The 57,365-nt window shown below is 40.4% G+C and overlaps 3 protein-coding genes and 1 pseudogene across 4 annotated transcripts; 3 read left to right on the forward strand and 1 right to left on the reverse strand.

Moving 5' to 3' along the window:
• The first annotated feature begins 8,985 nt into the window (after positions 1 to 8,985).
• LOC110901160 lies at positions 8,986 to 9,633 on the forward strand. Its single transcript, XM_022148006.1, has one exon. The coding sequence runs from the start codon at positions 8,986 to 8,988 to the stop codon at positions 9,631 to 9,633; it is 648 nt and encodes a 215-aa protein (XP_022003698.1).
• Positions 9,634 to 12,795: 3,162 nt separating this feature from the next.
• LOC110927290 (probable inactive receptor kinase At5g67200) lies at positions 12,796 to 15,739 on the forward strand. Its single transcript, XM_022170958.2, has 2 exons — positions 12,796 to 14,379; positions 14,913 to 15,739. The coding sequence occupies exons 1-2, from the start codon at positions 12,846 to 12,848 to the stop codon at positions 15,479 to 15,481; spliced, it is 2,103 nt and encodes a 700-aa protein (XP_022026650.1). The 5' UTR covers positions 12,796 to 12,845; the 3' UTR covers positions 15,482 to 15,739.
• A 69-nt stretch (positions 15,740 to 15,808) lies between these two features.
• LOC110927289 (kinesin-like protein KIN-4A) lies at positions 15,809 to 22,407 on the reverse strand. 2 transcript variants are annotated; one of them, XM_022170955.2, is made up of 22 exons: positions 22,179 to 22,407; positions 21,461 to 21,607; positions 21,214 to 21,363; positions 20,819 to 21,066; positions 20,554 to 20,729; positions 20,282 to 20,443; positions 20,075 to 20,166; positions 19,877 to 19,984; positions 19,550 to 19,789; positions 18,929 to 18,989; positions 18,475 to 18,800; positions 18,266 to 18,388; positions 18,102 to 18,182; positions 17,905 to 17,976; positions 17,736 to 17,832; positions 17,620 to 17,651; positions 17,447 to 17,538; positions 17,277 to 17,351; positions 16,978 to 17,193; positions 16,675 to 16,882; positions 16,442 to 16,582; positions 15,809 to 16,354 (listed from the first exon to the last, which is right to left on the reverse strand). In XM_022170955.2, exons 1-22 carry the CDS (start codon positions 22,302 to 22,304, stop codon positions 16,157 to 16,159), a joined length of 3,171 nt encoding a protein of 1,056 aa, XP_022026647.1. In that variant the 5' UTR covers positions 22,305 to 22,407; the 3' UTR covers positions 15,809 to 16,156. The 2 variants fall into 2 exon arrangements, with proteins under 2 accessions (XP_022026647.1, XP_022026646.1); XM_022170954.2 differs by having other exon boundaries at positions 16,442 to 16,585.
• A 21,995-nt stretch (positions 22,408 to 44,402) lies between these two features.
• Positions 44,403 to 53,221, forward strand: LOC118481800 (annotated as a pseudogene).
• Positions 53,222 to 57,365: the final 4,144 nt, after the last annotated feature.

Here is a 57,365-nt window from a genome sequence, read left to right on the forward strand (position 1 = left end):
AAATGAAGTATTAATAAAACTTTGGTTGGCACCAGAGTCAAATAATACTTTAGCAAAAATATCATTAACTAAAAACGTACCAGCAATGACGTCTGGAATCATACTGGCTTCATCCGCAGTTAAAACAAATGCTCTAGCATTTTTAGTATTCTTGTTGTTTGCAGCTGGAGTCAATTTCGGACAGTTGGTCTTGATGTGACCTTGTTCCCCACAGTTGAAGCACACCCTGCTATTAGCTTTCTTCCTGCAGTCTTCTTCTTTGTGACCTGATATTTTGCAAAAATCCATTTACTGATATGGATTCATCCAAAAATCCATATTACGCTCATCGTATTTCCATACGAGGCGTTCTCCCACCTGTCGCATTCTATCACTGCTTTCTAAAATTTCCTCCCCAAAAGTCCTAAGTTCTTGGACATTTTCTGCACTCATTGGGGGTGCAGGTTCCAGGACTGGGTTTGGAAACTGAGGTACGGGTTCCTGATATGGAGGCATAGGGGCCTGGTACGGGTATGGATTCTCTAAAATTTCCCTAACATATGCATCACTAATGTTGTAGGGATCTTGAGGATCTAACCCTGGGTAAGCTCCTAAGTTAGGCATTGGCACATTTTCCTGTATTGGGTTTTGTTGCACGTAGTCCCTAACATCGTCCCACTAGGGGTCGTAGTTGTTTGGGTCTAGAGGATCTGGTGCAGGTACCCTAGGTATTTCCTCCGGGTTGTAATCAGGCATTTCTATCTGGTTTTCTACTTCCATGGGTTGGTCAGGATTTTGTGGTTGGGGTGCTAGCATTTGTTCCAGGTTTGGGTCAGCAGCAGTGGTTGCTAAAATATGGATATTAGCGATACCCTTATTGAGCATATCCTGATTATAAGCATCAGTTTCTCTTTTTGCTGCGGCTAACACTCGCTGTTCCTGCAACTTTTTCATTCTTTTCCTACGCTCGTGCGCTCCCCTATTGAACCATCCCCTCTTTTTCTGAGGAAATGGCTCTTCAGACTGAGCCTTAAACACAAAGATTCCTTCTTCTGTGTCAGCAGAATACCCTGAGAGGGCAGGCTGAGAAGAGGAGGTGCCTTCGCTCCTAGGCGAACCAGACAGTTGACGATAGGCGTCAGAAGGTCCTTGGTCACTCATACTGTAAACTAACAAATAGTCAGATAACACAGAGCAAGAAATACAATTATACACGTATTTCCATAATTTATTTCCTAACACTTTGAATTTTGATGTCAGCAGAACACTTCTGTGGCTGAATCAGTGGCATAGCTCTGATACCACCTTCTGTCACAGCCCCCGATCCCTATCTCCCGGGAACGGGCGGCCGTGAGCCAGTTTCGGTGGTATCACGTTAATTACTTATTTGGCAGCGGAAATTTTCATCAGGACCGTAGTTAGGAAATATTAAATCAGAGTAAACCACCATATTTTATAATCTTAAACAAATGGGTAAAACCCAAGTTTTTATTACAAACTGATTTACAGGGATAAATCCCACTTTATTGAAATAAACGCTTTCTTTTATTTAGGTAACTTTTATAGCCACTTTTCCAAGCCTTCAGTGCTGTCCAGCTGGCTTCTATTTGGCTTTCACATTTTGTTACCTAAAACGCGTTTTAAAAAGGTTTTGTCAGTGGGAAATACTGGTGAGTGAATCCCAGTTTAATCAAGAAATATTAATTTACTTTAAACAGTATTGAGGGCGATTACAATGTTTATATCTACCCAATTACTCATTCAGTAGTGTCAAGTCTGACTGAGGGTCATATTACACATTGGCTAACTCTTCGTCCAATGGTAACGTTACTCACATTTTGTATACAAAACCCCAACATACCGGCAGTAATTGTAGAATTACAAAGACTCAATCACTGCTAAATTGCATTGTAAAAAGGTTAAGGTTTTGTAAAAACTGTTAACAAAAAGGAGATTACTCACAAAAAGGTTTACATAAAAAGAGGATTACTCACATTGCTGTCTTAGGTTATTCTTTAGGGTTTCCTGGTGAATATCTATAATTTACACAAATGCACGTGTGTTAGTATAATAACCCATTTTAACATTAGTAATACCCTCCCCGAGACGGCATTCCAACGACTACGTCGGGCAGAACCACGACAGCCGTTACGGAACCCTAGATCAATCGGGCAGCGTATCTAATACGTCTCCAGGGGTTATAATACTTACATCGTAGCAGAACCTCGCTATTTTAGGGGGTATAATGCCCGCGTATAATTACTTCCTACAGAAATTGTGATTTGAGATTGAGAATGTGAGCGACGAAAAACGTAGACTGATGGCTTTCTTATATAGTTGCTGATATTGACTCTTAGGCGGCCCGCGTAAGGTAAGGCTAAGCCTTACGCGGCCCGCGTCAACACACGGTCAACCTATAGCTTGGCTGATTCGATACGTAGGTCCGCCACGATGATGACACGTGTCAGCTCAGGGTCGCGCCACAATTTAGGTCTCTCGCGGCCCGCGTTAACTTAGACTATCTTATACGCGACCCGCATGAACTTAAGGTTTAAGCGAAATCAGGTTATACCCTCGCGCGGCCCGCGTTATGTTGAGGTGAGGTCCCATGCGGCCCGCCTCAACTTAATTTTTATTGTTTTTAATTTATTTTATATATTATATTCTAATTTGGGCTCGGTTTTCACATACGGGGTGCATATAAAGACATATTGATATATTTAAAGATATATTAGGGTGTCAGAAATATTATGAGGGTGTCGGTTTTACCGAGGGTTGTTATATGTCGGGATGTTTCAGCAAATGCAATCAAGGGTTGGATTGCGGTTGAGCAGCTGCCAAGAAGTGCCGCTAAGATCTTTGGTCTTGTCGATACCAAGTGGAGAAATCTGGGTTTGATTTGGTTCGGTCTGCATCGAGAAATTCTGCCGGTGATTGAACATATTTAAGCCAACTAGAGAAGTTGTCGGTGGTGAGGGTAATGTTGAAATGGGTGGAGGCGGTGATCTGAATGACAGTTTGTGGTGCCATGGTGGTAACCGGAGTTCTGATCGGAAAAAAAAACAAAGAGGATCAAGACTCGTTTGAGTGTTAAGCTCTTGATACCATATAAACACAGATTTGTATGAATGAAAAAGCTTGATTTACACTAAAATTACAAAGGCTTAAATAGCCAGAATTACAACAACTCATTCAATGGGAATGAGGACCTTTAGGCAAAGAATAAGCTAATCAAATACACCATTAATCCCATCTAAAAATATACGAAGGTAATAAGGAATAGTGCTGCAAATCTGGAAATTATTTTGCAATGTTATTCTCATTAATAATAATTACCCAATAGATACCCGATGGGTTTTAGGCTTGATATGAAACAAACTTTTACAATCGACTATGGGGTAGAGATTACCTAAAGCTGACCTATTGTCGTCATCCATACAACTCAACATAAAAAGTAAGTACATTGTTTCTAAACTTGATGGCGTGATAGTTATGGTAAGCGTTTGAGTCACTAAGGTCTTGGGATATACGTTAACCTTCATCAACTCCATCTAAGTGTCGCATCATCCATTTTTCCTCGTATCACTTGACCTCACCCTAAGAAAATGGTTTAATCTCGTTAACTCCACCTAACCTTATTTTTTAGAGGTTTTTGGTTCAAAAAAGGAAAGAAATTAATTCATTCTCTTAACATCTCGTTAACATGTTAATATGTAAACCCTTTAACCCCTTAACACAAAAAGGAGTGGTGTGCGATGCCGGTTAATATGCCATGTCCCCTTTAACGCCTCAGGTGTTAGTGTACACCGCAAGGCCTAAGGCCATGGGGTATACTCTAACATTTGGGGTGTTAACTCACATTGCACTCCATTCCCTCATTGTGTTAAGGGGCATTAAAGGGGTTATAGTTTAACATTTTAACTGGATGTTAAAACCTTGAATTAATTATTCTTTTCTTTTTAAACCACTAAAAAAATAGGGTTAGATGAAGTTAACAAGATTAAATCATTCCTTGGAGTGAGACAAAGTAAAATGGGGAAGAAAGGTTGATGTGGTATTTAGGTGGAGTTAAGATGGGTTAAACAGGGGTGTGAATTTCTGACACGACCAAAAACCCGACACGAATCTAACACGAAATTCGCGGGTTTAGGTTTAGCCTAAACGGGTTCGGGTCAGTTTCAGGTTGAACCCGCGAACCCGTTTAACACATTTATACTATATTATATTTTTTACAATATATTTTATGTCATAAATTAAATGGGATGTGTATTTTATGCCATGATTATAACTTAAAAAGAGAAATTAACAAAGATTTTATAATTTAAATATGATATTATTATATACTTTTGTGTTTTTTAAGTAAATTTTAATATATTAATTTCAAAAAAAAAAATAAAAAAAAATTGGGTTGAACGGGTCGTGTTCGGGTCAACCCACGAAACTTCGGGTCGTGCGCGGGTTCATATGTATGGTACGATTTTCGGGTTCGGGTCGGGATCGGGTTTGTATACAATTTTCGGGTTCGGGTCGGGTTGAACTCGTCAACCCGCGAACACGACCCGTTTAGCATTCCGAGGTTAAAGTATACCCAAAAACGTAGCATTCCGAGGTTAAAGTATACCCAAAGACGTAATTGGTAATAGGTTAGGTTGTATTAAATCCCAGTAAATGTTAGCTTGCGTTTTATCTAGGATTCTGATCTCACTTGCTTCTGGTGTATTGGTGGAGCCTCCTTAGACCGAAGGGTATGGGGTGCGTCCTCCCCCCGTCGCCTCCGTCCCGGACCGTCCCACACCGCCCCCTCCGGCCCCGTCGCGTCGGTGGCGTCCTCTCCCGGACGCTGGAGACGAGCCAAAGTGGTGGGCCCCCTCTTCCTTGTTCTCTCTCTCCTTGCATGCTTTAATTTGATTGGTTGTTTTAATTTTGGTGGGCCCCTCTTGGGTAGTCATGGCTTCCCCTCCACACCCTTGGGTAGTCCCTAAAGGGATGGTCCTCCACCTTCGCTTAATTGGCGCCTACGTGACGGATGGTCCCTTTGGGGACTATCCTCACCATACCTCATGGTCTTAGTATTTCGATACCAGGTTTTCACCATTGAAAATAAATAGTACACTGTGTCTAAAGTAAAAATCACCCTTTTTAAGTGCAACACTTTTTTTTTGAACGGCACTAGATGCATACTTTGTGGGCCTTTTGCTGTGTAAAGTCATAGGGCTGTTAACGAATCGAACAAACACGAACAAGGCCATGTTCGTGTTCGTTCGTTAAGGAAATTAACATGTTCACGAACGCATACCGAACATAAGTTTATGTTTGTGTTCGTTCGTTAAGGAAATTCAATTGTTCACGAATAGTTCGTGAATACCGGTCTCGAACACAAACGAACGCAAGCAAACAAAAACGAACGCAAATGAACATTTAACTTGAAAATAAAAAAAATGAAAACATTGTTATCCTTAAACATTGGATATAAGTAGTTAAATACAACTATCAAATGATAAATCAAAACACAAGAAGTCTACCACACCACCAAACGATGAATAAAGTTTAACTAACTTAGACATAATTATCCCAAAAAATGTCTTAGAATGTCCAAATTTTAGCTAACTTAGAAAAAAATAGGGTTTCAAGTTTTCAATATCTTTAGATAAAATGTTTATTATTTATTATTTTTAACATAATCAAACGAACATATTACCGAACGTTCACGAACGCAGTCGAACGAACGAGACATGTGTTCGTGTTCGTTCGCTAAGCTAAACGAGCGAAATATTTTGTCCGTGTTCGTTCGTTAAGCTAATCGAACGAACATAAACGAACTTCCCGCTGAATGGTTCACGAACTGTTCGCTGAACATTCAGTTTGTTTACAGCCCTATAAAGTCAAAAGCTCTTCGTTCACAACTCACAATACTATCCTTTCAAAGCACAAAAAAGTAGGAAGGTCTACAGAATGTTACAATCGTGTAAACGGTAACGTAAACAGTCCGAGCCTTAAGAAAGTGGCTAGATGGCTAGGCTTTCAATCAACGTCTAAAGGACGTGACTAAGATTAGGGATACAGAAACGAAGCAGTTTGTGAACCATAACAGATATAGGAACCAAACCAAAACCGTTGGTTTGGAATCGGTTTTGAATCCAGTTACAATGTTAAAACCATTAGATAACGTTGTATAGCTGTTTTGACCATTTTTTACTATTTTGCCCACATTTGTTAGAATATAAATGTATCATTTAATCACACCACTCATAAAACGCTCTCTAATCCCTGAGATCTCACGAGGAAGAGGTAGCATGAGGAGTAAACACCAAACAATGACAACTAAGGACAATATCGGTATCGTACTGATGCCAGTACCAAAACTATGTCTGCAAAAGTTGGTACTGAATACTATACCGAATCTATCAGTATGACATCGGTACTCGTTACAAAATGCTTATCTCTATATGATATTGGTACCGTACTGATACAAAAAAAATATAGATGGTGCTTATCTCCACATGATATCGGTACCATACTGATACAAAAATTATAGATGGCGAATTACCATAAAAATAGGTACCGAATATCGTACGAAATATATCGGTACAGTAATGGTTCGGTACTAGTAGTCTATACCAAATGCTCAACTCTAACAACAACGAAAATAACAAATAAATAACTCAATCAAGCTTAAGATATTTACCAATTTTTTAATTTCCATATTAATTAATATCTATTAATAGGCCAATGGAAATGAACAGTGTTTTCTGTTCGTCGTTTTATCCAATTGGCCTATTTGGGCGGCCAACCCCCCATTAGACGTGTGTCTTCCAGGTTAACACCTACCCCTCTTTCCGGTTTGCTTCAGATGAGAGAGGATGGGAAGAGGGAAAAGGGAGAGAGAAGAGAAAGGCAGTGACCGGAGGGTCATCACCGTCACACCACCATTGCAGTCACCATCTGTTGTCTCTCTGTTTTGTGGGGTTTTTAACCTTTATACGAATGATCGCTGGACTCTTTCCAGTTTTCTTGAGATAAGAGAGGACGGGAAGAGGGAAAATGGAGAGAGAAGAGAGAGGCGGTGACCGGAGGGTCACCACCTTCACACCACCACAACGATCACCATCTGGTGTCTCTGTTTTGTGGGGTTTTTGATCTCTGTATGAAAGATCACTAGGCTCTCTCTATTTACCACCGCCCCTGTTATTCTCTCTACAAATTTCTCTTTTTCTCTCCCAAAGGCTAGGAAATTAACGGTGTTTGTGTTCGTGGTTTGTCAGGGTTTTTCTTTGATATTGTTTTTGTCTGTTGTTGGTTCTTATGCCTTCGTTGGTTAGGTTTTCTGTCGTGGCTATGATGAGTTCAAGGATTTGACTAAAAAAATTGATGAACAAGTAGCCTTGGCTTGGCAAGGATGATGGATGGTAAGTTTTCATTTGCAACCCCCTTGCAGCCATAGATTTCTATTTTAGGCTTTAAAACTCTGAGCCTGTTTAGCCGACTGTATCCTTGATTTCTTTTGTTGATTATGATTTGTCAAGTTTTAGGAACTTCTTAAGAATGAAGATAATACATGTTGCCATCTTTTGAAAAAAAGACAAATTAAGACTAGAGTGGCTCTATTCTGTTGTTTTTATTATACTATTGTTGAAGTAGTTGTAATATCTTATTTGTTTATTATACTTGCGAGTTTCTAGGGACCTAATCGTTATGTGATTGCTTGCTTGCTGATGAACTAATGTTCTCACATCTCTAAAATTAACCCATATCGAGGTATCACTACACATATGCAAAGGTAAAGCACTCTGATCTTTGATGATTTTGCAAAATAGCTGGCGTATGATGTATTACTTTATGCTTATAGTTGTTCACCAGATTTTTTTTTGTGTGTTTTCACTGTTTGTACCTTGCAATGTTGAAATTGTTTTTTTATTGACAAGGATAATCTATATAGACAATAGTCTTATACCGCTTTATTGAAACGAAGAGATTTGGTGCTGCTCTTGATGAATATGATGCAATCTCTAGGTATATATTATGCATTTATTCCTAAACTTATAAGTTAAATTACTTCTTTGATTTCATTCGGTTCCTAAGAGAAGCGATTTTTGAGAGAAACGGATGCGTGACACCTTTGTTGATCTCTGCCTCTGGCCTTGATTTTTTTCGTTTGTGTCGATGTTGTTAACAATCTGACTATGATGATGTCGTTATGAGTTTGGATTTGTTCTGAATAAGGCTATGATGATTCCGAGCCTTGTGAGTTTTAAAGATTAAAGCATGTTCTAGGTCTGAATTTGGTTATTGCTTCATTCGTTTTTTTTTTTCAGGAACGAAGAATGGATGTTGTTCAGGTCCAAATACGGAACAACCAGGCAAGTTTCATAGTCTGTTTCGATTAATATTGAAACATGCATGTGTTTGCGGCTGTTTAAAAGACCGATTGGATTGGACTGATCCAAGCGCTATATCCGAGTCTGACTAAGAACAGTGTCTAACATGTCGGATGGTGTTTTTATCTTTAGTGATTTCAAGAACTATATTGTTTCGATTGATTTAATTTAGTAAGACTCTGTTTTGTAGGTATATTTGATTAGGTGTTGAAGGATGGTTAAAACCCTGTTTGAAGACATATTTAGGGTTGAGCAGATTGATCCAGATGGCAAGAAATTTCACTAAGGTTATAAGATTTTGCATTTATCATGTTTACTTTATATTTCAAAATAATAAAATAATATAATATTTTTATATTGTAAAAATTTTAAAATATGAATTATTAAATAAAGTATAATTTTTTTTATTCAAAAATATTATACTTAAAGCCGGTTCCAAATGACCCTAATTGATTTGTATAGGGTAGGGTTTTCCACTTCACTAACCATTTCCAAAGCGAACTAGTTTTACTAACAACCGATTTTGACTATAGCTGACTCAAACCGAACCGGTTTTGTAAAAAACAAAAAAACCCCAAAAACAAGCACCTCTCCTCTTAAAGATAAATCCCCTGCCCTTTTTCATCTTGAGATGGTGAAGAATTGCAGTGTTAGTGACAGAATAAGCGGGGACGGTTTATGGCTTTCGAAGCATAATCCGGACGCGGATTCGGAGAGGAGGGAATGGAATGATTTATCCACAGCATTGGGCTCGGTTTCTTGTTCTTCTCGGGCCGATAAATGGGTCTGGCTAGGGGTTGGCTCGGACTCCTTCTCTGTGGCGGCGGTCAAGAAGCTCATTGACGGGACGAAGGATTTTAGTAGCCGCTATGTGCTGGATTGGTGTTCTTGGGTCCCGATAAAATGCAATGTCTTTATGTGGCGGGCGGAGTTAGGTCGGATCCCCACTGTGGGGGCTCTTTCTAGAAGAGGGGTTATGGTGGAGAATTCCGAGTGCTGTTTTTGTAGCGCTGGATCGGACTCGGTCTCTCATTTATTCACTTCGTGTCCGTTTGCGTTAAACCTTTGGGAGAAGATCAGTCTGTGGTGTCGGGTGCATAGATTTTTTGTTTTTTCCTTTAGAGATTTGGTCGAAGTTCACAACTCCGGTCCTAGATTGGAGTCGGAGAAAAAGGCGATTCAAGGGGTTATCTACACAGCTTGTTGGTTGTTGTGGAAGGCGAAGAACGACTTTCGGTTCAATAACAAGAGGTGTAGTGTGGAAGAGATTTTTTGCTAAGTCGGTCGGTTAGTTTTGTTTGGTTTAAACATAGATGTAAGAAAGGGTTGTTAGCTTGGGCTGATTGGTGTAAATTTGTGAATATGTAAGTTTCTTGTTTTTGTTGGCCGGCCCGGTTTTCGAGTTGATGTGTTTCTAATGAAGTTCTCTTTTAAAAAAAAATAGAAAAGACTGGTGGGGTTTGTAAGTATTGAATGGGTCACCAATTTACAAGATTTTACCATTATTTATCCAACTAAAGATTGGGTTTGGGTTGTACCTTAAATTTTTTTCACAAATTTATTAAATTTATAAGACTGAAAATAGGGGGGATATTCCACGGTCCTCCCAACCGCCGAGGTGATCCCACCTCGCAGACCGCCACCCAGCAAGCCTGAGTCTGGGGTAAATCCGCTACCGTAGGGGCATTGGGAACGAGCAAGACTCGAACCCGCCACCTCCGGGTTATAAGACTGAAAATAAGAAAAAGTTAAGTTGTCACTTTGATTTGAAGAGTAAGACTCGAAATTAAGAAAAAGTTAAGTTGTCACTTTGATTTTAAGAGTAAGATTCAAAATTTAAAATTGATTATTTCTAGGTCTTGAAATACTTTAACTTAATTTTTACAACTTATTATTATCATCATCATCAAATCCTACAAATAGCAAAACTAATATAGAGTCTAAAAAGGGTAAAATATAAACTTTATATCTATTCTTTAGGAATACAGAGACTGCTTCTAGTGAGACCCCCAGCTCCATAGTAGTTTTGCATTAAGCATTGGACATAAGACACAAAACTCTCGGCAGAAGGCCGATTAGTGCATGCACCCTCTCGCCTTTCGGTTACCAACGCCACTACATGATGCATGAGACTAAAATCATTTTGTCTATTTGGCCTTTTCTACAATTTAATATAATTATTATTTAGCGTAAATTACGCTTTTCGTCCTTTATGTTTGTATCATATTGCAGTGGATAATCTTTAACTTCAATAATTACAGTCACAATCCTTTATTTGTAAAACTCATTACACTGTACGTCATTTAGCACCAACCCAGTTAAAATCTCAAGTTAAGTCTGGTCATATGCACCTCATGTGAGGGCATCTCTGTCTTTTTGCACCTTTCTTCTTCTCTCTTATAAACCCTTCACCCTCTGTAACAAAAAAAAAAAAAACAAACCACAACAGCCTTGGCCGCCACCACCACCGGCGTCTGCAACCACTACCGGCATTTGCAACCACCACCGCAACCTGTAAAAACCATTCTGGGCTGCCACAGTTTGTCTGAAACACCACCCCAACTGTCCCCCCTGTCTAGATCTAAAAACCACAACATCCACCATTACCGCCACTGCCACCACCATTAACGCCACCAATGCACATCACCACCACCACCACCACCCTTCCATTAACCCTGCACCACGACGAAGAGGGGAAGCAGGTACCTGTGAAAAATTGAAGTGCTTGTTATCAATTTCTGAACTTGCACCTCGGGTCCCACAACCTACTTCTACACCGAAACCGTCGTTTGGTGGGAGAAATACATTTACAGATTGGACCCAACCACAGACATTTGTGTTATTAGAAGTTTGGAGAGATCGGTTTATAAAACGTGGAAAAAAAACTCTCAGAAGAATGACAAGAAGTTTGATGCACCCACTCTTAAACCCTTCAATGTTGGGTGCTTGGTTTCTAAATGGGTGCAAAGTGATTGACCAGGAAGTTCAAATGCATAAGGGTTTTCTTCAGTTCTACCCCTTGGCATTCTTTAGATCTGAATTTTGATTTGTGGGTGTTTAAGATTGGGGAAAACCCATATGTTTATTGTGTTTAGAGAGAGGGAGGTGTGAATTTGATGTTTACGGGTCAACCATTTGGGTTTGATGATAGGTTAGCAAAAATTGAAGAAAGATTGAATCCACATAAATCATAAGGGTTCAGTGAGAGGAGGTGTTTATGGTATTTTTATATCTTTTGACATAAATGCCCTTACATGAGGTGCACGTTACCAAAATCAGTGTTGTAAAAGTCGAATTACTCGGCCGAGTACTCGGCGAGTACTCGGTCCTCGGACCCCCTCCGAGGCGACTTCCTCCTAGGCGGTCTCAATTAGTCGGCCTCGGGATTACTCGGGAGTACTCGGTGCCTAGTCGGCCTAGTCGGCTCCTAGTCAGACGTAGTCGGCCTAGTCGGTCAACGTGGTTTCTGGTTTGTTGACTTTTAATCGGTCAAACTCGGTCAAAATCGGCCTACTCGGCCTTGTACTCGGACTACTCGGCCTTGTACTCAAACTAGTCGGACTTGTATTCAGAATATTTGAACTTTAAACATGTTTCATTTTAAATTATACTCAGTTGACATGAATTATGCTTATTTTAACACATAAATAATATATAACAATTAATTTTCTTTATATTTACCATGTTCGCGTACTCCTCGAGTACTCTTCGAGTACTCCGATTACTCCCAACTCCCCAGTCGGCCGATTAGGGACCGCCTAGTGACTTTTACAACACTGACCAAAATTAACTTGAAATTTTAACTGAGTTAGTGCTAAAGGACGTACAGTGTAATGAGTTTTACAAATAAAGGATTGTGACTGTAATTATTGAAGTTAAAAGCTATCCACTGCAATCCGATTCAAACAGACGAAAAGTGTATTTACCCTATTATTTAATCAAACCAATTCATCTACACCAAAGAAATTTCTAGATGCTATTATTTAATCAAACCAATTCATCTACACTAACGAAATTTCTAAATGCGTTGTCAGTTCACTCAGTTGGATAAGAAATCTGGTATTAGTTAATCTTAATCTTACCTTAACAAAGACAATGTGAATGAGGAAGTGGAAATTTGAAGTTGGCTGGGAATCTATTCAGGAGCTTTATTTCTATTTGCATATTCCATATCATTTTTCTATCTGCTTTTAAATAGTTTTTTTCGCAAATTCTCTCTTTTTATGACCAAGTACCCACCAAGTCCAAAAAAAAAAACATTCTTAATATAAAAAGATGGAATTAAAAGTCATGATGACTTGATGGATCCTGAAGAATAAACTGTGAGTACTTGGTCTTAACCTCAAGTTTACCAAATTAGAGGTGAGATTTATTTGTATACAATCAATATATACAAGTTTTATTTAAGATAAAAAGTGTAAAAGTAAAATACCCTGAATTATTATTATATTCATGTAGCAAATAGTTTTGTCATTTTGTTGACCTTCATTTATGTTCTGCATTCCCCTGTATTATGAAAAAAATTCAATCAACAGAAAGAAAAAAGAAGCAAACAAAAAGAGACAACTCACTTACTCCACTCCTCAAACAATGTGCGCCCTACCTAAACCCTTCCTCCGCCACCACCGCCACCGCTTCTTCACTCTCTTCCTCCTCCTCACCGTCTCCACCGCCGTCCCAAACCCAGTGGAATCAGAAACACAACTCCCCTCCGACGCCGTTTCACTCCTCAAATTCAAACTCAAAGCTGATACTAACAACAAGCTACTCTACAACCTCAACGAGCGGTTCGACTACTGTCAATGGCAAGGTGTCAAGTGTGTCCAAGGTCGAGTGGTTCGGTTCGTCCTCCAGAGCTGCGGCTTGAGCGGCACCTTTGCTGATAACACATTGGCTCGTCTGGACCAGCTACGTGTCCTCAGCCTCCGCAACAACTCACTCACTGGTCCCATACCTGACCTCTCTACTCTCACCAACCTCAAAGCACTCTTCCTTGACCACAACACTTTTTCTGGAACCTTCCCGGTGTCACTGGTTTCGCTTCACCGGCTCCAGTCGCTCGATCTCGCTCGCAATAACCTCTCCGGTCCACTCCCGGTTCAGCTCAGTAACCTAGACCGGCTCAGCAACCTCCACTTGGAATGGAACCGGTTCACCGGCTCGCTTCCGCCTCTCAACCAAACAACTCTCCAAGTGTTAAATGTCTCCGGCAACAACCTCACCGGACCGATACCGGCGGTTCTCTCGAGGTTCGATGCTTCAGCCTTCTTGTTAAACCCTAACCTCTGCGGTAAGGTTGTTAACAGAATATGCGACTCGAAGTCTCCGTTCTTTGACGCTCCGTCCGGCGTAACTGCTCCGGCGCCGGAGCTTCAAAACGCAGGGTCGCAAGGTTTAACTGTATCTCCGCCGTCCACACGGCGGCACAAGAGGCTAGGTGTAATCCTAGGGTTTGTTATTGGACTCCTAATCGTTATAGCGTTTGTTATATCGATTTTTGCTGTTTTGAATAAGCGAAGGTATCGACATCGAACGAAATCAGTGGCGTTCAGTTCCGATGAAGAAATTGAAAACGATAACGGAAACGGAATAGCCGTTGCTGCGATTTCTACAACGGCAACCGCAGTTCCGATTGTTAACAAGGAGGTTAAAGTTAAAGATCAGAAACTGCAGTTACCTCAACAGCACAGAGAGAAAACCGGAAATCTGATATTCTGTGAAGGAGAGACGGCAATGTACGGTCTGGAACATCTGATGTCAGCATCGGCGGAGTTGTTAGGGAGAGGAACGATCGGAACGACGTACAAAGCAGTTATGGATAACCAGCTGATTGTGACGGTGAAGAGGCTTGACGCCGGGAAGACCGCCATAACTTCCGGTGAAGCTTTTGAGAAGCATCTGGAGGCGGTTGGAGGTCTCAGGCATCCGAATTTGGTTCCGGTTAGGGCTTATTTTCAAGCGAAGCAAGAGAGGCTTGTTATTTATGATTATCAAGCAAATGGCAGTTTGTTCAACCTCATTCATGGTGAGTTTGTTAGTTAGTTAGTTCCTTGTTCTAAACTCGGTGTGTGTTATGCAAAAACTGCTTGTGTGAGTGAACTCACTGGGTTGGCTCGGGTGAATCGGAGCGTGTGTACTTTATTGGGAAAGTAGAGACGCACGGGCATGGGGACCGTGTTTCCCTACTGTTTGACTAATCACTGTAACAAACTAACAAATGTGTTGACTGTTGACTAGTAAGCATGAAGTCATCATGATGATGCCAGACATCTCTCTTGGGTTTCATCAAGTTGGTTTATTTGGTCCGGTTATCCGAATCACCAAGATTTGTGAAACCGAATAAGCAATTTGGATACGGTTATGAACCAAACTGAATAACCAAAAAAGATTTTTGTTCGTTTTTTTTTTTTTCGGTTATGGATACAGTTCGGTTTCCTTTTATACAGTTTGGACTTTCTGCTTTTCTTAACCTGCCATAGAATCTTTTGTTCTGGTTGTCCAAAAAGACATAACTTACGTATAAAAAGTTGATTCAAATTTGTTAATTTACATGAACAGGATCAAGATCAACAAGGGCAAAACCACTGCACTGGACATCCTGTTTGAAAATTGCTGAAGATATAGCACTAGGCCTTGCTTACATCCACCAAGCTTCAAGACTCATTCACAACAATCTAAAAGCCACCAACGTCCTACTTGGTTCCGATTTCGAGGCCTGTCTCACGGACTACTGCCTTCTGTCCCTTGCGGACCCCACTGCTATTGACGAATCCATATCCACAGGTTACAAAGCCCCGGAACTAAGAAAATCGTTCCACCGAGCCACAACAAAATCAGATGTATATGCCTTTGGAGTCCTGTTGTTGGAACTTCTATCCGGTAGGCCTCCTTCCCAGCATCCACACCTAGCCCCTGAGGATATGGCTGAATGGGTGCGAGCAATGAGGGAGAACGACGACATGCCAAATGATAACAGGCTTGGAATGCTTGTTGAAGTAGCGGCTGTTTGTAGCATGACGTCACCCGAACAAAGGCCCATAATGAGACAAGTGTTAAAGATGTTACAGGAGATTAAGGAGACTGCCGGTAACGATGATGATGATAACACATATAAGGGATATTCATGACCAAGTACTACGCACGAAATGGTTACACTATTGTCAACGGCGGTTAGCGTTTCGTACACGCAACCACGGAACCATAGCGAGAGAAATCAGAAGGCACAAGGTTGACGTTTTTGTACAATCTGGTGTTGGTTCGCAGGAGGATGTGTGTAAAGATTTAAGTACTGTAAGATCCTACAATTTTAATTATATACAGATGGATAGCTATTGTTATGGACATATATAACTGTTTTTATCTTTTAATCTTTGGATTTTATGAGACTTGTGGTTGTTGACTTCCCATTTCTTGGGGATTGAGCTAAACAATACAAAACTTTGCTAAGTTTAACCTGATGAGAAAGAGCATTTACTGATTACAGAGAATGTTGTACAAAAAAAAAACTTTTACAAAACAGTTAGCAGCTAATCCTTTTGGTTCTTTTGTCATCCTAATTTGCTGCACCGCCTCGCTCTTTTAGTTCTATAATATGTATGCTTAATTGTATGTAATTAGCTCTCCACCTCTTAGTAAACAAGACTGAATGTCCCAACCATCATTTCTTGTTTTTAAGGATAGTGGCCTGATGGAAATCATAATAACCGAGGATAAAGAATGTACAATTAGTCGATACGTTCATTTTTATACCCAGATAGATGTTGTGAAATGATCATGTGGTTGGACCAAGCCGGAGAGACAAATCATGACCCTTTTAAAGTCACATCACTGTTCCTAATCTGGTCACTGGCTCTGATCAGGCTTGACAGCTTCCATGGTTTCTGCCACTTCCATTTGAACTGTATCAGCCATTCGTCATGACTTCGCTTCCACCGGGAGATCTTTCCCATATGTTCACCAAGTGGTGACTTTTTCATGGACACATGCGCCATTGGTATCATCTGAACCATCCAATCCAACCAACAATCAGCAAAACAAGATTAACGGCTTTAAAATCCGTTCTCGTGTTTTGAGGAAAAAAGGCTCACCTTTTGTGTTTGTTTAAAAACTACTGGCAGTGGCCTATTGCAGATTCCAGCTTCAGAGTCAAGTTGCCTTGATTCTGGGAATGGCAAAGGATATTCAATACCCATATCTGCGAAAATATCTAACGGAGTTGGAGCCTTTCCCTGCTATCACAATCCAATAATTAAAAAAAATGAGGAATTCAAATTGTTTAGCCCTAAATTTAACACAATTAAAAAAAAAAAAACAATCTTACCTTGGTGGTTGTTTCTTTTAATTTCTTTGAAGGAGTTTTATCCCTTGCATTTTGTTCGATTTCTTTCATTTTCTTTGTTAGCGAACTTACTTTTGCGCTTTGGATAGATGGTGTTTGTGTTGAGCCACCATCTCTGTCATCATTTTGTTGCAAGTTAAATTCACTAAACTGTGATTTGGTTTCATATCCCTTTTCCAACAACCGGCGTCTGCTGACCCAAAAGTACCAAAAAAGTATCTGAGTTTTGTAGGACAATGAACGCTAGAATTCGAGAAATTATGAAAAGTTGAAAACCTATTTTACCTTGCTTCAATAGCAATACCAAATAGGTGTTGAAGCAAATCCTTTGCATCTCCGAGTGCGTGTAACATCTTCCATCGTGCAGCAGAGGCGTTATCTCCTTTCCCAGCCTCTGAAATCTGTGAAGACAACACAGCAAGGGCAGCGGAAGACGATTTTACCCTGCTTTCAAGTGAAACAATCCTAACTGCTCTTGTATTTGGTGATAATGAAGCCTCTCTTTCAACACCGAAAACCATATTGAACACCGTTATTCAGTGCATAATATCTCAAATAAAAAGCTAAATAGAAACGTAAAATACCTCGGAGCCTTGCCTTGAGAAGAAAGCTTTTCCTGTTGTTTCAGGCAGCTTAATTCCTCTTTAAGTTTTGCATGACTGGATATATATGAGAGAAAACGTTACGTGAGATTTAAGAGGGTATGAAACTATGAAAAAACCGAACAAAACTGCAGGGTACCTTACATGCATACCTCTGAGTTTGTTTTTCATGGTTCATACGAAGTTTATGCATTTGCATCACTTTGTCTAGTTCATTATTAACCCATCTCTTCAAAGTTTTGATCTATAAATGGAATTCAATTAACATCCCTCTTAAATGAGACTATATATTAGCGGGAAAAGAAGGTTTACAAATTACAGCTACCTGTCCGGATCGAGGTTGTCCCCGGGGTTGAGCTGGAATACAAAAAAGAGAAATACGAAGTTAACTACAAGTAAGAAAAGGCTGTGGACAAAAGTTTTATCGAGATAATTATTTACCAACAGTTTCACGTCGTGCGGCAACCTTGCGTGATTCCATCAACTCTTTTAGCTTTTTGGTAGCTCTTGCAGCTTCTTCTGCTTTCCTTTGACAAACCTACAGTTGATCCGAATTAACCATCATTTACAACTTCATTTGTGAAAGTACATTTAAAAGTAAAATCCTTACCTGTGTTTGGCGTTGATACAAAGCATTCAATTTCTGCAATTCAATTTCACTCTTCCTGCTCTCTTTCTTTACCTGCTTAAAAATATATAAAAAAAGAATTAGTTTGAAACTTTTAATAAGTCCCGATGCCAGCGATACATATTGCATACATATAATCTTAAATTACTAACACTGTTAAACGGTGTTAGTGATATTACCTGCATCATTTGTTTCTCATGATTGGTCTTCCATTGCCGAAATTGCTCCTCCTCCTGTTTCACCTTTTGTTGTAGCTGTACCTGCAAGTAAAAAAAAAAAGAAAGAAAGCTTCTATAAACATTCTGTATTCTTCATGAAAATGTGAGATCTGTTCGGGAATTACCTTTTGGGACTTGATACTACGTACTTCAACTTGTAGTCGATTTATTGCATCCTGGCTTTTCTGCTTTAGAAGTTCAATCTCGTGCTCGTGTTTTCTCTCCAAATCTGAAATCTGTTCTGAAATCTGTGTATAAGTTTAATTTAAACAGTTTAGCAGTTGGTTATAAAGAGCTCCAGGAAAGCATGACACTGTGGATCACAATCACCTGCCTCAATTGCTTCAGGATTCTCTGCATTCATGGCTTTCTCCTTTGTTATTGGCTCACCGAGAGACTCAAGACGTGCAATTTCATCTCGTAAGCCGTCTCTTTCTAGTTGCAATCCATCTTTTTCTAGCTGCAGTAATCTTTTGTCTTGCTCAAGTGATTTGATTATTTCCCCATATCTTCGCTCGAGTGCTTCCACATCAATTGTATTCTGCTCCAAATGTCTGAAATCATTCAACTCTTTGGGCAAAGTATTCTGTTGAATTCCTTGCTCCTTTTTGATCATCGTATTATCAGGTTCTCTCAAAATGTTGCCGGCAACATCGCCGCCTTAATTCCCAAGAAGAAAAGGTAGGATTAGTACAGCGAATATACTCTATATGTTATTGCTAGAGCAAGAAAAGGAGCATTTACTGTGAAAATATTCATGTTTGTGTAGACTGTCAGTGGAAACTTACTTGCAACAGATTCAGTGATCGCCTCAGGAGAGGTTGTGCACTGTGAGCCTCTTGTATCTTCCTGAGACCGAAGCAAACAGTGGTCTATTAATTCTGTGAGTCAAATGACATGAATCTTATGTATATGAAATAAAAATCAACCCGTTAATCAACCGGCGTGAAGCGAATTTAAAACTTATGTCTTTTAAAGTATAACACTAAGAAAATGTGTTATTTATGTACTTTCTTTCATTAACAACGATGTAGTTAATTTCATTATTTGGACTTAAATATAGCAAATAATTTATGGTTTCTTTTAAAATGCTTAATTTTTAATAATCTAAGCATCTATATACAAACTACTAAGTGTTTCAAAAAAAAAAAAAAAACTCTAGACTATAATAGTCTTCTTTACATTTTTTTGATTTATATTGAACAGAAAATCAAAAATAACTTTTGCATTTATTATTGATCAAATCATTGTTGTCTGATTTACTATGTAAACAAACAAACGTATGAGTAAAATCTCACTCATAGCAAAAGCTACTAGTGAAGTATGAGGTGGGTGGGATGATTGCGTAGTCACTCATGCTGTCAAGAGGTCATAAGTTGATTGTCAAAGAAAAGTATAACTGAACGTACGTGAGAATCTGTGTCACGAGGATCTACAACAACAGATTTGCTGCGATATTCATGAATCTTTTGAAGAAGTTCTGAGTTGGCAGCCTCCACAACGGCACATTTTCTCTGATATCCATTAATCTTTTCAAGAAGTTCTGAGTTGGCAGCCTCCACAACAGCACATTTTCTGTGATATCCATTAATCTTTTCAAGAAGTTCTGAGTTGGTATCTTCTAGAGAGTCAACTTTTCTTTTAAGATCCTACAAGATAGTAGCACAAACCATAAGGTACTTATTTTTATGACAAGTGGTAACCACAAAATATGTTAAAAAATCGTTACAGAATACCTGCAATTCAACAAGTTCAGCTTCCTTTCTGTGAGCAAGTTCTGCCTGCAACAATCTTAATTGCTGCCTCAATTTGTGCGTGTCAGCAGGAAATACTTCTTTTTGAACCTGCCAAATATGGAAATTATATTCCATCAAGCACGTGAACAACAAAATTTTGCATGCCTAACCCAAAAAAAGACACTAAAACAAACTTACAGAAGCTTTATTTTGAATGTTGCGAGCGCGATTAGCATACTTGAGAGTATTAAGAGTTTCCTCAGCGTTATAATCAGCAGGGCTGACACAAGCTAAAAAGTAAATGCCACTCAGTAATATAAAAAGCACAAGCCAACAGATCCATAAGCAGAGTCATTATACTTAACAGTTTTCTGATAACTATTTATGCTACAGTTAGAAAGATACCTATCATAACGGTTTTGCAATTCCCACCGAGTGAAGCCTGCAATAGGCGAGTAAGTTTACTGTCCCGATAAGGGATATGCACTCCATCTTTCCGTTTCTTGTCATCTCCGAGTGCACTTATGACATTACCAAGTGCAAGAAGCCCCTTATTGATTTGAATACCTGTCCATAAGAAGTAAAACCAAACGAGAGAACTGCTATAGTCATTAATGAGAGGCCCAATGTGATTAGCTGAAACTTGATGGTACATTATTAATAACACGTGCACTAACCTTCTTTCAAACGAACCCCTTCTGAACCTGCTCGCTTAGCTCTCTCAGATCCAGCAAGGTCTACCAAATGTAACTTTGCACAGCGGTATTCCTCGCCCATAAGTTCGCGTGAATCGGTTCCGCCTGTGTTTTTATCCTTCTGCTCTAAATGTATGGTGAAGATTGCGTGAGAACGGCTGTTACAAACATGTCAAACATGAAATTTAATCCATTGCTATTTTAGAGATCATATGAATGTCTACTATTTTGTTAAGATAATGGTCACCTTGATTGATTGTTCATATCTGTTGATGCTACGGAGCGATTCGAACATCCTTGTTCAAGGCAAGCTGCCATATCTTTCTGTGTGCTAACACTAACTTCATTTGATCCTAAGTTTACAGCTCCGTCTGGTGCTTTGCGAATTTGTAACGGATGCTTTCCGGGAATTGCATTCTCGGGATTTCCGTCACTGGTTTCTAGTCTTTCGATAATGACTGAATCCAGCAAGTCCCTCACTTCTTCTTTTAGAATCTTAAAATTCAAACCCTCTAATTAAAACCAATTGTAAAGATAAAACCCCAACAACAACTTCGGTCGTAAGAACATAACACCACTTAGATATATAAAAATGTCTAGGTATTTATTGGTCATTATAAGAAAAGAAATTAAGAAAGTAACCTCAATGAAGGAAACGTGCAATTGGAATTCAAACTGATGTTTCAATGCCTCGATCTTGCTAAATATTGTGTCCATAATTTGAAAAATAAGTCCTCTGTGGGAAGTTTCTTTTGGGTTAGTGCCCATGGTGTAGGTCTTGCCTGAACCTGTCTGCATACAATCGTTAAGTCAACTTATAACACAATATCACAAAAATAAAAAATAAAAAACAGGTGTCTTGCTAGAGAGTTTATCCGAATAAAATTACCTGACCATACGCGATAATTGTACCATTGTATCCTTGAAACAACGCATCTAAGAGAGGAACAGCGCACTCTTCAAACATATTGTTTGATGGAGACCCTCCTCCTCCATATACATGGTCAAATATAAAAGAATGTGAGCCCATTAGCACCTGCACTTAGCAAAACAGGCAAGAAGTAACACTTAAGAAGCCTAAAACACGTCTAAAACCCCTAAAATGATATTTTATACTATGTGCCTAGCTTAAAAAAGCCCTGGCTTCTTAAGCGCCTGTCGCCTAGGCTCTGACCAAGCCTATACGCCTTCAGGCACCTAGGATGCTTGACAGCATAGGGTCAAAATAATCCCGTATAAAACACACCACAAAGAATCTAACACAGCTAAATAACTAATTTTCATGGAATGCTAAACAAGTCTAGGCAACGCAATCGTCTAAAGAATTCAATATTTTTGGTTTACAACTATGTGTTTTATGTATCCAATGAAATTATTTACTTCCAGCCAAACACAATGCACCTCCTCATAAATCGTGTACAATTGGATGATATTATCCTCAACAATATACACAAAATAATGAATCCAAAACCACTATCTATTGGACATATTGGCGTAATTAAGAGAGGCAGAAGGAAAGCTGGAGATCAACGCTATTAATTTTCAGTTACGCATTAGATCCATAATTCCGATAACATGCTATATGTAAACAACGAAACGTCATATACCTGAGCCGATCCTGGAACGACGTCCAAACATTCTTGGCCGCCGTTCTGGCGCTCGTGGCGGAGGAGAGGGCGGATATGCAACGCTACCTTGACGTTGCAATTCTCCGGTGAATTCTCCTTCTCCATTAGGATTAGGATGGATGAAGTTTTTGATTTTTGTGTATGGAGAGAAATTGAATCAGGGGATTTTCATGGATGATTTTGGCGGGTGTTTGTTTCGTCGGGGCAGAAAAGGCAAGGGTAGATGAGTCTTTTAGTATCCAGCATGTGTAGTGGTAAATTGTTATAATGCCCCTATGGGGCATTATTCGACACGTGTCATTTCAGTCAGCATGAGGTACTATAGCATAAAGTGGTGTAGTGGGACATTATTCCAATAACGCCCGTATCATTTTCAATGAAAAAAAAAAGTTTTAAATAAAGTTGTCTAAAGTTACAGCTCAAAAGTGATTGGCCTGTGGGTACCATTTTCAACCATGTCAGACACTAGCATTTATGTGATTGGCCAGTCAACCAATCAACAAACCAAATTAAGCATTTTAAAGAAAACGCCGGCAACAAAATTTTCCAAAAAAAAAACGCCCGGAAACGCCGGGTGTAATGGGGTGGGGGGCGTTATCCGGCGTTTTTTTTTGAATTTTTTTTTTAAAAACGCCCCACTACGGGTGGTCTTATTATCAGAGTAAGTTACTTTTCAAGTTCTTATATTTTGGTGATTTTAACTATTTAAGTTTAAAATAAAAATTTTTAACATTCAGAGAGTTGCTAATCGTTCATTTTATAAGGTTTTGAGTCTTTGTGTTTTAATGGTTTTAAACACTTGAGTGCAAAATAAAAAATACAGGTGTTACAAATTGGACTCAAAACGTTATAAAATGAGTGGTTAGGGACTCAAGCCATTATACTTTTTGATTTTGAATTCAAGTGGTTAAAACCTCTAAAACAGATGGACTCAAAAAGTAATTTACTCTTATTATTATGTCCAGTCACCATTTTTGCAAAACTTAGCTTGCCACGTGGCATCTCTGAATGCATTGCAAAGCTTGAAGTTTGAAAAAAAAATTAACGGCAAAGATTCTATGATTATAGAAAAAAGGGCAAGCGGAGCTGGAAAAACCCCAAGGTACAAATACAAAAAACAAAAATGAGAACGAAACAAACAATTAAATTATGACATCTCTAACATTAAAATCATTTCATCTCTCTCAAAAGAGACTTGCTATCTTTGATCTTTCCTTGATCCACATAAACGAATTCTCCGTTATTTCTTCACCGTGTTCCATACAGATAGATTGCAATCATTAAATTCAAGCGAATTCCTCGATTTCCATATTTGCCACATCGTTATCATTATAATAGCCTTAATTACATTCTTCCATGTTGTCGATCCTTTGAATGCTTCCACTCGCCGAAAAATGTCTTCACACTTGTTAATCTCTTGCTGATCGATTAGTTTTAATCATACCATAATCTTCATACATTTTGAAAACGTGTAATAAAGTTAGTTTATACAATTGCATAAATGTATATGAGATTTGAATAACTAATCAATATTTAGGTAAAAAATTGAGTGTTTGTATCACATATGTATTTGGCTAGTTTCTTAAACAAAGTATGATAATATGTATTTGGATAGTTTCTTAAACAAAGTATGATAACCTAGTAATGAATAAGTTTGAGGGTTTAAATGAGAAAAAAAAAATTTATAAGAAGAAATTTCAACTAACAAGAATGATTCATTTTACTTCATTTAATATTTGTATTTAATTTTAATGAAAGGGTGTATTTGTAAATTTACATAGATCATTAATTTCTAGTCTTTCTCTTTAATAGCTAATTATATTAGATTTATAACTTATTTTCAAAATATATATTTTTTTCAAAAAACAAAAAAAATTAGAGTGTAGGATAAATTACGAATAGTGTATGATAAATTAAAATATGTGTAGGATAAATTTCGAAATGTGTAGCATAATTTTTTATGTGTGTAGGCAAATAAATTTAGTGTAGATGATCATAGTCTTTATGACTAATTAATTAGTTAAAGATAGTAATTAATGAGATAAAGAAAACTACTTAATACTTTACAATTGTACAATTTGTTCTTTTTCTTCTCAATTAAATTTTTTTCTCAAGTGAACCTCCCCTGTAATGAATAATTATATTTTTGAACAGCGTAGAAGAACATTTAACTATATATATATACCTCGAGTTAAAGTTTAAGTAACATGTGAAATCAATGTTTCAACCACATATAAGGCCACTTAGTCATGTGAGGTATTTACAAATGCCCTCACCGTCTCCAAGATTCATCTAAGCTATGGTCCTTGAGAATCGTTGTCATTATCAGATGAAAGATTGATCTTAAAACACATCTAAAGTCGTACGGAAAGTGTAAGAGGCAACTTCATGACAATTAGTATCAAAGCAGACTGACTTGTTAGGTATGGCGACCAAGCCAAGAAAGAAAATAGATGCGAAGTTGAAGATGTTGCTCATAAAGAAGAGAATCGTCGTATGAAGAACCTCTACAAGGAGCGAAGAAAGCAGGTGCATGTCAAAAGATTTGGTTAGATCCCCAAACAAAAGGATCAATGATGTTGAAACATCAATCACCTATTGAACAGTTAAAGGCGGTTAGAACGAAATTCATATAACTCATGCAAGACTTAAAAAGTTGTTTTTCAAGTCTTATGAAACGAAGTGGATGCGATGATTTAAAGTGAAAACTGATAAGCTACAAAAAAATGGATGGCAAGTTTCAAGATTGGTAGTAAGCTTCACTGGATCATATAAACCATCACCGAATCAAAGTGCTCAAAGAATCGAAATGCATAGACCATTACTGTTTGTGAGATCAACAATATGCACGAGTTGTCAATGACTTATTGTAGGTGATGGAATATACTTTGTTGATTTATACATCATCAATGACACGATGAAGTAGTGCATTAGACAATATGATGACTCATTAGCATAGTCAAACTGAAAACCCACAATAGTGCTCGTCGATACAGGAGTAAGCTATACTTTTGTTTATACGAATGGACTTTGACGTGGTCGGGTGTGCTTATAGAATGATGGTTATTTTAGGTTGTTTTATGCACTAGTTTAAGTTTTAATATTTATAAAAACACGATATAATACTATCACACTACAACTCACGTTGGGCAAGTGCACCCATCGTTGACGTAATATAGTGATGGTAAAATATCAAAGTCGTCCAAGGATACACAAGTTATAGTACCGAGTCGTCGTTAACGTCTAGCCAAGTCCAAAAGTTGAGTTTTAATAAGAATACATAAAATAAAAGAAAAGAAATGACTCAAGGGGGAAATAAAAAGGTAGTAATCAATGATAGGAAAAGGATCAACATACCTTGTTGTTAAGTCAACACCCGGTAGGGCTTGATATAACACGTACGTCTTTATACACACCTCTATTATTACATCACCTCACGTTGGTGAACTCACGTTAGAGATAATACGTATTTATACATACCTCTATTATTACATCACCCCCTGTTGAATAAAGACGAGTCAGCATCATTAAGAGAATAACTGATTCGACAAGGTAAAGCAAGCTTTAACAGACCGATTGTTATCGTTAGGTCAGTAGCATCGCTAACTCGTGTTATCCATTGCAATGGATCTTTTGCTGGGACCGTGGAGTGTTGAGTATGCGAGATAGAGATGTTATATAAGGATGAGTAGTAAGATATCTATTGTGAGAACTCAACCCGAAGCGGATTGTCGATTGGGGCGCCTAGATTGTTCATAGCTCATGATATTGATTAAGTTGTAATAATTTATTAATTCAAATTAAAATTTCAATGTCACACATACAAGTAATTTTCATAGCAAACATAATAAAATTACACATTTGATAAATGATTCACTTGTTAGACTAAGTCCATAGCGATCCTATGTTACTTCAAATCCTCCAAGCTGTATCAGAATTTGTAAACTGTATCATGTGCAATATAAAAAGTCAACTACAAGTAGTTGGTGTTGAATTACTGTAAAATATTTTGAAAAATAACATGCAAATCATGTGTAATCATATACATCAAGGAATGAACATCCAACAATAAATAAAGCTTGTGTCCCGAACCCACAAGGGCTCGACTAAATGGTGGTGATACCAACATCTCATAGTCACGAGGAAATGTCAACCTCTGGAAAATGTGAGACGATACCAACATCCCATAGTCATGAGGAAAGGTCGGCCGTGAATTCACAATGAATGATTTATTTATTACATACAAGAATTGAATAACCACAACGCAACGCAACACTTCACAACACATCAATAACCACAATACGACTCTACATAACACAACACTACACAATACACAAATGAACGCTTAAATGAATAATTGATTTGGCATGTTTAGTAGTATAAGTAAATTTGTAAATGCAGGCATCATGATACACCCCAAAGATAAAGTAAAAAAGAGCTAAGATTACTCACCTCATTAATGCTCGAGCAAACTAGTATGATGGAAAGGAATCAAGATCAATAACTATATCAAGTTAGATGCCCTAGGTTTGAACGTATGTGATCAGACATCAGCTCAAGTGAACGATCCGAATGACAAGCGTGATTAAACATTATGCTAGGCATAGCTAAATGAACGGACATGATAGGTTGGACTCGTTGGGCCTAACGAGCCTCTAAAAGGCTACACCAAGACTAAAGGCGAGCCTAAGCAAGGCTACACGTCCTAATGACGTGTCTTTGCAAAGCTAGGTCATCCAAAAGACGAGCCTTGGAAATGTTCGGCGTTCTAAGGATTATCCTTAGCAAAGACCACCTAAATGAGCCTAATGCTCCTTAACCAAACAAGAAGAGCTTGAAGGGCGGCACCTCCTCGTCGAGAGCGTAAAAGAACTACTACGCACAACACCCAAAGGGGTATTACACTTGTGGAACCACCAAAATTTGGTTATTCAACTTATTTATACTTAAACTAGGTGTTTCAAGCAATCAGGAACCAAACAAGGATATTTATAGGTGTGAAAGGGAGCATAAATTTGTTTTGGGGTGATGTGAGACAAGTGTAAAAGGGGGTTCGCGCACCAAACTTGTTTTCGTGATTCCCGCTTCGTTACAACTCCATTTCGCGCGTAGCTTTTCTCTACGTTCACTATTTTCACAGTATTATCATAAGGAAGAAAGTAATACAACATTCATGGTGTCAAGAATTTAGTTTAAACTTTGGATCTTGATGCGGGTTGATGGTTACATTCTCAAACTTGTGTGTGTGATTCCCACTACGCTTAGGCTCGGTTTTATGCACCATTTGAACCCACTTGCTCCTTACTATACCAAGTATATCTTGGAGCTTTGAATGGAGCTTTGAATGGTCCATAATGATAGCCCAAGGATGAAGAAAAGTTGGCAACAAAGTCACCCGAAAGTCATCTTATACCAAATCTAAGAACGCAACATGTAGAGCTTCTTGCTTGCTATCATTTACATCTAAACCATCCAAAACACAATGTACTATCTTAGGGAATGTGTATAGTGAAGTTTGGATGATAAGAAGGTCAAGATATGAGTGTTAGGTGTGTTCATGAAGTCTCCAAAGTTTTTGATCAAGTTAAGGAAAAACCTAAGTCTTACACCTTGAGAGATGGATGGTTGCTTTACGATATATGGAAATGAATTTAGAAACTTGTATAAAACATGTATGAGACTATAAATCACCAGACATAATAACATGTATGATCAAAACATAAAATCTGAAACATTTTATTGCTTGAACACTAAATAATAATATTACATGGAATATGAAAACGGATCAGGTTACAAAAATGGGTCGGGTTCTAGAATTCGTTTTACAAACAAGTCGGGTTTTATGATCCAGTTTTTTTACTGATGTTACAACTATAGCCCGACCTAGTGTTGGTTTAATATAATAAACTTTCTAAAGGGTTGATGGTTGTGTGACCCTAAAGAGAGCCCTTCCGCAATATTAATAAAAAAACATAATTTGTTAACTTAGTCTTGTGCCCGGCAACCCTGACGGGACCCTGCATTCCACACATGCGCTATTGATTTAACGTTAAGATATCCCAAGTGGATTCTATCCCAAACAATACCTTGTTTATAAATAATTAAACATATATAAAAAAATAAATTAAATCCTCTCTCGTAACTGATTTTCTTTCTCTCTCTTAACTTTCTCTTTCTCACCCTCTCTCTAACCTCCTGATCCCACCACCAATCTAGCACCGCCACTACCACCACTCTAGAACTGCCACCATCGACAACCCCCACTTTACTCACCATGTCCTCGTTGTTCTCCTCTCCAGAACCACCATCCGGCCACCGTCACCCGAACTCTGTCACCCGACCACCACCACCACCTGAGAAGATGAAAGAGAAGGTGGTGGAGGTAGCCATATGGAAGATCGGAAACCGATTGAGAAGATGAAATAGAAGGTTTTAGGGTTTGGAGATGAAGGTGGAGTGAGTGCAGATTGGGGATGCGGAACAGAAAAGGGAATAAAGGGAATAAAGGTGGAGTGAGTGCAGATTGGGGATGCGGAACAGTTTGCCGGAAACGTGTTTGAAGATCGGAGAAAGTTGTTTCAGATCTGCTGCAAACCATCGACCCTACCGTACATCAGGTAAGTTTGTTTGGGGTTAGTAGCTTAAATGTATAGTAGGGTTTGAATTTGGATTGTGGTGTGTTAGGGAGCAGTGTTGGCTTCTTGATTTTCCGGTCGTCGTTGGTGGGGGTTGTGCAACGGGAGTGGAGGTGCGGTGCTGGAGGTGCTGACAGTGCTGGAGGTGCAATGGTGATGGTGGAGGTGCGGTGGTTGGGTTTGTGCAGTGGTGGTGATAGTGGAGGTAAGGTGTGGTGGCAGGTGGGTGGTGGTGTTGGTGGTTGCAGGTGGGGTGTAGTGGCAGGTGGGTGTTGGTGGATGGTGGTGTTGGTGGTTGCAGGTGGGGTGTGGTGGCAAGTGGGTGTTGGAGATGATTATTTATTTTAATATTTAAGGTAAAATGACTAAAGTACCCCTATGTGTGTCCATTTGGTCATATTTAACCATAAAAACTAACTGAGTTAGGGCTAAAGGACATAATGTGCAAGAGTTTGCAAACATCGAGTACGGTTTTTGTACTTATTAAAGACAAATGACACAGTTTGCAATAAGTAAGCATACATAGAGGACGATTTTTGTAATTTACTCTATTGTTTACAATAGTATCTGACTTAATCACATAAAGGTTGTGCAAACATAAACATAAAGTTGGGAGTTACAAAAAATGTTAAGTGTAGGTAGCATGAGTGTTTTTTCTTTGCAGAGAATTCATCGTTACCTGGACGAATAAAAATACAAGTGTCGTTAGTAAGAAGTTCTTACATATTTCTTAGAAAGTATGTTTAGACATGTGTTGAATACGTAGACGGTGAACCTTGTGAGCGTTAACCCAACTTAGTTTCGAATTAAATTTATATCAAAACATAGATAAAAACAAACATTTTTAACGGAATATTATATTTCACAAGTTATAAAAAAAGGGTCGTATTATTGGCACACCTTGGGGGATTAAATCGACACCCTCAATACGCATCGTATAGGCCTATACGATGTGTATTGAGGTGGGTTCAAACTTCTATTTCTGCCAAAGGCTGACAAGGTCCCTTTACAAAAAAAAAAGTAATACGCATCGTATAGGCCTATACGATGCGTATTGAGGGTGTCGATTTAAGTTTTTTAATTTTGCAATGTAGCTTTCTGTCACGCGGTAGCTTTCCGTTATGCGAACGAAGAAGCAGCACTTTGGACATTTGTCGGTCTTCAAACATCTAGGAAACATTATTTGAGAATACCCCTGAATTTATCAAAGTTGTAGAATGAGATCCTCCACTGTTGGGTTATCATCTTTCAACCCCATTTTCCCTAAATTTATCGATTCTGTTTTTCAACATGGATGCAATGCAATGATTCCTCTCAATTTAATAGGCCGACACTTGCTTCATAGGACTCACTTGAATCGTCTCGGATGTAATAACAGTACGTTTAGCATTCGTGCCTGCTTGAATTGCAGAAAACAAAGGATAACGAAGATGAACAATGTATTTATCACGAAAGTACTGAACAACCGAGATAACAATTCCGGTTTCATTAGCTGCATTTGGAACATGAGAGTTGAAAAAACTACAATTGGAATTGATCTTGGAACAACATAATATTGTTACCATATGACACATGATAAAAGCGCTTCTCTAGACAATCTGGGATTATGTTCCGCAAATTGGGAACCACATATTTGCTTCAAGATTTACGTCTGATGTCCAAGTTTGATCACATTTGACTTCATCTGCGGCAGTCCAAGACATAAAGAATATGAAGATCACGGTGCAGACACGTGGGAAGAAAGTCATACTGACACGTGGGAAGAAAGTCATTGGACTGCCGCAGATGAAGTCAAATGCGTTCAAACTTGGACATCAGACGTAAATCTTGAAGCAAATATGTGGTTCCCAATTGGTTACAGAAACCACTAGTTTGTTTTTTTTTAATAATTTTACAGACGTTAGAGAAACAGAGAATATGTTACGAGATTCTTCGAGAATTAAAAAAGGAGAAAATACGGAACGACAAGGGTGCTGGTCTTTTCTCCTACGTGTGATCTAGAGGTCGGTCTCGGGTGGGCATAAGATCCGTGGGCCCTATTGTCGGATCTATGACTCCATGGAAGATGTGATTAAGGTAAGCGTGCCGTATCATGTGTCATAAAACGGAACATAATCCCAGATTTTCTAAAGAATCGCTTTTGTCATGTGTCATATTAGAGAAACATAATTTTACAGACGATTTAGAGAAACAAAGAATACGTTACGAGATTCTTCGAGAATTAGAAAAGGAGAAAATACGGAACGACAAGGGTGCTGGTCTTTTTTCCCACGTGTGATCCAGAGGTCGGTCTCGGGTGGGCATAAGATCCGTGGGCCCTATTGTCGGATGTGTCACTCCATGGAAGATGTGATTAAGGTAAGCGTGCCGTATCATGTGTCATAAAACGGAATATAATCCCAGATTGTCTAAAGAAGCGCTTTTATCACGTGTCATATTAAAGAAACATAATTTTTACAGACGATTTAGAGAAACAGAGAATACGCTACGAGATTCTTCGAGAATTAGAAAAGGAGAAAATACGGAACGACAAGGGTACTGGTCTTGTATCCCACGTATTTTATCAAATGAATTGGCACGTGTGATTGGCACATGTGATTATCAAATGACAACTTCAGGGGTCTAGTCCTGCCTAGTTTCTCCCACGTGTGATCCAGAGAATACATTTCTCGGGTTCGCATTCGACACAACACAACAAAAAATAAACTTCAAAAAATTAGTGCCTTGATACGCATCGTATAGGCCTATACAATGCGTATCAAGCTCGCCGCCAGACATAACCTGCACCTGTCAACCTACCGTTGATCGATGTCGTAAGGTCGGTCAAAAGTAAAGTTAAAAGTGTCCTATTCACCTTTTACTAGTAAAGGGCAAGTAGGGTGTCGAATCCACGGGGAATCAGTGGAAAGTATGAAACTTCGTTGCTTTAATTACCATCTACGTCTAAACTAATTGCTTTTTGCAGTTTTTAGAATGATTGTGAAAAAAAAATAAATTAGATTTGTAAACAATTATGAGAAGAGGGACCAATCTCCGGGTTTTCAGGTTGTGTAGAAACACGGGTAACCTAATTACTACCAATTGGAAATCACATAGACATGATTTGCTAACTACTTGTTTTGATAAATAATTAACAGATAATATATTTGATTGCAATGATCCACGATCGAAACCGAAAGATTGATGCAACTGAATAGTAACCCAGACAATTACCAATCCTAGATTTCATAAACATGAACAAGTTCAATGGTTAAAGGTTGAAGACAATGACAACTTAGAATTTAATCCCAATTGTTGATGACAAAACCAAATAATTGATGAACAAGTATGCAAATGATAATCCAACAATGTTTAATCAAAAACAAATAAACAATAAAGATAAACTAACCCAAGGATTAGTCAAATCTCAATCCAAAAGTTTGTAAAACTAAGTCAACCCGGTTCCTAACACAAACCCTAGTCCCGAAGATGATCACGGGTGGTTTAGCCGCTCATGTTCTTGATTTGATCTTCAATCTTGATGAGGAATTGCAAGATTGATGATTGGGTTGAGGTTGGGAACTCCAAAATTCGTCCTTGGGAAGTGGAAAACGGCTAGGGTTAATGATAATTACGTTTGGGGAATGTTTGTGCTTAAATATGGTGGAAAAACAAGAAATTCGCAAGTCAGATATGGGTTCAGCGCCTAGTGCGCCAAAAACAGCACCTAGTGCGCCAAACTATACTTTCCTTCTGTGGTGCGCTGAAATCAGCACCTAGTGGCGCCGATTGCTACCGAACTTCCCGTTTTTCATATTTTGGCCTTCCAACTTGTGTGTATGCTTCCAATACTCCATAATGCTTCCCGAAAACCTTCCGTCAAGCTCCAAAAGCCATCCGTTATGCTCCGAGTACATGCAAATCAAAATCAACCCAAAGTAAACTGTTTCCATACACATAATCATGTAAAGCCTCATAATTAAACACTTTAAAATACGATTAAACACCCTCACATCACATCCCCACACTTACCCTTTGCTTGTCCTCAAGCAAACCGTTACGGAATTACTCACCATAGTAACAACACCTCTAAATCCCTAAACCAATGCAACCGTTTAAGTCCCAAGTCATACCCATTCCATAGACTGACACAATCAAGATTGACAGTCCGACAAGCAATTGATGCAATTTCTAAAACTTAAGACTTGTTTATTCAGAACTAACATGCTTAGGATTATACACATGCTACACTCCCCTCACAATAAACTCTCCTCTCGGTTTAACAACTGAACTAGCGTGTAATGTGCTAGTAATTATAGCACTCAAAACCAAACATGAAATTCTGTAATCATAGGCTTGAATGACAATCACACCTCCACTGTATCATATAACACGACACATATCAAAAGTACTTTCGGTTTTGGGCTTAGGCTAAGGGTAGGAATTTTTGGCTTAAATTTATATTTTTTTTATGTGGCGAACGAACAAATGACCAAACCGTGACAACTTATTGCAAAACATAATGACTAGCACATTCGGGTTGGTTTCTACCCAAGACATAAACGATATTCAAAACACTTTTTTTTTCTTTGTTTTTTATTCATAATTTGTCGTTCACGGTCGGTATCAAACAATTCACATTAGGTGGACAAACGAAAGGGTAAATAGGCTCAACAGGGCTACTAAGGGTAATAGTTAGGTAAACACAAAACAAACAAACGGTTTACGGGATATCCTAACGCCTTTATCATTTACGTGCACGTATGAAACCACAGTCTCAGCATGCATCAAATCATACAAGTTCTAACACAGAATAACATGCGGCCTGCTGTCAACAAATGAATTTAATATGTAAATCATTCTATCACTCTACAGGCTCAAAATTCTCACCGAAGAAAAGGATAAAAGGCTGTCGACACGTAGCATATGCAATCTAAAGCATGTTACCCCTTCTTGATGCAACGAACACGAGACCAAAGATGGTAGCTGAGTTGGTTAGGCAAAGAGGTTGAATGGTTCAACCTTGCCTAACGCAGGTCGCGGGGTCCCCCCACGTTTGCAAAACGTGGAAGGAGGTTCACTAGTATGTAATTGTTGTTTGCTGAGAGTTCTTTCTCCGAGACGTGCTCGAATCCAGGAGTGAAAGCAAACAGAATGTGTGTGGTGGATGTGATAAGAAGTAACTTGAGAGTGGGCAAGTACTCCACGAATGACCAGAAATGAGGGAATCTCAACTGATCGAAGAATGTCTTTTGAGGTGAATGAGCTGTCTTCTTATAGGGGAAGACATCTCCTCAAATAGTATGTACAAGACTAGTAGAACCTATTTGCAGTGGAGGGTTTCCCCTTTTGGGGTTGAAGGCTTTTGTCCCCTGGATAATAGCATGTATGGTGCAGACCTGCTTTGCTTTTGCGAGCGTGGGTTGGTGAAGCGAGCTCGGATGTGATTGATTACTGTTCCCTCCTCGCTTTTCCCATTTCACAGCTTTTCAACAATTGAACCGTTTAACCCTTTAAGCACTTGCATGTTTAGTCACTTTATTTAGTCTTGGGCTACCCCCGTCATCAGCCCCCCAAGTCAGAGGCTTTTGGGTAGTATACTCAAAGACTTCTGACTTTTATGCATGTGTGTTATTGCTTGAAGGTTTCAATGGTTCGTTGCTTGATGGGTTGAAAGGCTGAAGGCAGTTAATATTTGAATTTGAATTTTAAATGATTGACAGTTGATTTGATTGACGTATGGCAGTAGATAGGGTGGCGGTTTTGCAGAAGACTTTAATTACTTTTTTGCCCCTATATTAACTCATTTTATATTTTCTTTTACTGCCGTTTCATTTTGCATCAAGTGTTTTCTGCAAATCTCTCCCCTTTCTTTCGAGGTTAGTGTTTGTTCATCCTTTGCTTTACTTTTGTTTCATAATTTTCTTGCAAAAATGGGTGCCCTTAAGGATTTAGCAAGATCCTTTTCCCGGTTAACCCAAGAGGAAGTAGAGTTGTTTTGTAAAGATTATGGCATTGGGACTGAATTTACACCTATTGCTCCTGCGTGTGATGCTTCAATTGATAAATGTCCGGCTGGTTCCATCGCCCTTTATTGCCGTCACTTTGAATTTTCCAACCTTTGCTATCCGTTTTCTCTATTTGTTTTGAATTTGTTAGAGTATTATCGGGTTTCCTTTGGTCAGATTCATCCGAAGGGCATGGCTAGGGTTTTACACTTCGAGGTTTTGTGCCGTGCCCTCGGATATGATCCCTTCCGTCGCTTTTTCCGACTCGCCAAGAATGGTGATTGGTTTACCTTTGAAGCATCTAAGGTTGATTCTGGCCTTATTTCATCGATGGTTACCACGCTTGGAACTTGGAAGAATCGTTTTTTCTGGGTTTCAGACACTATTGTTCCGTTTAAAACTGTGTGGCGTCACCCGGATGCTGTTCTCAATGAACCGGAACCCCTTGAGTCTGATTTAAACGATGCTTTTCTGCAATGTATTCGTAAATGCCCTGCGAGGGTTCGTCCCTTTCCTGAGCATTTGCTGGTTCTATTAGGGGTTAGTAAGTTGTGGGAAAAAGCTGACCGGGATCCGGTTCTGATGAGAGATGGCACGGGTATGCATTTTTGTTTTCTTTTTTCTTTTATCTTTTCAAATTTTTGTCTCATGTTTTATCCGTTTGTTTTTTGCAGTTATGTCTGCCTTGGATTTCATCAAGAGTGATGATACTTCGGACGTTGTGTTTGAGGATGCTCCATCTGTTCCGGGTGAGAATGTTGTTGTTAGGACTGCTGAGCAAAGGTTTGAGGGTGGTGGGTATGTTAGTGTGTCGACTGTGAAAGGTTTCTCTAAGCCTCTTGCTCCCAAGGCTTCAACTCGACGATCTATTCGTCTTTTGAAAGCTGCTCCTCAATCCACCTCTACTGAACCGGTGGATTTGAGTGATGATATTGAAGAGTCTGAGGACCAAGGTGTTGAGGCGGGTTCCGAAAGGGAAGGGAAGTTGGTTGTTCGTGACAAAAAGGATTCGGCCAGAAAGGTTGCTGCTACACTTGTTCAAGGTTCTTCGAGTATGGACGTTGAAGGGTTGAATCCTGATGCCGTTTATGTGCCAAGCTGGTCGGTGAAGGTTGATGATAGCTTTAAAGATGCTTCTGTCTGTGAAGAGGCCCTTAGTCATATTGCTCCTCCTTCGGTTCACAAGACTATCTCTGAGATGGACGATGATGTGATGCTATCCCGGATGATTCTTAGTACTTGCAACCTTGCAGCCATGCTTCCTCAGGGGGTTGCTCGTTTTCGCCAAAGGATGCGAGAGTATGAAGACTTTTCCAAATAGAAAGATAAAATGAAGTCTTCAATGGCGTCAATGAGAAAGGAGATAAGCGGCTTTGCTGAGAGGGAGGAGGCTTGGTCTAAGAAGGTTGAAGGCTTATCCAGGCAGCATGAAATTGAAATGACTGATTTTAAGAAGAATTTCGAGGCTGATCGGTTGAAGCTAAAGGCGGACAGGGAGGCTTTGTCTGTTGCCCAGAAAGCCTTTGATGAGGAGAAAAAGAGCTTGAAGGCTTCAGTGTCTCGTGCCACTAGCGATAACCAGTGGTTGATTGAGCAGGGCTTTCAACAGGTTGTCACTTACCTACTTCACTCTACTGAGTTTAATTCTGCTCTTGGTTAAGTGTATACAAAGTTGCTCAACTTGGGAAAACACCAAGGTCTTGTTGCTGGTTATAAACTGCATGAAGCTGGGCATGCTCTGGAAAAGTCTCCCTTATTTCGCCCGGATTCTTCTGATGTATTCAAGAGCTCAGTTGAACAAATGGAGAGGCTAACTTATCCCTATGTTCATCAGGTTTCTTCTTGCTTTGGTAAGCCTTTATCTGTTTTACAGGATATGAAACCTGAGGGTCTGAATGAAAAGGTGTGTGCTGAGGTTTTGGGCTCCCTTTCAAAGAAGAGATCTTATTCCGGGGATAGTGATGATACCCTTTCCAGTCTGCCTGATGCTTCAAAGGATGTTGGTTTAGAGGCCTCCGCGGTTGGTGGTGGTGATGGCGCTAAGGCCAAGAAGTCTAAGAAAGCCAAGAAGTCCAAAACTGAAGGTTCCAAGCCTTCTGCCATCTGACATTTATTCGTAGCTTTCTTAGCAAAACACTTTATGTCTGTAATGTTTTAAACAATATTAGGTTTTCAGGAACCCTTAAGGGTCCTGTTGGTGGTTTGTTGGGCCTGTATGGCCATTTGAACAATAGTTTCTCTTGCAAGTTACTAGAACTTGCTTTAACTCTTTTCTGAAGGTCTCTTATGACCTTCCTAGTTATGATATGATGGTTATTATGTTACTTGTGTTATGTTTGTTTACTTGCTTTGCTTGATTTGTTCAGTAGGCTTTCAACCCTTCAAGCCTTTTGGTTAGCTGCTTTTGGGTTGAAGCCTTCAACGTTTCGAGCTTATTATCTGGGTGGCTTGAAGCCTTGATAGCTTTTGGTTTGGTTTGCATGTTTTATTAATGGGCCTGCTTATTTTCCCTTTGTCAATTATCATTCTTTCTTAGCCTTGTCTTTTGTTGACTTTACTTTGTCTTTTGTTTTTTACACTTTAAAGGGTTCAGTGCTGCAGACACTTAGCCTTAGTGTTTATGAACAAGAAGATGTAGTATCTATCCTTTTCATTATTTCTTTGTGATTTACTTGATTTTGTAAGCCTATTTGTTGATTGTATTTCTAAGACTTAAGGAACGATTGGTGTAGGCTGTTCAAACCTGTCTATGAGACATCATTGCTTTTGCTTAATAAGTCTCATGGAGTTGTATTGATTTAGGAACTCACCCCTTATATAGGTTCATTCAACCCTTGAACCTATTGAGCGATATGGCCTGGGAGCTCATCCCCTTACATGGCCCTTGCCATGGAGTTTTTTGCTAGGTTCTCAACCTGATATTAGGATAGAAAGACAAGTTTGATAAATCAACTTCATTCATTCAAGCAGTACCTGCTTTTTACAAAAGGTTTTCATTTCGATACAAACCAAACTTTTCTGTCTAAACATAGAATTTTCTCAGGGTTTTTCCGTTCCAATGTCTTGGAAGCCTTTTGCCTTCCGAGTCTGCTAGCTTGTAGGATCCGCCCTTGTGTGCTTCGAGGATAGTATATGGACCTTCCCATTTTGGGCCCAGCTTCCCTTGATTTTCCTTTTTGCTAGCTTCGTTGTTTCTGAGGACTAGATCTCCTGGTTTGAATCGTTCATTCTTAACCTTTTTGTTGTAGTAGGCTTCCATCTTCTGTTTGTACTTGGCTTCTTGTATTGCCGCTTGATCTCGGGCTTCCTCTAGGAGTTGTAAATTCAACATGGTCTCTTGTTGATTTGTTTCGGGATCCATGTTGACAACTCGTTGGGTTACAACTCCTATTTCAGCAGGGATTACGGCCTCGGATCCAAAGACCAAGCTATAAGGTGTTTTCTTGTGACTTGTTTTTTCAGTTGTTCTAATCGCCCATAGAACACTAGGCAATTCTTCGAGCCAATTGCTTTCATATCTTCCTAATCTCGTCTTGATGCCTTCCACTATGCTTCGGTTGGCCCTTTCAACCTGGCCATTTGATTGTGGGTAAGCCACTGAGCTAAAGATCTGGTTGATCCTGTATTCTTTGCACCAAAGGCTGAAAGGTTTCTCAGCAAATTGCTTTCCATTGTCGGTGACAATTACTCCCGGCAACCCATAGCGGCATATGATGTTTTCCCAAACGAAGTCTATGACTTGTTTTCCTGTGATCTTGGCAAGGGGTTTAACCTCTGGCCACTTGCTAAAATAGTCAATTGCTACTAACAAGAATTTTACTCCCCCTTTGCTCGGAGGGAACGGCCCAACAATGTCCATTCCCCACTTATGGAATGGCCATGCCGAGGTTATTGGAACGAGATCATGTTTGGGACTTCTTGGGATTGGGGCATGGATTTGACAGGCATCACATTTCTTCAATTGCTCAATGGTGTCACGATGCATCGACGGCCAGAAATATCCAAGGTTCATGAGCTTTGCAACCACCGACCTAGCTCCAAAATGAGCTCCGCATACTCCTTCGTGTATTTCCTTGATCAAATACTTGCTTTGTTCAGGACCAACACATCTTAGCAAGGGGGCAAGGTAACCTTTTTTGTAGAGGGTTTCTCCTTGCAACACATATTGTCTTGCTTTGATTTTAACCCTTTTGGCTTCTGTTTGATCATTGGGTAGTTCATCGTTTTGAAGGAATTTTTTGATGGGAGTCATCCAATTTGGATCTTCCTCGGTGACTACATCTTGTACTTCCAATTCATCGATCGATGGGGCCTTCAACACTTCAACCAACACCTTTTTAGTGAGGTGGGCAAAGGTGAGGGATGCTAATTTACTCAAGGCATCGGCCTTTTTGTTTTGGGACCTTGGAATTTGCTTGATGCTGCATGTTTGGAAGGTGTTCATTAACTCCTTGGACTTCTCTTTGTATCTTCTCATGTTGGGTTCTTTAGCAATGTAGCTGTCGTTAACTTGGCTTGAGACTAGCAATGAATCTGTGAACACTTCAAGCTTCTGAACTTTCATCTCTTTGGCTAGTCTTATACCAGCGATCAATGCCTCATATTCAGCCTCGTTATTGGTGGTCTGAAAATTAAAACGGAGAGCATATGTGAATTCTAACCCTTCAGGGTTGATTAGAACTAAACCGGCTCCTGACCCTTCAACGCTTGAAGCCCCATCAGTAAATAATTTCCAGGCTTCAGGGTTGGAGGGTTCAGCGATTGTGGTGTTTACTTCGTCAATTGTTTGGCTTGGGACTTCTACCAAGAAGTCGGCCAGAACTTGAGCTTTAATGGCTTTTCGTGGGACATAGGTGATGTTGTGTTCACCCAGTTCCACTGCCCATTTTGCTAGCCTTCCAGAGTTTTCAGGTTTTTCAAGCACATTCTTGACAGGTTGATCAGTGACCACTTGTATAGGATGTGCTTGGAAGTACCTCCTAAGCCTTCCAGCCGTTTGGACCAGAGCAAGGGCAAGTTTTTTGAGGGGAGGATATTTGGTTTCAGCTAATTTTAGAGTTTTGCTGAAAAAATAAACGGGTACCTGGGCCTTGTCTCGCTCAATGGTGAGGACTGCACTGATGGCTTCGTCAGCGATTGAAAGGTACACCGATATTACCTCCCCAGTTTCTGGTGCTGCAATGTCTGGTAGGGAAGCTAAATGTTGCTTCATTTGATTGAAAGCTTCTTCAGCTTCGTCAGTCAATTTGAAATCCTTCTTGTCTGAGCAGTTTTTGAGTGTTTTGTAGAAGGGTAGAGATCTTTCGGCCAATTTTGAGGTAAAACGCTTCAAGGCTGCAAGCTTCCCATTTAAGCTTTCAACCTCCTTCTTGGTTCTTGGTGGTTTAGCTTCGAGGACAGCTTTTACTTTGTTAGGGTTGGCCTTGATGCTTTGCTTTCCGACGATGTGACCCAAGAGCTCGAATCCAAACGAGCATTTCTCCGGATTGAGCTTCATGTTGACCTTTCTGAGGTTCTTGAAAGTTTCTTGAATATCGTCAAGCATTTGGTGTTCTGTTTTGCTTTTAATCACCAAGTCATCAACGTATGCCTCCATGTTTTTGCCAATTTGGTTTTCGAAGGCCTTGTCAACGAGTCGCTGATAGGTGGCACCTGCATTTTTTAGGCCAAAAGGCATCTTTTGATAACAAAAGATACCTTTGTCCGTGTGAAAAGCTGTCTTTTCTTCATCCTCCTTCTTCATGAGGATTTGGTGATAACCTTTGTATGCATCAAGAAAGCATTTAAACGAATATCCTGTGAGGGAATCGACTTTGAGATCGATTTCCGGCAGTGGGTAACAATCTTTGGGACAAGCTTTGTTAAGATCTTTAAAATCTATGCACATTCTCCAAGAGTTGTCGGGTTTCTTGACCATGACCGGGTTTGCAACCTGATACGCGGTTGGAAACCGGTGCTTGTTATTGTTTAACTTAACGTTTTTTCGTAAGTTTTAGTTTTGAATAGCCTACTTTTAATCAAGAATGTGTTTTGCAGGATTGATGGAGTTTAAGGAGCTTTTCGGGAGCTTTACAGGTCATCGGGTCGAAAACCGGAGTACCGGGATGCGTTACGGATCAACCGGAAGTGCAAGGAGCCAAAAATGGAAAATTGGTTTTTAGGGAGCCGTCGGCGACGGGGTATAGGCCGTCGGCGACGCCCCCTGGATAACCCCGTATGCTGAAATGCCCGTATCCAGGTGGTTAAGCCGTCGGAACAAAATGAAAAATCCAAGGCCCGTCGCCGACGGGTTGAGGGCCGTCGGCGACGGCCTGTCAAAAACAGAAACGGGATTGTGGCCATTTGGGGTTTTATTTCGATTCTTATTGGTGCTAGCTCCTTCAATTCGACAGTTACACTTCATTTTGAGTTTGAAAGACATTCTTGGAGCCATTATTCAACGATCCTTCACTACCACTTCATCTCGAATCAAGAATCCATCCTCTCAACAAACCCGAATTCTCATCCAAATCTAAACCCTAGTTCATCACCATTACACCCATTCAACCCATTCATCACCACCAACCATTCCAAACCTTAACCATTCCATCATCCATCTTCAAGTCCCAAGATGATCCAATTCAAGTTCCGTGCATCCGTTGATCGTGCCATTTACACCATGAGCGGCTAATTCCTCGGAGGTTTCACCCCGGTGTAGGTTAATTGTAAGTCTAGGGTTTGAACAATGTTTTAGTTTGGTTTTGTGACAACTTGATTTGTATTTGAATTGATTGACAATTGTCTTGCATTTGAACTATATTTGTGAATTGTCGAGTGAGTTATGAAATTTGACTTTGCGAAATAAGTTTGTGCAATTATGCCTTGTCATTCAAAAGGTTTTATTTGTCCGAAGTAACGAAGTGCATTGTAGTCCGTGTATGCGTTGATAACAATTGGCACCTAAGCTTTGATGATAGAAATCCGTTAATAACTTATGCAAGTGAATTAAATCTAAAACGTGTAAGAACCCTAGGATTGCAATAACCGAACCGGGTGTGAACCTTGTTTTCTCTATCTTGTCAAAACCTTTATTTACATTATTGCAATTGCTCGTTTTTTTTTAGTAGTTATAATTTATATCTTCCAATCAAACAAAAATACAAAAACATATCTTAGCAAGCTTCATAAACGTGACATTTTCTGCATTTCATTCAAAGTCCATTCGCAAACCACATACTCTTCGTGGTTCGACCCCTTGCTACCACTAGCTATTTGTTAAGGGTAATTAGGGTATATAAATATTATCTTTGACCGGAGCGCGACTCTCCGATCAAATTTTGGCGCCGTTGCCGGGGAGTGCGTGCGCTTTGTGCTTGGATATTGTTTGAAATTGTGTGATTAACTGTTTAAATTGTTTTGCTTTCTTTTTGTATTGTCTTTTTCCTTGTTACGCGGGGTGTGTTACTTGTGCAGGTTACAGGTAGTGCATGCGTACACGGAATTCCGGGAGGACTTCACCGCTAGTCTACGAACCGGAAATTGAAAGACTCGCAAGAAGAAACCTAGCAAGCCGGTTAGAAGCAACTCTTGCTTCTAATCAAACCAACCAAACACCACCATTCACACCAACCATTGAAACCGATTCAATGGCAAACCACAATTCCAACCAAGAATTTAACCCAAACCAAAACCTCCACCCAAATCAATTCCAATCCCGAGGAGCCTTTTATCCCGCTCAAGAGCAACCGGGTGGTAACACCAATGCAAGACCACCCACTCCACCTTTCCGAAACCAAAACACCAACAACACCCAACGAACACCTCAACAACAACCTCTTCACCGACAAGCATCGTTACCTATTAACCTTGATGATCGGAATGTCAATTCCGATCGAAGAGGTAACCGTGATCACGGCAATCTCGTAAATGAAGACCCGTTTTTCAACATCGACGATTTAAGGAATGCAATTCCCGATGACGAACCGTATAGTGTTCCCGGTTATCAATCACCGGAGCACGTGAGCATTCATACGGAAAATTCGGACGATGGGGGTTATTACGATGATCGAGCCAATGATGATGAAGATTGGGGTTACTTGAATAGGGGAAACGTATACAATGCTCGAAGGTACGACGATGAGGAGTTTGGGTCTCAAAACGCCAACTATGTTGGGGAAGAGGAATATGGCTACGGGGGTGGAAGAAACAATGGTTATGGGAACAACCGTCAACCACAAAACAACAACCAACGGAACCGGAATGAAGGGTTTTACAACAACAACAATAACAACAACAATGTAAACCCTAACCGGATTCCTCGTTTTGTGGGAGGTGGTAACCCGAGAGATAATCGAAGAGAGGAGCGACGGGATGAAAGACGGGATAATCGAAGACCGGTCGATCAAGAAGTTAATGGGCCACAACGTCGTCAACAACCTCCACGGGGAGTAAACGACCGTTTCCGACCGATAGTGACCGAGAACAACTCTCCAATAGTATGCGAAAGGAGGATGTTCGATTGTAAGCCGCATTACATCAACATCCTTCCTCATTTCAACGGGAGGTCCAATGATGAGCCATACACCCATTTGACGGAGTTCTCGTCTATTTGTGATACTATTGGAGGGCATAATTTCGCATTAGAGGAAGTGAAGCTTCGCCTATTTCAATTTTCATTGAAAGATAAAGCAAAGCAGTGGTTCTTTACACTTCCGGCCAATAGTATTCGAACTTGGGAACAAATGCAACAAGCATTTTTGGACGAATACTATTCCATGGCCAAGACCGACGATGCTAGAGATGAAATTCGGTCATTTCGTCAACTTTCAAGTGAGCCTTTACATGAAGCGTTCACCCGATTCAAAGAACTCATGAGGAGATGCCCACATCACCAAATAGAAAAATGGGAATTGGTGAAATGTTTCGTACGAGGTTTGGATGATGCGACTTGGAATCGGCTCGAGACGACAAGCAATGGTACACTCTTGAGCAATCATGAGGATGACGATTGGGAATTTTTGGAGAGGATGAGCAAACGGTCCAAACAAAAAGAATCGGCCGATAGAGCAAAAAGGCATCCGGTTTCCCGATCACTTCCCGATCTCGATTCCAAGGATAGGATTTCCACCTTAGAGCGGGAAATAGCTCAATTGAAGAAAAAGAAGGAGGTGAACGCGGTTCAATTTGAAGTGTGTGAAGACTGTGGTGATATTGGGCATAGCACCAAGCAATGCCCAACGGGATCGAGTGACTACACCGAGGAGGTAAATCAAGTGTATGGGGATCGGAAGCAATACGACATGAATTCCAACACTTACCATCCGGGTTTGAGAAATCACCCTAATTTCCGGTATGGTAACGCCTCAAATCAAATGAATCCGAATTTCCAATCGGGTAATCAAGGTAGTCAAGGTGGGTCCTCATACAACAATCGTCAAGGTGGTAACCAAGGGGGTTATCAAAGGAATTACAATCAAGGGGGTAACCAAGGGTATCAAAACCGTGAAGGTAATTATCAACGTGGTTACAACCAAGGCGGAAATGGGGGTAATGCTTCTAACTCCCAAGGTGATGATTCGATTAGTTCGAAATTTGATGCTATCATGAATGCTGTGAGTACTCTTACCAATTCACACCATGAGTTCAAAGCCGAAGTGAAGAAAGAGTTTGAAGTGAGGGATAAATCTCAAAAGGCATTGGAGAAGCAAGTGGGGCAACTTGCTCAAGAGATGGCTCAAATTCGCGAAAGTGGAGGAGGACTTCCAAGCGACACCACGGTGAACCCTAAGCATCAAGGGTCGAGCTCGAAAAACACACGTGAGGTACCAATAAACAAAATTTCTTTACGTAGTGGTCGAGTGATAGATAACGGTGTTGAGCCACCACCACCCAAGTTTGTTGAAGGGGTGGTGGAAGATGCGAGTGATGATGAAGAGAATAACGGTCGAACGGGTCAAAATAAAAATGAATTAAAAATTAACAAAGATACACCCGTTGCGACCGTTCCCATCCCAAAGGCTAAGGACAAGGGTGTGGAGGGTAATACCGCCCCTTTTCCCGAAGCTCTTTTGGGACCATCTAAGAAAGTGGTAAACAAAAGAGGCCCACATCAAGAGGAGATGTGGGAAATTTTTAAACAAGTTAAAATTAACTTACCACTCTTAGATGCTATCAAACAAATTCCTTCATATGCGAAATACTTGAAAGATTTATGTACCCAAAAGAGAACTCACAAATTTCCTAAAAAACTTGATTTAACCGAAAATGTGAGTTCAATTCTTTCGGGTGCACTTCCACCAAAACTCCAAGATCCGGGGGCGCCCATTATTTCAATACAAGTGGGTGAATTCAAAATGACACGGGCACTTTTGGATCTTGGGGCGAGTGTGAGTATCTTGCCGGGTAGTTTATATGACCAATATGATTTTGGTCCACTTCAAGTGTCGAACACCACCGTGGTGTTAGCCGACTTGACCCCTAAACTACCCCGTGGGATAGTCACGGATGTAATAGTCAAGGTCGAGGACTTTTACTATCCGGTGGACTTTCTTGTGTTAGATTATGTTTCTTTGGACCGAACCAAGCAACCAACGGTGATCCTAGGTCGACCATTTTTGGCAACATCGAATGCCCAAATTAATTGCAAATCGGGCACGGTCGACATGACTTTTGGTAACCGTCGGTTGCGGTTAAATGTCTTTTCAGGATTAACGGATCCTCTAGTTGGCGATGAATGTTATATGGCGGACATCGTTGACGAGTGTATACCTCTATGTGACACTAGTGTCGAAGAGGAAAACACAATAGAGGAGTGTTTCATGTTTGACAGGTTACAAGGAGAAACGAATCGGAGCATGGATGAAGAGATGAAGGAGTTGGAGGTTATGGCGGCAAAAGAAGGAAGGCCCACTTGGACACATCAAGTGGAAAGTCTTCCGGAAAGCATAGACACAAAGTTGAAGCCGTCATTGGAAGAACCTCCGGCATTAGAGTTGAAGGTGCTATCCAAGCATCTTAAGTATGCTTATGTGGGTGAAGGTAGCACGCTCCCGGTTATTATTGCATCCAATCTAACCGGGGAGCAAGAAGAGAGGTTGATGAAGGTATTGGTCACCCATAGAGCCGCTATCGGGTGGACCATTGCGGATTTGAAGGGAATTAGTCCCTCGGTGGTGATGCACAAGATCATCACGGAAGATGGAATGAACCCTTCTCGCGACACACAAAGAAGACTAAATCCGAATATGCGAGAAGTGGTAAAGAAGGAAGTTTTGAAGTGGCTAGATGCGGGTATTGTATACCCTATTTCGGATAGCCAATGGGTGAGCCCGACGCAAACAGTTCCAAAAAAGGCGGGTATTCAAGTCGTCACAAACGACGCAGGTGAAGAGGTCGCCACTCGGCCCGGTAACCGGGTGGCGTATTTGTATTGACTATAGGAAGTTGAATGCCGCAACTTCCAAAGACCATTTCCCTTTGCCGTTTATTGACCAAATAGTTGAGAAATTGGCCGGACAAAAATTTTATTGTTTTCTGGATGGTTATTCCGGATACAATCAAATTGCTATACATCCGGAAGACCAAGCAAAGACTACCTTTACTTGTCCATATGGTACTTTCGCATTTAGGCGGATGCCATTTGGACTTTGTAATGCCCCCGCCACCTTCCAAAGGTGTATGATGAGTATCTTTTCAGATATGGTGGGGGAGTCTTTGGAAATCTTCATGGATGATTTCTCAATATTTGGGTCATCGTTTGATACATGCCTTGACCAACTCGAAAAAGTTTTGAAAAGATGTGTTGAGAAAAATCTTGTTTTGAGTTGGGAAAAGAGCCATTTCATGGTTCAAGAAGGGATTGTGTTGGGGCATGTAGTGTCGAGTCGTGGGATAGAGGTTGATCGTGCAAAGGTGCAAGTTATTTCTACCTTACCTTATCCCACGAATGTTAAGGGTATTAGGTCGTTTTTGGGTCACGCGGGGTTTTATAGAAGATTTATAAAAGGGTTTAGTGATATAACCAAACCCCTATGTAAGTTATTGCTAAAAGACCAACCGTTTGAATTTAACCAAGATTGTCAAAATGCCTTTAATGTGTTGAAACAAAAGTTGGTTGAGGCCCCAATCTTGCAATCACCGAATTGGTCGTTACCATTCGAAATTATGTGTGATGCAAGTGATTATGCGGTGGGGGCCGTGTTGGGTCAAAGGGTAAACAAGAAACCGGTTGCCATTTACTACGCAAGTAAGACTCTCTCGGATGCACAATTGAATTACACAACCACCGAGAAAGAGCTACTTGCGGTGGTATATGCGTTGGATAAGTTCCGTGCTTACATATGGGGTACTAAGGTCATTGTTTATTCTGACCATTCTGCAGTTAGGTATCTCATGGACAAGAAGGATGCGAAGCCGAGGCTAATCCGATGGGTTCTCTTGCTACAAGAGTTTGACCTAGAGATTCGAGATAAGAAAGGGAGCGAGAATGTGGTCGCGGACCATTTGTCTCGACTAAGTGTAGAGGATTCTTCCCGTGAAGAAATTAATGAGACTTTTCCAGATGAGCAAATCTTAAAAGTTGGAATATTACCATGGTATGCTAATATTGTCAACTATTTGGTTACAGGTGACTTGCCGGCTCATTGGGATAGAAGGAAGAGGTTGCACTTCCTGTCTCAAATCAAGTATTACACGTTGGAAGAACCGGACTTATTCAAGATTTGTCCGGATCAAGTCGTTCGAAGATGCATACCCGACGAGGAGATTCCTAGCGTCTTGATGCACTTGCATTCATTTGCTTGTGGGGGCCATTTTAGTGGTCACAAAACTGGACACAAAGTGCTCAATAGCGGCCTTTATTGGCCGAGTATTTTTAAGGATGCTTTTAATTTCGCTAAAAATTGTGTCGAGTGTCAAAAGTTAGGGAGTATATCAAAAAGGGATGAAATGCCCATGCAACCGATCCTTATTGTAGATATTTTTGATGTATGGGGGATCGATTTCATGGGCCCATTCCCTAATTCGCATGGCAACTTATACATTTTGGTGGCGGTCGATTATGTATCCAAATGGGTCGAAGCGATTGCCACTAAAACGAATGACCACACCGTTGTTTGCAATTTTGTTCAAACAAATATAATTTCTAGATTTGGGGTTCCCCGAGTGATCATTAGTGATGGGGGATCTCATTTCAAGAATTTTAATTTTGGCAAACTCTTGAAACGGTATGGTGTTGACCATCGAATTGCTACTCCCTACCACCCACAAACAAGCGGTCAAGTTGAGGTTTCCAATAGGCAAATAAAAGAAATTTTGCAAAAGACCGTTCGACCCGACCGAAAGGATTGGTCAACGAAGTTGAATGATGCTTTATGGGCTTATAGAACGGCTCATAAAACACCTATTAGAACCACTCCTTATCGCTTAGTTTATGGGCGAAATTGTCACTTGCCGGTTGAGCTTGTGCATCGTGCTTGGTGGGCTATAAAAGAGGTTAATATGAAATATGACGATGCAGGAAAGGAGCGAAAGTTGAAGCTTTGTGAGTTGGAGGAGCTTAGGGAAGAAGCGTACGAGTGTGCTTCAAAGTACAAGGATGACATGAAGAGAGCACATGACGCGAAGTTGAAGCCAAAGGAGTTTGAAGTGGGTCAAAAGGTTTGGCTCTACAATTCGAGGCTTAAATACTTCCCCGGAAAGCTCAAGAGCAAGTGGATGGGCCCGTATGTGATTACACGGGTCGGGAAACTTGGAGATGTTACAATCAAGGACCCGAAGGACGGGTCGAAACAAACGGTTAACGGTCACCGCCTTAAACCATTCCTTGATGGTAATGAAGAGAAAAAGGATGCAAATGTGGAGTTGGTATGTTTCTTGGGAAGCGTACCAACATATGAGGTAAATTAAAAGGGCCGGTAACACGTTTTGTAAAGTTATGTATACTTATTCAATTGTTTGCGTAATTGGATGTGAATCGTTTCCGGTTCATACTAACCTTTCTTGATTGTGTGAAGTTCGGGCATTCCAAACGGGTCGTGAAGATACAAGGTATGTTTTAGACTTGATTTGGTGCATTGAGGACAATACACGACTTTTTGGGGGGTGGTAGGGCCGTTAACGGTTATTTGTTTAAAAATTTTAACTTATAAAAATCACAAAAACATTTTTAATAATTTTTAGGAATTTTTAATGTACATAGTCCTTTTGGTAAAACTTCATATTTTTCCTCCTATTTTTCAAAAAAATATATATATATATATATATATATATAATAATTTTAAAAACCCGTCGGCGACGGGGTGGTGGCCGTCGGCGACGGCTTCCAAAAATGCCCGTAGACACCATTTTGACCGTCGGCAGACTATTAGCCCGTCGCCCCACACCTCAAATCCAAAGCCCGTCGGCGACGGGGTGGGACCCGTCGGCGACGGCTTCTCAGTTTCGTTCCGACGCAGCTCGAGTCTAGGGGTTAAAAAAACGAATTAAAACTTCTTTTTACCTCACCAACCCTCATCCAAACCCATTATTCACCACAAATTCGACCCATAACCATCTTACATCACTCCACACTTTCAAAATCTCTGCCTTCTCTCTCCTAACATCACCTATTCCCTTCATCTTCTCCACCTTCCTCCCTAAGAACCCTAAACCTTCAACTTACCATAACTCTCTCAATTCTCCACCAAATCCACTGATTCTTGGGTCCATCTTGAGTAATTTTTCAAGACGAACAAAACCCCTAACACGGTTTTCATCAAATCTTGCTATTGTGCAAGATTTCTGGACGTGTTCTTTAGGGTTTTGAAAGGGTGTGCATCAAAGTGCTTGCTTGTCATCTTTTCTTAGTTCTTCTTGTCTAACAACACCAAAGGTATGGATTATTCGTAAAGTTATGCTTGATTATCATATATTAGTGTTTTTCTTCCGAAATTTTAAACTATTTGGTTTAAGAGTAGGTTGTTTAGACAATGTATGTTGTGCTAGCATGATTTTGAACAAGATTAGTTGTTTTGAATGGAATTTGAGTATGTCATAACCATAGTGAAGTGATTACACTGTTATGAACATGATTGAACATGAAGATGATGTTGACCTTTGTTAAAATTATAAGATATTGTAAAATTGACAAAAGATTAATAAGTTATGATAAAGTGAGCGACTTTGGAAGTTTAAAGAGGCGACTTTGCGTATACTTGTTAATTAAATTGTCAACATCATACTTCATGTTCAAAGTTTGGGAGTTAATGAAGGTTGAATCTATATTGATGTTTTGCTTGTTTGTGATTGTAGTCATGGCAGGAAGCAAGAGACAAAAGACTACGGGTCAAGCTTCATCATCCGGGATTGGGTCTTCTTCCGGTTTAATACCGAAGAAATGGGAACAACCGAGCACTGTTGCAGAAAATGATCCAAGATTATACCGACAAGATTGGGAATGGGCAAAGTTCAGGGATAGTCAAAATGCCAGAATTTGGGATGACGAGAAGAACAAACAGTTATCGAGCTACCAAGATAGAAAGTTGGAAGCTAAGTTGTGGAAATGGAAGATGACAAACGGGGTGAACACGTCGGTTCCAACAAGAGTGATATGTGAACGGACCGTGAATATAGAAGAATTCCGGAAAATCGGGATTGTACAAATGTTTGAGAGGTTGGGATGGGAGAGCGTTTTGGATTGGTGTGAAGACAATACTCACCGGATTTACTTGTCGGAAGTATGTGAGTGGTTGTCCACTTTGAAGCTTGTAAACAAGAATGAATCCCCTTCGCAATGGAAGTTAGTGGGGAAGACATCTCGAGGAAACATGACGATGTCTTTCGAAACTATGAATCGTATTGCTGGGTTTGACTCTTTGGGGGTACAAGCCTATGATTACCCATCCATTGAGAATTTTTTGGATAATCACTTGAACATCAACGATATGGATCAATTGATAGATGTTATTTTGCCAACCCACCCAGGGGGTGACATGAAACGGAAGCATATGTCGCTCGAGGGAAAGATCCTTCAAGGGATCTCGGTTGAGAACATTTTAGCAAGATTTGGTGATCGTGGGGGTGTGAGAGTAAGTGATTGCAGGGTGGTGCATGCCTTATTGTATGGGACCCCGACACTGTCGTGGAGGCACATAGTCATGATGAACACATGGGCTACCAGGGAGTCGTCTCAGAGGCGGTTTATTCCGTATGCACGCCTCATTAGTGCCATGCTTGTGCAGCAGAATTGCTTACCCTCGGAAGCACTATGGGTCTCTAAGCCAGTGGAGGAATTTACTTGGGGTTACATGAAGAAAAATTGGAGGATAGAGGTCAAGTTTTCGGGAAATAGGTATGTGGTGACCGATGATTTGGGGAACAAGTTTGAGGTTCGTACTTCCGGGGCACCACCCGTGCAGGAAGAAGATGTGGAGATGGAGGAAGAAGAGGAGGAAGCTGAACCCTCCGATGCACAAAGACCAAGGCAACGTTACATGCGGCCACATAGGGAGATCAACGCTGAGGTGGCAGGTTTTGTGACCCGACGACGGGTGCCCTCCTACAAAAACTTTGACAGGGGGCAACAGGAGATATATGATAATGTCTCCGCGTGTATAGGAGAAGGCCGGGAATACAATCAAAGGAGAGAAGCTTGGCAAGGGTCTTACGGAGCTTCAATGCAAGAATACTGGGACGCTCAAGGAGCCCAACGTGAAAGGATGAATAAATTCATGGAAGAGCAGGAAATGTTCCAGGCCATGCAAAGGTCACAAATGGAACATTTAGCAAAGATGCAGGAGGACGAAGCGGCCCGAAGACGGGCGTGGGAAGAAGAAGAGGCGGCGCATCGACAACAAGAAGCAGAAGCAAACCGCCGCCGGTGGAGTGCTATGTACGTCTCTCAACAGATGGCGATTAATAACGCCAAGGTGTTGCATGATCAGGAGCGACACCATCGAGACTACCAAGCCGGCCTCCCCTACGCCGAACACTCGGGGTGGACGAATTACTCCGATCTTCCCTATCCTCAAGGCCCATCCGACCCGACTCCGCATTGGCCCGAAGCGGTAGGGTCCAGCTTCATCCCCATCCCGTACCAACCACCGCCTCAAGGGGAGCAAAGCCCCTTAGATAACTATAGGGAGATGTTCGAGGCCCTCACTGGTTATCCATACCAACCCAACCCGCCAACGGATCCAAATGAGCGATATCAGCGGTAGAGGTATGGTATGCTTTATGTTGTTGTTGTTGTATATTACTTTCCGTTAATTCTTTTCGTTTTTTATTTAATTATTGCCTAGTTAAATGAACTTTGTGGGTGTGTTCCCTATATAACCCTCACGAGACCTACTCGTCCTCCCGAGCTATCGGGAGGTTTAAAAGGGCTTGTTGCATAAGCTAAATGCAACCGTGATTCCTACGAAAGTGAGTTAGGTTTATTGTTGTTGTAAAATGTTTTCCACATAAAGTCAAAGGTACAATAACGTATGGCTTGGTAATAATTTCATAAAAGTGGTAGAACTAGGTAATTAACAAATTTTGATGGTTGTGAGAAGCATGCTTCTACACAAGGGTTAAGATTTGTAGGTACACTATGTTCGTGAGACGACCGCTTAGTTGAAAAGATGAAGAGCACACAAGGAACTAGCGAAAAACCAGGTGCATACGTTTCTTTTTTTACCTTTGATTTTTAGTTAGCAAATAAGTGGATTGTATCTTGTATTTTATTTTCCGGGGTGTAATCTTGGGGAGGTAGCCGTGTCACATCCTTTGTGCTTTACAAACTCTAGTTCTTACATATTGAGGACAATATGTACCTCAAGTGTGGGGATGGGGGAGTAGTAAAAGTTTTCGATTTTGACCCGTTCATTTAAATACTACACATTGAGGACAATGTTTACCTCAAGTGTGGGGATGGGGGAAAATTTCAAAATTTTTCAAAAATGTCTTATGTTCAAAGCAATCTCAAAAGCACAAGTAACCAAGTCAACGAGGGATGTCACAAACCATTTGGTCTTTTGTCATGGTCAAGTTCAAATTAATAAGCATATCGGGTATTTAGTGGGTGGTTATTTGAGAATAATTCGCCTAAGGAACTAGCAATGTATGCATATCACATATCATACCCTTATACGTGAGGTTTGAGCCCTTTATACATCATAGATTCACATTCACATGTTTCTTTGTTTGAGTGGGCCATTAGTCGCGTATTGTAGAACTTGCAACTTTTGATACATTCGAGACTATAGACCGAATACAAGCACGAGAATGATTAAGGCATTAGGTAAACTTTTTCCTTTTAAACCATTTATCTATCCTTACCCAAACAAGTCCCCTAGTCGCCTAATTTGAGCCTAAACCTTTCGTTTGACAACCCATTTAGCCCATAACCATAAGCCTTTTCTTTTTAAACCTGTGTGATGAAAATTAGATTATAGGAACTTAAGTTGTATAGTTGTGATTCATATAAAAAAAAAAAATCAGAAAATGTTGCGAAAAAGAATGAAAAAAAGCAGTGAGAAAAACACAAAAAGATGTGCTAGTAGTTTGTTGAATAAAAGGCGAAAGTTTTTGCCCATTTTGGATGTTTATAGTTTGCTTTTGTTTAAGATAGTCTTTTGTAATAAAATTCGAATTTTTCATCACCATAGCCACTTAAAAATATCCTATTCCTACCCTTCGCCTAGCCCCGTTACAACCCTTCAAAGACCTTTTGACTTGTGCTTAGTATTTGTGTTCGATAGTGGAGAATGATTGAGTTGCAAGCCTATGCGGGTACGTGTTCTATTTGGTTTTGAGCGATTAATTGTTGAAAAGCTAATACATTACACATGTTAGCAAACTTTAAGCCGAGTGGAGAGCACATTGTGAGGGATATGCATGATTTGTTAGTTTTACGGGCGGGTTAATCTTGGGTAACCATTTGTGTATCTAAAGCACGTCACCGCTAAATACATTGAATATTGTAAAGAGTTTGAACTTTTGTATGACATTAGACCTTAACCTTTGTCTCGGGAATGGGATGTATGTTCGTTGTTCGACCCACGTGAAAGTGAAAAACAGATTTGCTTGGGGACAAGCAAAAGACAAGTGTGGGGATGTGATACGCGGTTGGAAACCGGTGCTTGTTATTGTTTAACTTAACGTTTTTTCGTAAGTTTTAGTTTCGAATAGCCTACTTTTAATCAAGAATGTGTTTTGCAGGATTGATGGAGTTTAAGGAGCTTTTCGGGAGCTTTACAGGTCATCGGGTCGAAAACCGGAGTACCGGGATGCGTTACGGATCAACCGGAAGTGCAAGGAGCCAAAAATGGAAAATTGGTTTTTAGGGAGCCGTCGGCGACGGGGTATAGGCCGTCGGCGACGCCCCCTGGATAACCCCGTATGCTGAAATGCCCGTATCCAGGTGGTTAAGCCGTCGGAACAAAATGAAAAATCCAAGGCCCGTCGCCGACGGGTTGAGGGCCGTCGGCGACGGCCTGTCAAAAACAGAAACGGGATTGTGGCCATTTGGGGTTTTATTTCGATTCTTATTGGTGCTAGCTCCTTCAATTCGACAGTTACACTTCATTTTGAGTTTGAAAGACATTCTTGGAGCCATTATTCAACGATCCTTCACTACCACTTCATCTCGAATCAAGAATCCATCCTCTCAACAAACCCGAATTCTCATCCAAATCTAAACCCTAGTTCATCACCATTACACCCATTCAACCCATTCATCACCACCAACCATTCCAAACCTTAACCATTCCATCATCCATCTTCAAGTCCCAAGATGATCCAATTCAAGTTCCGTGCATCCGTTGATCGTGCCATTTACACCATGAGCGGCTAATTCCTCGGAGGTTTCACCCCGGTGTAGGTTAATTGTAAGTCTAGGGTTTGAACAATGTTTTAGTTTGGTTTTGTGACAACTTGATTTGTATTTGAATTGATTGACAATTGTCTTGCATTTGAACTATATTTGTGAATTGTCGAGTGAGTTATGAAATTTGACTTTGCGAAATAAGTTTGTGCAATTATGCCTTGTCATTCAAAAGGTTTTATTTGTCCGAAGTAACGAAGTGCATTGTAGTCCGTGTATGCGTTGATAACAATTGGCACCTAAGCTTTGATGATAGAAATCCGTTAATAACTTATGCAAGTGAATTAAATCTAAAACGTGTAAGAACCCTAGGATTGCAATAACCGAACCGGGTGTGAACCTTGTTTTCTCTATCTTGTCAAAACCTTTATTTACATTATTGCAATTGCTCGTTTTTTTTAGTAGTTATAATTTATATCTTCCAATCAAACAAAAATACAAAAACATATCTTAGCAAGCTTCATAAACGTGACATTTTCTGCATTTCATTCAAAGTCCATTCGCAAACCACATACTCTTCGTGGTTCAATCCCTTGCTACCACTAGCTATTTGTTAAGGGTAATTAGGGTATATAAATATTATCTTTGACCGGAGCGCGACTCTCCGATCACAACCCATGATTGGTACTTGACTTCTCGGAGAATGTCGGCCGACACAAGTTTTTCAACCTCTTGGCAAGCTGCCAGGCTTCTTTCGGGTGCCAGGCTTCTTTTCTTTTGGACCACCGGTTTGACATCCGGTGGTATTCTTAACTCGTGTTCGGCAATGTTCCGGGGGATCCCAGTCATATCTTCAGGACACCAAGCGAATACATCACTGTGATGTTTTAGCAGCTTTTCAAGGTATGAAAGGGTCTCCTGGGAAAGGTTTGGGTTGACTCTTATCCGTTGCTCAGGGTATTTAGGGTTTATGGCCAACCCTTGCCTGTCTTCTTCACTGTTTGAGCTTTCACCCTCAATCACGTAAGCTTCCTGCGAGGGTTGAAGGGTTGCTATCCCCCTTTCAGTAGGGAATTTGACTGTGCCATGGCCAACAGACACTGCCATGTAAAATGCACATTGTCCGGGCCTCCCTATGATTACGTCATAACTTGAGGGGATGTTGATAACCACAAAGGTTAATGATCGGGTTCTCTCTTTCGATCCTTCGCTGAAGCGAACATCAAGGGTTAGCTGCCCCAGAGGCTTGAGGGTTATATCGGTGATACCTTTTATGGAGGTTCCGGAAGGTTGAAGCCTTGAACGTTCTTCATTGCTTAAACGGTTGAAGAACTTTTCGAACATGATTTCAGTGGCTGCCCCAGTATCTATGTATGCTTTACATGTTTGTAGTGTTCCCACGGTGGTTTCTACCACAAGGGGACTGGGAAGTGGATCCTTCCTCGTTGGGGGGAAGCAGACACACTGAAGCTCCCAGGCTTCCAACCGCTGCTTCTTGTGAGGAACCTTTTCATCAGAGTATACCATATTGACTTCCTTTCCCTTGCCTTCAGCCATCTTGTCTCGAACTCCTTTTACCAAATGGGCGAGTTCTCCTGACTTAACAGCCTCTTCAATTCTCTTTTTTAGTTGGAAGCAATCGTTGGTGTGATGTCCCTTTTCTTCATGAAACTCACAGAATTGTGTGGAGTTCTCATTTTTTCTGCTTTTGGGGAGAGGCCTGGGAAGTCTAAAGTTTTGTTTGACTTCTTCTGTTGCCAGGATTTCCTGAGGGGTTTTGGTGAGGGGAGTGAAACTCATGCCTTTGTCTCTGCTTGAAGGGTTCCGACCTTCAGACCTTCGAGAGTCTGAACCCTTTGGGCGCCTGTCGTAGGAGTTGAAGTTTCCCCTCTTCCTGGCTGGACTATTGCTTCGCCAGCCAGACCCTCTTTTCCTTTGTTCCTTGATGTCTACAGCTTCCTCTCCCCGAATGTGGGCTTCGGCCCTTTCAAGGGCTTCTTCCAAGGTTTTGGGCAGAGATTTGTTGAAATCTCGTGTGAGGTATTTAGAGGTTATGGCATTCATAAAGCCAGCTACTCTCATTTTCTCGTCTGCCCCTACATAGGTCAGACCTTCCTTCTTGTATCGTTCAATGAATGCTCGAAGACTTTCATCATCATGTTGTTTTATCTGGAAGATTACTGTTGCGTCTTTGACATATCGCCTTTGTTGGGAGAAGTTTGCCAAAAAACCCCGGCTGAGATCGTCAAAGCTTCGAATGCTTTGAGCAGGTAGGTCGTTGAACCAGATTCTGGCGGATCCAACAAGAGTCTGCATGAACATTAGGCAACATTCAACATTTGACCATTTTTCTATTCGAGCAGCACCAGTGAAGATCTGGAGGTGGTCCTCGGGATCTTCAGTCCCATCATACGTTCTGATGTGGGTTGGCATCTTGATTTTTGATTGAAAATCATAATCGGCTATCTGCCTTGAGAAGCATGAAAGGTTGCTTGGCTTATAGGGTTTAGCCAAGTCCTCTTCAGGCCTTGTATCCACATTGTGACTATTGCCATGATTCCCCTGAGTGGCTAGCACTTGATTAATGAAGTGTTGCCACGAGAAGTTGGCCATCATCTGGGTCATTATATTGGGTATGAGGTTGAAGCCTTGAAGGCTTCCTGGACCAACCGAGCAGTTTATTCCAAGAGGGGTGCTAGTAACAGCACTTCGTGCTAAAGGGAGCACGGACAGAGCTTGCTCCCATGTGGTTGTTACAGAAGCTGGATAGCTTGTCACTGGG

The sequence above is a fragment of the Helianthus annuus genome, chromosome 9, assembly GCF_002127325.2.
Source record: "Helianthus annuus cultivar XRQ/B chromosome 9, HanXRQr2.0-SUNRISE, whole genome shotgun sequence".
Lineage (NCBI taxonomy): Eukaryota > Viridiplantae > Streptophyta > Magnoliopsida > Asterales > Asteraceae > Helianthus > Helianthus annuus.

What these genes read in the sequence shown, in the direction of transcription:
- LOC110901160 (XM_022148006.1), top strand. Translation starts at nt 8,986, where the DNA reads ATGGTGAAGAATTGCAGTGTTAGTGACAGAATAAGCGGGGACGGTTTA.
- LOC110927290 (XM_022170958.2), top strand. Translation starts at nt 12,846, where the DNA reads ATGTTCTGCATTCCCCTGTATTATGAAAAAAATTCAATCAACAGAAAG. An exon ending in TTTGTTCAACCTCATTCATG is followed by an intron (nt 14,380 to 14,912) that starts GTGAGTTTGTTA and finishes TTACATGAACAG; the next exon opens with GATCAAGATCAACAAGGGCA.
- LOC110927289 (XM_022170954.2), bottom strand. Translation starts at nt 22,304, where the DNA reads ATGGAGAAGGAGAATTCACCGGAGAATTGCAACGTCAAGGTAGCGTTG. An exon ending in CATGAAAAACAAACTCAGAG is followed by an intron (nt 17,352 to 17,446) that starts GTATGCATGTAA and finishes ATATATATCCAG; the next exon opens with TCATGCAAAACTTAAAGAGG. An exon ending in TCTCAAGGCAAGGCTCCGAG is followed by an intron (nt 17,194 to 17,276) that starts GTATTTTACGTT and finishes CGGTGTTGAAAG; the next exon opens with AGAGGCTTCATTATCACCAA.